This window comes from Schistocerca nitens, chromosome 12, assembly GCF_023898315.1.
Source record: "Schistocerca nitens isolate TAMUIC-IGC-003100 chromosome 12, iqSchNite1.1, whole genome shotgun sequence".
In the NCBI taxonomy this organism is placed as follows: domain Eukaryota; kingdom Metazoa; phylum Arthropoda; class Insecta; order Orthoptera; family Acrididae; genus Schistocerca; species Schistocerca nitens.
The window spans coordinates 107825340-107897428 of record NC_064625.1 but is presented as its reverse complement, the minus strand read 5'-3'; the positions used below and the strand labels follow the sequence as shown (position 1 = coordinate 107897428).

General features: G+C 44.2%; 1 protein-coding gene across 1 annotated transcript; it reads left to right on the top strand.

Moving 5' to 3' along the window:
- Positions 1-21724: 21724 nt before the first annotated feature.
- LOC126215185 (uncharacterized) lies at positions 21725-39290 on the top strand. Its single transcript, XM_049941854.1, has 2 exons — positions 21725-21798; positions 37285-39290. The coding sequence occupies exons 1-2, from the start codon at positions 21787-21789 to the stop codon at positions 38518-38520; spliced, it is 1248 nt and encodes a 415-aa protein (XP_049797811.1). The 5' UTR covers positions 21725-21786; the 3' UTR covers positions 38521-39290.
- The last annotated feature ends 32799 nt before the right edge of the window (positions 39291-72089 follow it).

The window sequence follows — 72089 nt, the reverse complement described above, 5'->3', positions numbered from 1 at the left end:
TACATCATCTTTACCTGAACTTGGCATGAAATGGTACGAAACTCCCTTGAACACTGTACAGAACCTTTATTTCTCCATTCCAAAACGACTGGACATTGTTCTGAGTGCAAACAGTTTTCTGCACCCTGTTAGGAATGATAATTTGATGTTTTTGGTGCTTGCATACTTTTCTCCACTCCTGTACGTCTCATAGTCTTTGAAAGTACGTTTCGTGGAATAACTGGCGCCTATCTTAAGATATCTATCAGTTCACGAAATTCAGCGTTTCTATGTTTTCCTGTGTCCATGTGTGCTCCACTTGTTTGCGCAAGATCAGTATTCCACGTTTTCCGAATTTAATTTCATAGTTGAGTAATATTCTAGAATGGGACGAACAAGTATTTCGTTAGCAGTCTCTTTTGTAGACTATATTTTCCCAATTTTCCGCCATTGAACGGAAGTCGGGCTACAGCTTTACGCTCGAGCCCACGTCGTCATTGTACTTCCCATCCCTACAGATCGTTACATTCCGTTATTTGTTGTGTAAAAATTGTATCAGTTTTATGAGAACAGTGAAAAAATTTGTCCAAGATCGGTCGGCGATGCGGATAATGAAGGCCGTATGTTGAACAGTTAATTACTGGCAACAAACTTTCTCTTTATTGCTTCGTTTTTCACACCAGTAATCGAAGATGCAGAATGTCTCAAGAACGCCTTCATGCTACGAGCTGGAAGAAAGGTGGTTAAGGTGACTGTTCGCATTGCGCGGGAGACCCGGGTTGGACTCCCGTTCCGGCATACATATTTTACTTCCACCATCGAATTATTTCGATATCCGACTCCAGAAAGCGTCGATCGTTCCTTCGAAATTTAATCTCTACTTTCCTATCAGAAGCAATAATGACTCTGACGGTGTACAGCCAGCCGCTGTGGCAAAGCGATTGTAGGCACTAGTCCGGAACCACGCTGTTGCTACGGTCGCAGGTTCGAATCCTGCCTCGGGCATGGATGTGTGTGATGTCCTTAGGTTAGATAGCTTTAAGTAGTTCAAAATCTAAGGGACTGATGACCTCAGATGTTAAGTCCCATAGTGCTCAGAGCGTTTTTTCTTTTTTTTTTTTTTTGACGGCGCCCTCTTGAACGCTAGTTACTAACAATAGCTTCTTTAAATTTCATGCACAGAGCGAAAAATATGATAACTTACAACAAGTTGTCGCAGGCAAAGATCATTCATATCCACTGGCCACAGATTAACCAGCAGTTTCTGGATGATTTGATACATTACGCGTCGACTTGGTGCCACAAGACCGAATGGAACTTAATACAAAATCCAAAAAATAATAAGAAACGCTGCGGTCGGAATTTGTTGCTTAACTATCCTGTTTGACTTGCAGTAATGAGCATATTGGACCCGTCCACATCGTGTCACAAGGAATATCTCATCTGCACGCATAGTAGGAGTCGTTTACTTTCGTGGCACGATTTTGAAATCGACTTGAAGGGAAATAATAATTTTGTTCATACGACAAATGGAAGGTGGACGAAGGTATGGTCAATGATTTAGTATCCTTCAACACTGAATTCACGTAGCAACAAAGGTACATATCTGTAGAAAAGCTCTCTCACACTTTACGTTAGGCGGATTATGGAGCCCCTTAGGGAAATAGCGTACAGGGCTGGAAAGAAATCCAACGTGCGCTCGGTTTGTCTGCCGGGGGGCCTCATCCAAGATGTGGAGGCGGCCTTGCCTGCGGCTATCGACCGTACGGGGGTGCAGTCGTCTGCAAGTAGTTGCTCGCGTCGGCACCAATGATGCCTGTCGCTTGGGTTCTGAGGCGATCCTCAGTTCGTACAGGCGGCTGGCGGATTTGGTGAAAATCGCTGGCCTCGCACGCAGGGTGCAAGCATAGCTCTCTATATGCAGCATCGTTCCCGGAGTGGATCGGGGGATCCTTTGGTTTGGAGCCGAGTGGAGGGTCTCAACCGGAGGCTTCGTCTACTCTGTGACAGTCTTGGCTGCAGATTTATAGACTTGCGCTATTGGGGGGGAATTGTAGGACGCCCCTAGATAGGTCAGGCGTACACTACACAAAGAGCGCGGCTACTCGGGTAGCAGAATACTTGTGGCGTGCACATGGGGGTTTTTACAGCTAGGCAGTACTGCGAGGTGTCGTGATGAACACTCACCAGTCGACGTGCAGGCAGGGAAATCAGGGCGCGCTCAGTGTAAAGACACTTCAGCTATCAAGATATTAGCAGTAAATTTTCAGAGTGTTCGGAGTAAATTTCCTGAATTTACTGCCCTCCAGGAAGCGTGTGGCCCGCAAATTATTCTCGGGACTGAGAACTGGCTGAACCTGAGATAGGAAGTTCTGAAATATTTAGTGAGGGTTGGAACGTTAGACACCGTAGGAGGTGGTGTCTTCATTGCAGTTGACAAAAACATTGTGTCTACTGAGGTCGAAGTAGAGTGTGATTGTGAAGTTATCTGGACACGTTTAACAGGGCTAGGGGAAATAGAGTAAATTGTGGGGCGTCATTACCGGCCACCAGGTTGCACTGTGACAGTTCTAGAATCATTCAAAGGGAGTATCGCAGAAGTACCCGGAATATGCTATATTAGTCGGAGGCGACTTCAACCTACCTAGTATAGACTGGGATGTCTATGGGTTCAGTACAGGTGGTACAGACAAGCCGTCGTGTGAATTACTTTTGAACACATTATAAGAAAACTGTCTTGAGCAGCTAAATCGACAGCTAACGCGTAATGGAAATATTTTAGGTCTGGTAGCCACGAACAGACCAGACCTCATCGACGGTGTCAGTGTTGAGACAGGGATTAGTGATCATGATGTTGTCATTAAGACTATGGTTGCCAAAGTTAAAAAGTCGGTCAAGAAGGCTAGGAGAGTATTCTTACTAGAAAGAGCAAATAAGCAGTTGTTAGCATCCCACTTAGTAAATGAATCGACTTCATTTACTTCGGTACGATGGACGTGGAAGAATTATGGGCAAATTGTAAACACATTGTAAATCACGCTTTGGAGAAGTATGTGCCGAAAAAGTGGGTTACGGACGGAAAAGACCCACCGTGGTTTAACAGCGCAATTCGGAGAATGCTCAGGAAGCAAAGGCAGCTGCACTCGCGGTACAAGAAAGATCTGAAGCATGAGGACAGGCAAAAGTTAGTAGAGATTCGTGCTGCTGTAAAAAGAGCGTCATACCTTACTTAGCAAAAGATCTTACTGAAAACCCAAGGAAATTCTGGTCTTACGTAAAATCGGTAAGCGGGTCGAAGGCTTCCATCCAGTCACTCACTGATCAGTCCGGCCTGGCAACGGAACCCAGCAAAACGAAAGCTGAAATTTTAAATTTGGCATTTGAGAAATCTTTTACGCAGGAGGATCGTACAAACATACCGCCGTTTGAGTCTCGTACACATTCCCGCATGGAGGACATAGTGATAGACGTCCCTGGGGTTGTGTTGAAAATAAATAAATCGCCAGGTCCTGATGGGATTCCAGTTCGGTTTTACAGAGAGTATTCTACTGCATTGGCTCCTTACTTAGCTTGCATTTATCGCGAATCTCTTGCCCAACGTAAAGTCCCGAGCGACTGGAAAAAAGCGCGGGTGACGCCTGTATATAAGAGGGCTAGAAGGACGGATCCTCAAAATTACAGACCAATATCCTCAACATCGGTTTGTTGCAGGATTCTCGAACATATTCTCAGCTCGAATATAATGAATTGTGGAAGAAATGTCAAAAGAAAAAAAAGTAACCTCGGAGAGAGTTTACTAGAGAACCTAATGTATGGTTAGAATGATGAATATAATGAATTTCCTTGAGACAGAGAAGTTGCTGTCCATGCATCAGCACGGCTTTAGAAAGCATCGCTAATGCGAAACGCAACTCGCCCTTTTTTCACATGATAATCTGCGAACCATGGATGAAGTGTATCAGACGGATGCCATATTCCTCGACTTCCGGAAAGCGTTTGACTCGGTGCCCCACTGCAGACTCCTAACTAAGGTAAGAGCATATGGGAGTGGTTCCCAAATATGTGAATGGCTCGAAGACTTCTTAAGTAATAGAGCCCAGTACGTTGGTCTAGGGGTAGCGTCTTTGATTCATAATCAAAACGTCTCCGGTCCCGGGTTGGATCCCCGCCACTGCCTAAATTTTGATAAATAATCAGCATTGGCGGCCGAAGACTTCCGGCATAAAAAGTCAGCCTCATTCTGCCAACGCCCTTGTCAAAGAGCGCGGAGGAGCGGATAGAGGTGGGAAATCGCCCCTAAAGGCAATGATCAACGACATGAGGATGCAGAAGGCAATGGAAACCACTGCATTAAAGACACGTAACGTGTATCCACAGGACATGTGGCCTGTATTTGAAGAAGTGTCATGATGATCTCTCCATTGGCAAAAGATTCCGGAATAGTCCCCCATTCGGATCTCCGGGAGGGGACTGCCAAAGGGGAGGTTACCATGAGACAAAGATTGAATAATCAACGAAAGGATAACGTTCTACGAGTCGGGGCGTGGAATGTCAGAAGCTTGAACGTGGTAGGGAAACTAGAAAATCTGAAAAGGGAAATGCAAAGGCTCAATCTAGATATAGTAGGGGTCAGTGAAGTGAAGTGGAAGGAAGACAAGGATTTCTGGTCAGATGAGTATCGGGTAATATCAACAGCAGCAGAAAATGGTATAACAGGTGTAGGATGAATAGGAAGGTAGGGCAGAGGGTGTGTTACTGTGAACAGTTCAGTGACCGGGTTGTTCTAATCAGAATCGACAGCAGACCAACACCGGCAACGATAGTTCAGGTATACATGACGACGTCGCAAGCTGAAGATGAACAGATAGAGAAAGTGTATGAGGATATTGGAAGGGTAATGCAGTATGTAAAGGGGGACGAAAATCTAATAGTCATGGGGGACTGGAATGCAGGTGTAGGGGAAGGAGTAGAAGAAAAGGTTACAGGAGAATATGGGCTTGGGACAAGGAATGAAAGAGGAGAAAGACTAATTGAGTTCTGTAACAAGTTTCAGCTAGTAATAGCGAATACCCTGTTCAAGAATCACAATACTTGGAAAAGGCCGGGAGATACGGGGAGATTTCAATTAGATTACATCATGGTCATACAGAGATTCCGAAATCAGATTGTGGACTGTAAGGCGTACCCAGGAGCAGATATAGACTCAGATCACAATATAATAGTGATGAAGAGTAGGCTGATGTTCAAGACATTAGTCAGGAAGAATCAATACGCAAAGAAGTGGGATACGGAAGTACTAAGGAATGACGAGATACGTTTGAAGTTCTCTAACGCTATAGATACAGCAATAAGGAATAGCGCAGTAGGCAGTACAGTTGAAGAGGAATGGACATCTCCAAAAAGGCCCATCACAGAAGTTGGGAAGGAAAACATAGGTACAAAGAAGGTAGCTGCGAAGAAACCATGGGTAACAGAAGAAATACTTCAGTTGATTGACGAAAGGAGGAAGTACAAACATGTTCCGGGAAAATCAGGAATACAGAAATACAAGTCGCTGAGGAATGAAATAAATAGGAAGTCCAGGGAAGCTAAGACGAAATGGCTGCAGGAAAAATGTGATCGAAAAAGATATAATTGTCGGAAGGACAGACTCAGCATACAGGAAAGTCAAAACAACCTTTGGTGACATTAAAAGCAACGGTGGTAACATTAAGAGTGCAACGGGAATTCCACTGTTAAATGCAGAGGCGAGAGCAGATAGGTGGAAAGAATACACTGAAAGCCTTTATGAGGGTGAAGATTTGTCTGATGTGATAGAAGAATTAACAGGAGTCGATTTAGAAGAGATAGGGGATCCAGTATTAGAATCGGAATTTAAAAGAGCTTTGGAGGACTTACGGTCAAATAAGGTAGAAGGGATAGATAACATTCCATCAGAATTTCTAAAATCATGGAGGGAAGTGGCAACGAAACGACTATTCACGTTGGTGTGTAGAATATATGAGTCTGGCGATATACCATCTGACTTTCGGAAAAGCATCATCCACACAATTCGGAAGACGGCAAGAGCTGACAAGTGCGAGAATTATCGCACAATCAGCTTAACAGCTAATGCGTCGAAGCTGCTTACAAGAATAATATACAAAAGAATGGAAAAGAAAATTGAGAATGCGCTAGGTGACGATCAGTTTGGCTTTAGGAAAAGTAAAGGGACGAGAGAGGCAATTCTGACGTTACGGCTAATAATGGAAGCAAGGCTAAAGAAAAATCAAGACACTTTCATAGCATTTGTCGACCTGGAAACAGCGTTCGACAATATAAAATGGTGCAAGCTGTTCGAGATTCTGAAAAAAGTAGGGGTAAGCTATAGGGAGAGATGGGTCATATACAATATGTACAACAACCAAGAGGGAATAATAAGAAGGGTATAAGACAAGGCTGTAGCCTTTCGCCCCTACTCTTCAATCTGTACATCGAGGAAGCAATGATGGAAATAAAAGAAAGGTTCAGGGGTGGAATTAAAATACAAGGTGAAAGGATATCAATGATACGATTCGCTGATGACATTGCTATCCTGAGTGAAAGTGAAGTAGAATTAAATGATCTGCTGAACGGAATGAACAGTCTAATGAGTACACAGTATGGTTTGAGAGTAAATCGGAGAAGGGGGAAGGTAATGAGAAGTAGTAGAAATGAGAACAGCGAGAAACTTAACATCAGGATTGATGGTCACGAAGTCAATGAAATTAAGGAATTCTGCTACCTAGGCAGTAAAATAACCAATGACGAACGGAGCAAGGAGGACATCAAAAGCAGACTCGCTATGGCAAAAAAGGCCTTTCTGGCCAAGAGAAGTCTACTAATATCAAATACCGGCCTTAATTTGTGGAAGAAATTCCTGAGGATGTACGTCTGAAGTACAGCATTGTATGGTAGTGAAACATGGACTGTGGGAAAACCGGAACAGAAGAGAATCGAAGCATTTGAGATGTGGTGCTATAGACGAATGTTGAAAATTAGGTGGACTGATAAGGTAAGGAATGAAGAGGTTCTACGCAGAATCGGAGAGGAAAGGAATATGTGGAAAACACTGATAAGGAGAAGGGACAGGATGATAGGACATCTGCTAAGACATGGGGGAATGACTTCCATGGTACTAGAGGGAGCTGTAGAGGGCAAAAACTGTAGAGGAAGACAGAGATTGGAATACGTCAATCAAATAATTGAGGACGTAGGTCGCAAGTGCTACTCTGAGATGAAGAGGTTAGCACAGGAAAGGAATTCGTGGCGTGTCGCATCAAACCAGTCAGTAGACCGATGACAAAAAAAAAAAAAAAAAAAAAAAAAAAAAAAAAAAAAAAACCGTTGTCCTCGATGGTGAGTGTTCATCGGAGGTGAGGGTATCATCTGGAGTGCACCAGGGAAGTGTGGTAGATCCGCTGTTGTTTTCTATCTACATAACTGATCGTTTGGATTGGTTGGATAGCTGTTTGCTGATGCTGCTGTGGTGTACGGGAAAGTGTCGTCGTTGAGTGACTGTAGGAGGATACAAGATGACTTGGACAGGATTGGTGATTGGTGTAAAGAATGGCAGCTAACTCTAAATATAGATAAATGTAAATTAATGCAGATGAATAAGAAAAAGAATCCCATAATGTTTGAATACTCCATTAGTAGTGTAGCGCTTGACACAGTCACGTCGATTACATATTTGGGCGTAACACTGGAGAGCGATATGAAGTGGGACAAGCATGTAGTGGCAGTTGTGGGGAAGGCGGATAGTCGTCTTCGGATATCTAGTATTTAAATATTCACAGTTCGTAATATTATATAAAACATTTATCTCTAGCTCACTCACTTTTTTAATTTCATTAGAAATACTTAGATTGTTGATCTTCTTGATTAAGGTAGTTTCCATTTATATAGAAAATTTTTTATTAGATTCACAAAAATAAATTTGTACTTTGTATTCAACATTTTTAAAGAAATTGTAATTTTGAATTTATAACTAAATTATTCATTGAAAATGGTTCTTTTTTATTTTTTTTATCTAACAAAAATTATTTTTTATAAATGGAAAACCTAAACGAAATTCAAACTAAACTAAAAGAAACTTATGAACCAATTGAGCAATCTGAAAAAGATATTGATTCTCCTACTTGTTGAAGTAATGAAAATAATAAACTCTGTATTTAGTTGTGTTATTGTAAAAATTACGTATTTAGTTAACGTTATAAAATCGATTTATTGAATTAAATATACAGAATTTTTAAAAAATACGTTGTTTTACTTATAAAATACAAAATTTAGTTTTATGTTGTCTTAGTGGTTCAGAACCGGCAAAATATATCTACTAACCATAAACGTTTCTTGAGATTCATGACGAGCGATCTGGGTGTCCAAATCATTCTCTCGAACTGTCCAGAATGTTCTTCAAACCAGTGCCGAACAATTGGTAGCGTAGTGACATGCCCGATTTTCATTCATAATAATTCCTTCGCTGTTTCGCAATATCAAGTCCATGAGTAGCTGCAATGGTCTCCAGCTACCCGAACACAACAGTTTCCAGTCGGTGATCGCCTCAGTTGGACCAGAGGACCCATTCCACTGTATGTGAACATAGTCCGCACTGTCATGGAGCCAACACCAGCTTGCACACAGCCCTGCTGACAACATGGGCCCATGGTTTCGTTGGGTCTGCGTCACATCCGAACCCTCGAAACCTACGATCAGCTCTTACCATTTGATCTTGCCTTGCGCGGCTCCAGACTGAAGCGCCTAGAACCACTTGGCCACAGCGGTCGGCTCGCCGCACTTTTCTATCACATACATCCATCGTACGTCCCACATGGATTAATGCAGTTATTTCATGCAGTGTTGGTTGCCTGTTAGCACTGACAGCTCTATATAAACTCCGCTGCTCTCGGTCGTTAAATGAAGGCTATCAGCCACTGCTTTGTCCTGGGTGAGAGGTAATGCTTGAAATGTGATATTCTCGGCACGCTCTTGACAGTGTTCATATTGAATTCCCTAAAGATTTCCGAAACCAAATGTCCCATGCGTCTAGTTCCAACTACCATTCCGCGTTCAGTCTTAGTTCCCGTCGTGCGGCCATAATCGCGTCGGAAACCTTATCACATGAATCACCTGAATGAAAATGACAGCCCCGACGATGTATTAACCTTTTATACCTTGCGTGGGTGATACTGCCAGCACCTATATATGTGCATATCGCTGTCCCATGGCTTTTGCCACCTCAATCAAATGAACTGGATGGCAACTCACACTAGGGGTAGCTTTAGTCCCGACCGACCGAGTAACCAATCCACCTAACGTCCGATCACCGGTACAACGATTGAATATTTTTAGGCAAAGGCAAAGAGACGAACAGCGCCACATCGTCAGAAACACACCCAAGGCCGAAGGAAACACTAGAATCAAGGTTGTTGTTGTTGTTGTGGTCTTCAGTCCTGAGACTGGTTTGATGCAGCTCTCCATGCTACTCTATCCTGTGCAAGCTTCTTCATCTCCCAGTACCTACTGCAACCTACATCCTTCTGAATCTGCTTAGTGTATTCATCTCTTGGTCTCCCCCCTACGATTTCTACCCTCCACGAAGCCCTCCAATACTAAATTTGTGATCCCTTGGTGCCTCAGAACATGTCCTACCAACCGATCCCTTCTTCTGGTCAAGTTGTGCCACAAACTTCTCTTCTCCCCAATCCTATTCAATACCTCCTCATTAGTTACGTGATCTACCCACCTTATCTTCAGCATTCTTCTGTAGCACCACATTTCGAAAGCTTCTATTCTCTTCTTGTCCAAACTGGTTATCGTCCATGTTTCACTTCAATACATGGCTACACTCCATACAAATACTTTCAGAAACGACTTCCTGACACTTAAATCTATACTCGATGTTAATAAATTTCTCTTCTTCAGAAACGCTTTCGTTGCCATTGCCAGTCTGCGTTTTATGTCCTCTCTACTTCGACCATCATCAGTTATTTTGCTCCCCAAATAGCAAAACTCCTTTACTACTTTAAGTGTCTCAATTGGCTCTGAGCACTATGGGACTCAACTGCTGTGGTCATAAGTCCCCTAGAACTTAGAACTACTTAAACCTAACTAACCTAAGGACAGCACACAACACCCAGCCATCACGAGGCAGAGAAAGTCCCTGACCCCGCCGGGAATCGAACCCGGGAACCCGGGCGTGGGAAGCGAGAACGCTACCGCACGACCACGAGATGCGGGCTAAGTGTCTCATTCCCTAATCTAATTCCCTCAGCATCACCCGATTTAATTTGACTACATTCCATTATCCTCGATTTGCTTTTGTTGATGTTCATCTTATATCCTTCTTTCAAGACACTGTCCATTCCGTTCAACTGCTCTTCCAAGTCCTTTGCTGTCTCTGACAGAATTACAATGTCATCGGCGAACCTCAAAGTTTTTATTTCTTCTCCCTGGATTTTAATACCTACTCCGAATTTTTCTTTTGTTTCCTTTATTGCATGCTCAATATACAGATTGAACAACATCGGGGAGAGGCTACAACCCTGTCTTACTCCCTTCCCAACCACTGCTTGACAGTGTTCATATTGAATTCCCTAAAGATTTCCGAAACCAAATGTCCCATGCGTCTAGTTCCAACTACCATTCCGCGTTCAGTCTTAATTTCCGTCGTGCAGCCATAATCGCGTCGGAAACCTTTTCACATGAATCACATGAGTAAAAATAACAGCCCCGACGATGTATTAACCTTTTATACCTTGCGTGGGTGATACTGCCAGCACCTGTATATGTGCATATCGCTGTCCCATGGCTTTTGCCACCTCAATCAAATGAACTGGATAGCAACTCACACTAGGGGTAGCTTTAGTCCCGACCGACCGACTAACCAATCCAGCCGGCCGCGGTGGTCTCGCGGTTCTAGGCGCGCAGTCCGGAACCGCGCGACTGCTACGGTCGCAGGTTCGAATCCCGCCTCGGGCATGGATGAGTGTGATGTCCTTAGGTTAGTTAGGTTTAAGTAGTTCTAAGTTCTAGGGGACTTATGACCACAGCAGTTGAGTCCCGTAGTGCTTAGAGCCATTTAACCAATCCACCTAACGTCCGATCACCGGTACAACGATGGAATATTTTTACGCAAAGGCAAACAGACGGACAGCGCCACATCGTCAGAAACACACCCAAGGCCGAAGGAAACACTAGAATCAAGGTAGTCCTCCCAAAAAAATATGCACAGTACAATTCAAGAGGCTGTCGAACCACACGCCGTGTCGGACAACATCAACACGACGAGGAAAGCTTATGAAACGTCCCCTTTTTGAAGAATTATACAAGACTGTGCTTATACTGACACACAATATTTTTTTAGCGCAACGCAATCTGACTTTCAGAATTCCCTACAAAAGAATGGCCCTCACTAACATTAACCTATACCTTTCACAAATCACTTACCTCACAAAAATCTTCGTTACTGGAACTACTGCAATACAGCGAGCGCCACTACTGCCAGCTAAATAAAAGATTCAAACTACGGAAGGCACTAACTACTGACAGGCATAGTTAGCAAATGAAAGATTTTAATAGAGAACAAACAATGTATTTACCTTAATAGTCATAATATATATAGCAGTTCATGACAAATTACAAAACTCCGCCATTTCTCTCCCCACATCCACCACTGCTGGCGGCTCACCTCCAACTGCGCAACGCTACGCGCTGTTCACATCCAGCTGCCGCTGCCCAACACTACAATGGCAGACAACAATGCAAACTGGCCACAGACTGCACACAGCACAGCCAGTGATTTTCATACAGAGCGCTACGTAACGTTGCCAATAAGAAAACATAAACAGCCTACTTACAAGCTATACTGCCGGAAAAGTATGGTAACCTCTAGGGCAGGTAACGGGGGCGTTAAGGCCACAAGGCTGGTTGCACTTCACTAATAAGAATAATACTAAATCCAAACTAACATCAAGGAGTAGAAGGCAGCTAATAGCTTCCGCCAGCCTAACACACTCCACTTGTTGTGGTTGGTCTCACTGACCACGGGAGCAGCAACACGCAAACAACAGCGACGTCTCAAACAATGGAGGTTTCCGTACCGGACACGGTTCATTCTACTTCAAACGTCCTGGGTTCTGTGCTCGGTTACGGCACCTCAGTCCGACAGTGCCTGCACGCCGTCAGCGGTCCCAGCCTGCCCTCGCGCTGAGGACCTCCTCCTCGCTGCTCCATCCGTAGCCCCGTGTTCCCGGGTTCGATTCCCGGCGGGGTCAGGGATTTTCTCTGCCTCGTGATGGCTGGGTGTTGTGTGATGTCCTTAGGTTAGTTAGGTTTAAGTAGTTCTAAGTTCTAGGGGGCTGATGACCATAGATAAGTCCCATAGTGCTCAGAGCCATTTGAACCATTTTTTTTCCATCCGTAGCTGAACTGCCCGACACGGATGACGACCTGGAATACTAGCCGTGGCATCGAAGATAGTGCCACAGTACTGGCTATCGATAACCGCTGCTGCTGCCACTCATGGACAACAATACTAACAACTCAGTGCCACCATTAACACTAGAAGCTGTTTGGTTTTTATAGAAATTCTCTGTTACCCATTATATCTTCTTTTAAACCATTTCACTTTGTTGAGTGCAGTATTGTTCATACTTCATTCTAAAGTCGTTCTCTTGTAATATCATTTCAGAGGACTAGTAACTCTCCCGACCCCACTGTTTAAAGAAGGCTATCTTTACACATTACTACACTGTACGATCTGGTATGCAACAGTCTGAATATTCCAGAATGAGATTTTCACTCTGCAGCGGAGTGTGCGCTGATATGAAACCTCCTGGCAGATTAAAACTGTGTGCCCGACCGAGACTCGAACTCGGGACCTTTGCCTTTCGCGGGCAAGTGCTCTACCAACTGAGCTACCGAAGCACGACTCACGCCCGGTCCTCACAGCTTTACTTCTGCCAGTATCTCGTCTCCTACCTTCCAAACTTTACAGAAGTTTCATATCAGCGCACACTCCGCTGCAGAGTGAAAATCTCATTCTGGAAACATCCCCCAGGCTGTGGCTAAGCCATGTCTCCGCAGTATCCTTTCTTTCAGGAGTGCTAGTTCTGCAAGGTTCCCAGGAGAGCTTCTGTTAAGTTTGGAAGGTAGGAGACGAGATACTGGCAGAAGTAAAGCTGTGAGTACCGGGCGTGAGTCGTGCTTCGGTAGCTCAGTTGGCAGAGCACTTGCCCGCGAAAGCCAAAGGTCCCGAGTTCGAGTCTCGGTCGGGCACACAGTTTTAATCTGCCAGGAAGTTCCATATCAGTGCACAATCCGCTGCAGAGTGAAAATCTCATTCTGGAAACATCCCCCTGGCTGTGGCTAAGCCATGTCTCCGCAATATCCTTTCTTTCAGGAGTGCTAGTTCTGCAAGGTTCGTAGGAGAGCTTCTGTAAAGTTTGGAAGGTAGGAGACGAGATACTGGCAGAAGTAAAGCTGTGAGGACCGGGCGTGAGTCGTGCTTCGGTAGCTCAGTTGGTAGAGCACTTGCCCGCGAAAGGCAAAGGTCCCGAGTTCGAGTCTCGGTCGGGCACACAGCTTTAATCTGCCAGGAAGTTTCAGTTTGAATATTGTTTGGAAATTTTATTTACAAAATAGAAATCTAGCTTAGGCGCTGCCTGCTTGCTGTTTGCTGTTGTCCTTCCGAGAAATCTGCAACAATGTTGTCAAGACGAGAGGTAAGTGGAAATTTTGATTAGCGCCAGGTAATTGTTTTACATCAGTTGCGCATTTAACATGTACTTGTATTCAGACCAATTACAGGTCAAGTCAAGTCAGGTTCTGATTAGTCAAAAGCTAGCGTACAGGTTTGAGTTTGATAACAGTTTGTGGGTACGTAGTTTTGATAGTACATCGACTTTTTATAGAGTCGGAGGCAAATTTGGGATATATTGCATACAGAAACACATAGTGGGGAACTTACAGCTGTTCGGAACGGCAACGGTTTTCGTATACCGTATCATAATGTGTATTGGTTTTGGTGTTTCACTATTTTCAAGCACCTCGTGGAGATACTGTATAGCCACAAGGAGAATTTCGTTATGTGGTATCTCTCCTAGCTTGGCAGTTTTAATGGGCATCCGAGTAACGTAACTTTGGAAAAACGACATGTTGTCAATGGAGTGCGTGATTGACTATTTTGTAAAAATTTTTGGTTTATTTATATACGCAATCACATTCTTATGACACAGTCATTACCAGTTTCAACCATACAATGACCCTCTTCAGATTCTAAAACAATACAAAAGAAAATTTATATTAAAACATAAAAACAACTGCAATATTTAACCAGAATTATTAGAAATCTAACTCAATTTATACGAAACACATTTGCGACATACCTACACTACAGTCCATTAAAATTGCTACACCAAGAAGAAATGCAGATGATAAACGGGTATTCATTGCACAAATGTGTTATACTAGGACTGACATGTGATTACATTTTCACGCAATTTGGGTGCATAGATCCTGAGAAATCAGTACCCAGAACAACCGCCTATGGCCGTAATAACAGCCTTGATACGCCTCCTGGGCATTGAGTCAAACACAGCTTGGATGCAGTGTACAGGTACAGCTGCCCATGCAGCTTCAACACGATACCACAGTTCATCAAGAGCAGTGACTGGCGTATTGTGACGAGCCAGTTGCTCGGCTACCATTGACCAGACGATTTCAATTGGTGAGAGATCTGGAGAATGTGCTGGCCAGAGCAGCGGTCGAACATATTCTGTATCCAGAAAGGCCCGTACAGGACCTGCAACATAAGATCCTTCCTTTTTTTTTTTTTTTTTTTTTTTTTGGCCATCAGTCTACTGACTGGTTTGATGCGGCCCACCACGAATTCCTTTCCTGTGCTAACCTCTTCATATCAGAATAGCACTTGCGACCTACGTCCTCAATTATTTGCTTGACGTATTCCAATCTCTGTCTTCCTCTACAGTTTTTTCCCTCTACAGCTCCCTCTAGTACCATGGAAGTCATTCCCTCATGTCTTAGCAGATGACCTATCATCCTGTCCCTTCTCCTTATCAGTGTTTTCCACATATTCCTTTCCCCTCCGATTCTGCGTAGAACCTCCTCATTCCTTACCTTATCAGTCCACCTAATTTTCAACATTCGTCTATAGCACCACATCTCAAATGCTTCGATTCTCTTGTGTTCCGGTTTTCCCACAGTCCATGTTTCACTACCATACAATGCTGTGCTCCAGACGTACATCCTCAGAAATTTCTTCCTCAAATTAAGGCCGGTATTTGATATTAGTAGACTTCTCTTGGTCAGAAATGCCTTTTTTGTCACAGCGAGTCTGCTTTTGATGTCCTCCTTGCTCCGTCCGTCATTGGTTTTTTACTGCCTAGGTAGCAGAATTCCTTAATTTCATTGACTTCGTGACCATCAATCCTGATGTTAAGTTTCTCGCTGTTCTCATTTCTACTACTTCTCATTACCTTCGCCCTTCTCCGATTTACTCTCAAACCATACTGTGTACTCATTACACTGTTCATTCCGTTCAGCAGATCATTTAATTCTTCTTCACTTTCACTCAGGATAGCAATGTCATCAGCGAATCGTATCATTGATATCCTTTCACATTGTATTTTAATTCCACCCCTGAACCTTTCTTTTATTTCCATCATTGCTACCTCGATGTACAGATTGAAGAGTAGGGGCGAAAGGCTACAACCTTGTCTTACACCCTTCTTATTATTCCCTCTTGGTTGTTGTACATATTGTATATGACCCGTCTCTCCCTATAGCTTACCCCTGCTTTTTTCAGAATCTCGAACAGCTTGCACCATTTTATATTGTCGAACGCTTTTTCCAGGTCGATAAATCCTATGAAAGTGTCTTGATTTTTCTTTAGTCTTGCTTCCATTATTAGCCGTAACGTCAGAATTGCCTTTCTCGCCCCTTTACTTTTCCTAAAACCAAACTGATCGTCACCTAGCGCATTCTCAATTTTCTTTTCCATTCTTCTGTATATTATTCTTGTAAGCAGCTTCGACGCATGAGCTGTTAAGCTGATTGTGCGATAATTCTCGCACTTGTCAGCTCTTGCCGTCTTCCGAATTGTGTGGATGATGCTTTTCCGAAAGTCAGTTGGTATATCGCCAGACTCACATATTCTACACACCAACGTGAATAGTCGCTTTGTTGCCACTTCCCCCAATGATTTTAGAAATTCTGATGGAATGTTATCTATCCCTTCTGCCTTATTTGACCGTAAGTCCTCCAAAGCTCTTTTAAATTCCGATTCTAATACTGGATCCCCTATCCCTTCTAAATCGACTCCTGTTAATTCTTCTATCACATCAGACAAACCTTCGCCCTCATGAAGGCTTTCAATGTATTCTTTCCACCTATCTGCTCTCTCCTCTGCTTTTAACAGTGGAATTCCCGTTGCACTCTTAATGTTACCACCTTTGCTTTTAATGTCAACAAAGGTTGTTTTGACTTTCCTGTATGCTGAGTCTGTCCTTCCGACAATCGTATCTTTTTCGATGTCTTCACATTTTTCCTGCAGCCATTTCGTCTTAGCTTCCCTGCACTTCTTATTTATTTCATTCCTCAGCGACTTGTATTTCTGTATTCCTGATTTTCCCGGAACATGTTTGTACTTCATCCTTTCATCAATCAACTGAAGTATTTCTTCTGATACCCATGGTTTCTTCGCAGCTACCTTCTTTGTACCTATGTTTTCCTTCCCAACTTCTGTGATGGCCCTTTTTAGAGATGTCCATTCCTCTTCAACTGTACTGCCTACTGCGCTATTCCTTATTGCTGTATCTATAGCGTTAGAGAACTTCAAACGTATCTCGTCATTCCTTCGTACTTCCGTATCCCACTTCTTTGCGTATTGATTCTTCCTGACTAATGTCTTGAACATCAGCCTACTCTTCATCACTACTATATTGTGATCTGAGTCTATATCTGCTCCTGGGTACGCCTTACAATTCAGTATCTGATTTCGGAATCTCTGTCTGACCATGATGTAATCTAATTGAAATTTTCCCGTATCTCCCGGCCTTTTCCAAGTATACCTCCTCTTCTTGTGATTCTTGAACAGTGTATTCGCTATTACTAGCTGAAACTTGTTACAGAACTCAATTAGTCTTTCTCCTCTTTCATTCCTTGTCCCAAGCCCATATTCTCCTGTAACCTTTTCTGCTACCCTTCCCCTACAACTGCATTCCAGTCGCCCATGACTATTAGATTTTCGTCCCCCTTTACATACTGCATTACCCTTTCAATATCCTCATACACTTTCTCTATCTGTTCATCTTCAGCTTGCGACGTCGGCATGTATACCTGAACTATCGTTGTTGCTGTTGGTCTGCTGTCGATTCTGATTAGAACAACCCGGTCACTGAACTGTTCACAGTAACACACCCTCTGCCCTACCTTCCTATTCATCCTACACCTGTTATACCATTTTCTGCTGCTGTTGATATTACCCGATACTCATCTGACCAGAAATCCTTGTCTTCCTTCCACTTCACTTCACTGACCCCTACTATATCTAGATTGAGCCTTTGCATTTCCCTTTTCAGATTTTCTAGTTTCCCTACCACGTTCAAGTTTCTGACATTCCACGCCCCGACTCGTAGAACGTTATCCTTTCGTTGATTATTCAATCTTTTTCTCATGGTAACCTCCCTCTTGGCAGTCCCCTCCCGGAGATCCGAATGGGGGACTATTATGGAATCTTTTGCCAATGGAGAGATCATCATGACACTTCTTCAATTACAGGCCACATGTCCTGTGGATACACGTTACGTGTCTTTAATGCAGTGGTTTCCATTGCCTTCTGCATCCTCATGTCGTTGATCATTGCTGATTCTTCCGCCTTTAGGGGCAATTTCCCACCCCTAGGACAAGAGAGTGCCCTGAACCTCTATCCGCTCCTCCGCCCTCTTTGACAAGGCTGCTGGCAGAATGAGGCTGACTTCTTATGCCGGAAGTCTTCGGCCGCCAATACAGATTATTTATCAAAATTTAGACAGTGCCGGGGATCGAACCCGGGACCGAAGACGTTTTTGATTATGAATCAAAGACGCTACCCCTAGACCACGGGTACGGGTGGTCTTTCATTATCCTGTTAAAATGTAGGGTTTCGCAGGGATCGTAAGAAGGGCTCGTAACACATCTGAAATGTAACGTCCACTGTTCAAAGTGCCGTCAATACGAATAAGAGGTGACCGAAACGTGTAACCAATGGCACCCCATACCATCACGCCGGGTGATACGCCAGTATGGCGATGACGAATACACGCTTGCAATGTGCGTTCACCGCGATGTCGCCAAATACGGATGCGACCATCATGATGCTGTAAACAGAAACTGGATTCATCCGAAAAAATGACTTCTTGCCTTTCGTGCACTCAGGTTCGTCGTTGAATACACCATCGCAGGCGCTCCTGTCTGTAATGCAGCGTCAAGGGAAACCGCAGCCATGGTCTCCGAGCTGATAGTCCATGCTGCTGCAAACGTCGTCGAACTGTTCGTGCAGATGGTTGTTGTCTTGCAAACGTCCCCATCTGTTGACTCAGGGATCGAGACGTGGCTGCACGATACGTTACAGCCATGCAGATAACATTCCTGTCATCTCGACTGCTAGTGATAAGAGGCTGTTGGGATCCAGCACGGCGTTCCGTATTACCCTCCTGAATTCAGCGATTCTACATTCTGCTAACAGTCATTGGATCTCGACCAACGCGAGCAGCAATGTCATGATACGATAAACCGCAATCGCGATAGGCTACAATCCGACCTTTATCAACGTCGTTATGGTACGCATTTCTCCTCCTTACACGAGGCATCACGACAACTTTTCAAGAGGCAACGCCGGTTAACTGCTGTTTGTGTATGAGAAATCGGTTGGAAACTTTCTTCATGACAGCACATTGTAGGTATCTCCACCAGTGCCAACCTTGTGTGAGTGCTCTGAAAAGCTAATCGTTTGCATATCACAACATCTTCTTCTTGTCGGTTAAATTTCGCGTCTGTAGCACGTCATATTCGTGGTGTAGCAATTTTAATGGCCAGTAGTGTAGTAATCTAACTGAATTTATGCCAAAATACATGTAGGTATGAACTGTATGTATTTCGCATAAATTCAGTTAAGTTACTAATCAACCTGTGGACTCTATTGGTTATGAACTGTAGATTAAAACTGAACTGCAAAAAGGTGGGAATTTAAGGAGATGGGACCTGGATAAACTGACTAAACCATTGTACAGAGTATCAGGGAGAGGATAAGGGAACAATTGACAGGAATGAGGGAAAGAAATACAGTAGAAGAAGAATGGGTAGCTTTGAGGGATGAAATAGTGAAGGCAGCAGAGGATCAAATAGGTAAAAAGACGAGGGCTAGTAGAAACCCTTGGGTAACAGAAGAAATATTGAATTTAATTGATGAAAGGAGAAAATATAAAAACGCAGTAAATGAAGCAGGTAAAAATGAATATAAACTCCTAAAAAATGATATCGACAGGAAGTGCAAAATGGCTAAGCAGGGATGGCTAGAGGACAAATGTAAGGATGTAGAGGCTTATCTCACTAGGGGTAAGATAGATACTACCTACAGGAAAATTAGAGAGACCTTTGGAGAAAGGAGAACCACTTGCATGAATATCAAGAGCTTTGATGGAATCCCAGTTCTAAGCAAAGAAGGGAAAGCAGAAAGGTGGAAGAAGTATACAGAGGGTCTATACGAGGGCGATGTACTTGAGGACAATATTATGAAAATGGAAGAGGATGTAGATGAAGATGAAATGGGAGATATGATATTGCGTGAAGAGTTTGACAGAGCACTGAAAGACCTGAGTCGAAACAAGGCCCCCGGAGTAGACAACATTCCATTAGAACTACTGACAGCCTTGGGAGAGCCAGTCCTGACAAAACTCTACCATCTGGTGAGCAAGATGTATGAGACAGGCGAAATACCCTCGGACTTCAAGAAGAATATAATAATTCCAATCCCAAAGAAATCAGGTGTAAGATCTGAAAATTATCGAACTATCAGTTTAATAAGTCACAGCTGCAAAATACTAACGCGAATTCTTTACAGACGAATGGAAAAACTGATAGATGCTGACCATGTGGAAGATCAGTTTGGATTCCGTAGAAATGTTGGAACACGTGAGGCAATACTGACTACGACTTATCTTAGAAGAAAGATTAAGGAAAGGCAAACTTATATTTCTAGCATTTGTAGACTTAGAGAAAGATTTTGACAATGTTGATTGGAATACTCTCTTTCAAATTCAGATGGTGGCATGGGTAAAATACAGGGAGCGAAAGGCTATTTACAATTTGTACAGAAAGCAGATGGCAGTTATAAAAGTCGAGGCGTATGGAGGGAAAGCAGTGGTTGGGAGGGGAGTGAGACAGGGTTTTAGCCTTTTCCCGATGTTATTCAATCTGTATATTGAGCAAGCAATAAAGGAAACAAAAGAAAAGTTCGGAGTAGGTATTAAAATCCAAGGAGAAGAAATAAAAACATTAAGGTTCGGCGTTGACATTGTAATACTGTTACAGACAGCAAAGGACTTGGAAGAGCAGTTGAACGGAATGGACAGTGTCTTGAAAGAAGGGTATAAGATGAACATCAACAAAAGCAAAACGAGGATAATGGAATGTAGTCGAATGAAATCTTGTGATGCTGAGGGAATTAGATTAGGAAATGAAACACTTAAAGTAGTAAAGGCGTTTTGCTATTTAGGGAGTAAAATAACTGATGATGGCCGAAGTAGAGAGGATATAAAATGTAGACTGGCAATGGCAAGGAAATCGTTTCTGAAGAAGAGAAATTTGTTAACATCGAGTATAGCCTTAAATGTCGGGAAGTCGTTTCTGAAAGTATTTGTATGGAGTGTAGCCATGTATGAAAGTGAAACGTGGACGATAAATAGATTAGACAAGAAGAGAACAGAAGCTTTCGAAGTGTGGTGCTACAGAAGAATGCTGAAGATTAGATGGGTAGATCACATAACTAATGAGGAGGTATTGAATAGAATTGGGGAGAAGAGGAGTTTATGGCACAACTTGACTAGAAGAAGGGATCGTTTGGGAGGACATGTTCTGAGACATCGATGGATCACCAATTTAGTACTGGATGACAGCTCAGAGGGTAAAAATCGTAGAGGGAGACCAAGATATGTATACACTAAGCAGATTCAGAAGGATGTAGGCTGCAATAGGTACTGGGATATGAAGAAGCTTGCACAGGATAGAGTAGCATGGAGAGCTGCATCAAACCAGTCTCAGGACTGAAGACCACAACAACAACAACTGGTTAAATATTGCACTTACTTTTAGGTTTTAATATAAATTTTCTTTTGTATTGTTTTAGAATCTGAAGATGTTCATTGTATGGCCGAAACCGGTTGTGACTGTGTCATAAGAATGTGACTGCGTCTTTAAACAAACAAAAAAAATTTTACAGAGTAACGTAACATGTGGAGCCGAATGCCTGAGGAAACAGGGCAGGCGGTCCAGAGTTTGCGCTGCCGAGAGCCCGCCGGAAGCGGCCCTCACGTGCGGAGAGGGGGTGCCGGGCAGCGGAGCGTCTCGCGGCGAAAGCCCCCCGGGCCACGGCCGGTCGGCGCCAGGCACCCACCGCCACGCACCCCGCGCTGCCCGCCTATAAAAGCCGCCGCCGGAGCAGCGGTCAGGCAGTCAGAGCAGCGTCCTCCTTCGGCCGTGATATCTACCTGACGCGAACGCACGCAAGGAGTCATGCGAAGAGAGGTGAGTTTCATTCTGTCTACCCAGCTGACGGCGGTCCGAGCCGACCACAAAAAACACGGGTTGGGCCATCTGCTCGCAGCTACGTCCTAGTGGAGGGTACACCCAAAAGTTTTCGACGTAAGGTGTGCACAGCATTTTACACGCTGTCTGTTTATTTAGCTTCGTGAGCCACAATTATTTTGCCTCCCTTGGTGTTGTCATCTACAACATTGCCTCCTGTCCCAACCTCCCCATCTCAAAGTAGCACTTACACTCTGCGTCCTCCGTTATTTGCTGGACGTATTCCTACCTCCGTCTTCCCTTACAGTTATTACTCTCTACATCTCCCTCTACTACCACAGAAGTTATTCCCTGAACTCTTGACACAGCTCCTCTCATCATGTCCCTTCTTCTACTGAGTGCTTCCCACTCATCATTTTTCTTCACCTATTCTGTGGCGAACATCTACATTTCTCATTTTACCAATCCCATTGGTTTCTTCTGCAGCACCACACCTCTACATCTACTTTATACTCCGCAAGCCACCCAACGGTGTGTGGCGGAGGGCACTTTACGTGCCACTCTCGTTACCTCCCTTTCCTGTTCCAGTCGTGTATGGTTACCGGGAAGAATGACTGCCGGAAAGCCCCCGTGCGCGCTCGAATCTCTCTATTGTTACACTCGTGATCTCCTCGGGAGATATAAGTAGGGGGAAGCAATATATTCGATACCCCATCCAGAAACGCACCCTCTCGAAACCTGGACAGCAAGCTACACCGCGATGCACAGCGCCTCTCTTGCAGAGTCTGCCACTTGAGTTTGCTGAACGTCTCCGTAACGCTATCACGCTTACCAAATAACCCTGTGACGAAACGCGCCGCTCTTCTTTGGATCTTCTCTATCTCCTCTGTCAACCCGACCTGGTACGGATCCCACACTGATGAGCAATACTCAAATATAGGTCGAAAGAGTGTTTTGTAAGCCACCTCCTTTGTTGGTGGACTACATTTTCTAAGGACTCTCCTAATGAATCTCAACCTGGCACCCGCCTTACCAACAATTAATTCTATATGATCATTCTTCTTCAAATCGTTCCGTACGCATACTCCCAGATATTTTACAGAAGTAACTGCTACCAGTGTCTGTTCCGCTATCATATAATCATACAATAAAGGATCCTTCTTTCTATGTATTCGCAATACATTCGATTTGTCTATGTTAAGGGTCAGTTGCCACTCCCTGCACCAAGTGCCTATCTGCATCGATTCTCTTCCTTTCTGGTTCATGATTGATTCAAATGGCTCTGAGCACTTTGGGACTTAACATTAGTCCCCTAGAACTTAGAACTACTTAAACCTAACTAAGGACATCACATACATCCACGCCCTAGGCAGGATTCGAACCTGCGACCGTAGCGGTCACGCGGTTCCGTACTGAAGCGCCTAGAACCGCTCGGTCACAGCGGCCGGCCGATTTGTGATTCGCTACCATAACAACGTTATGCTCGTATATTGTCAGAAATTTCTTAGCCTAATGAAGGCCGATCCTTGGTACCAGTACACTTGTTATAGCGTCATCGCTTGCGGTAGCCTGCTTGTAACATCTTCCTTGGTTCATCCGTGGTGTTTTATTTTGATTCAGAGTTAAGAGAATTCCTGCATTTCTTCTATCCCACAAATGTGCCCTATCTCTGCTGTCTCGTTGCGAAGTACTCATACACAATGCGCAAGCGAAAGAACCTGCGGTTCTGTAACATTAGAAGGCTGCAACTGTCGAAATGAACGTAATATTTGGAACCATTATCCCTCGATATCTCCTCAATTCTCTCTTACTTTGGTAGCACATTCCTTTTTCCTGAAATTCGTCTTTCAAATCGCTAAATTCTATCTGCGCTTTACTAAACCTATTAAAGATGTGTATTTTCTTACGATTTTATTCTTTTAAATAAACGCGAGTGTTCGTATATTCTGTTTTTCCGCTTACATCTGGAACTGTTGTGTGCAGTCACATTTTTCCCTGTATTTCTGCATTTGGAAGTGACGTTTTCGGTCTGATGCCACTTTCACTTGCGTAATATCACATATGCGTCCAATATTAGAATATTTCTAAAATTTGTGGCATCCACAGTAGGTAGGACCAACATGGGATATTGAGCGTATATAAATAAGGGAGTCAAGAATGGTCTCAGGTCTCTTTTGATTCACAAGAGGCTAACGAAAATATTGAATAGCCTGAATTGGCAAGAGCAAGTTATCCCTTGACAACCTTTTCACAAAGCTTTCAACACCAATATAAAGAATCTGAAGCTACTTTTCATTTTCCCGTAGGGCTATGAAGACCAGGCTAGACTGGTTGCAGCACAAACAAAGGTACTTAATTCTTCCCGCGCTCTTGCGCTAGTACGCAGAGTACGTGTGTAGATGTACACAAATATTTTTCTGTACTTTCAAGTTCGGGTGTGAACCTGTAGTAATTGTACTCGTAAAGCAACTGCGGACTTTGTGGCTTCGGAAATTAAGAATTATCTACACAACGAAATGGTGAGTGTTGTTCATCAGTATGGCATCCTTACCAGGTAGGACTGGTAGAAGAGGTAGAGAAGATCCAATGAAGAGCGGGGTGTTTCGTCATGTGATTATCTAGTCGTCACCAGAGCGTTCCCGAGATGCTCATTAAACTCCATTGGTAGACGTTATATGACAGGCATTCTGCAGCACAGAGAGGTTTGCTAATGAAATTTCGAGACAGCACCTCCCGGACAACACATTACTTCCAAATACATATCACGTAATGACGACGACGAGGAAATTTGAGAAATTCGAGCCAATAAGAGGCTTACCGTCTATCATTCTTCCCACGCACCATTCGCGAGTGGAACAGGGAAAGGGGAAACAATTAGTGGCGCAGTACCCTCCGGTACACACCATTAGGTGGCTTGCGGAGCGTGATTTTAGATAGATGTGGTATGGGAATATCTTGAGTCTCCAGCTGCTATAACGGGGTTAACATCAGGCTGAATGCGGTCAACGCAGAACCTCGTACGTATTCCATTTTCCAGCGCAAGGGACTCTTTAACACGCGGTACATTCAAAAGCACACTCTCTGACGCACCTTGACAGACATTCTCAGCGTGTAGATACAGGTCAAGATCTAGAGCGCCCTCAGCAATGTGTGCTTGCAGCAGTACTTACAAACATTCACAGGCGGCTCGCTTTCGCTGTGGACAATGGCTGAGAAACGCGCCCGCACGTTACAGGCGCCGTCCCACGCTGTTTCAGTGTGCTGGTTTCCCACACTCGAGAAGTCCCCACGTAGCAGCCATGTTTTCAAAACAGGCACGCTTCCGCCAGAATCCTGTGTTGACACAACATCTGTAACTATATGAGAAGTGGACACAGTGTCTCGATTTGCAAGTCACGTAATGCTGCCCCCCCTACTTTAGTATGTTTGAAGAACCACTAGTAAATAGCACTCCAATCAGTACGTATTATACAGCACACAATGCAACTCTACCACGAACGGAGGTTGCTCGAAAAGCAGTGAGTTAGTTACGTGTTCCATAGATCATTTGTACGGATCTTTTATCGAAGTGGCATGGAACGAGTCGGTTTACAGGATATGTATACATGATTAGTGATAAAATTCATGAACACATTATTATTTAGATTCAAACTTTCACCCTGCAGCGGAATGTAGGCTGACATAAAACTTCCTGGCGGATTAAAACTGTGTGCTGGAGCGAGACTCGAACTCGGGACGTTTGCCTTTCGCGAGACCTTGGTAGAGCACTTGTCCGCGAACGGCAAAGGTCCCAAGCTCGAGTTTTGGTCCGGCTTGCAGTTTTAATCTGCCAGTAAGTGTCACGTAATCATTTTTAGTCCTACTCGTGGAACTACATTCTTTTTTAATATCTGTCAGTTTTCATGTAGAAATTCTTGAATGGAATAGAAGTTGTTCACAAGAAATGATTTTAAATTTGATTTAAAACTTTCTTCGCTATCGGTCAGAAACTTTATGTCAATGGGTATATGATCAAAAATTTTTGTTGCTGCATGTTGAACTCCTTTCTCAGCCACTAACAGCTTTAACAGTGTGTAATGAAGGTCATTTTTTGCCTTTAGCTTTGTAGGTGTGGACGTCACTGTTCGTCTCAAACTGTGACGTTATTTATGACGAATTTCATTACCGAAAATATGTATTGTGACGGCCTCGAAGAGGTACCCACATGACGTCCATGGGTGAACACCACATATTATTGTCACTGCTCGCTTTTGCGCAATCAATACTTTCTAAGTGATGAGTTACCGCAGAAAATTACTCCAGAAGACGTTACTGAGCGAAAATATGCAAAACATGTTAGCAATTGCATGAAGCGCAAAAGTATCTGAACTGTTTGAGAAGCTCAGTAATCTAAGGAACGGGAGCGGACCCAAAACTGAACCTAGTGGGACGCCATAATTTTTTTCCCCGCTCACTAAACTTTTCTACATTTCCGACATTGACTGAATTATTCTGTACAACCTTATTCGTTCTGTTCGTTTAGTACGTGTCAGACTAGATGATTGTAAAGCCATAAATTCCACAAAACTTGAGTTTTTCTAAGGGAGTAACAAAATGTACACGATCCAATGCTTTGCAAAGATCATGAAAAATACCAAATGGTGAAGTGGTATTATTTAAGGCTCATAATATATGATGAGTGAATGTAAAAATGACTGTTGCAAGTGGACCAGTTACTTTACCTCTGGTAGGTGCACTCGTCTTACATTTTCAACGTCGTGCTTATGTGAATGGCAGAAGAAAGTGCCCAGAACCGTACTCCCCCTCCGCCTAAAACGGACCATCTAGTGTCTTGAGTCTGCATTCTACTCTAGTGGGACCAATTGTAAGCAGCACTTTCAGCTTCTACCAGCCAGTAGCAGAGCGCACAGGTCGCCTGCTTCACTTGTTGCTTATCAGTCAGCCATTGCATGTTTTGACAATGGAAAAAATTTTTACGTTTTGCTACGTTTCTCGTTACTTCTCCTAGAACCTCTCCTCTAAACCGTTTAACCTAAATGTGTTCTCGAGTAGTTAGGTTTAAGTTTAACGTTTCTTTGTAAATCGTTTTGTTGAGATGTTTCAATAAAAATTTATTTGGTGAACAGAATGTAGGCTGTACTTGCGGAAACTGGAGCACCTTCAGTTGCGTAAACCGCACCGGTTACTGTCTGTGTTTAAAGTATCCCTGTTTTAGTACACCCTCCATTGGAGATTCGAAGAGGATAATGGGGAAGGCTGATCAAAGAACGTGGAGTTGTTCTAAACTTACTAAAGCACTGAAGCAGTTGGGAAACATAACATGGGTTGGAAGGAGGCCAGTAAACAGTAAAACGTCCAAAAACACTTACGAGGCTGTCCAACACGAAAAACTTGTGGAAAAATTACAGTGCAAATGGCAGAGAGAAATAACACTGAACACCCTTTGAAAGACGAAACTGCTAGGGCAATAAAGTAATATTTTTCTAGAACGTCAGAAATTTCAGAAAGAAAGCCTATAGGAATATCCTATAGCAAGGCTCTTGGCCATCCTGACTTAGGTTTTCCATGATTTCCCTATGTCATTCCAGGCGTATGCCGGGCTGGATCCTTTGAACGGGCACGGGCGATTGCCTTTCCCATCCTTCCTTAATCCGATATGACCGACGACCTCGTTGTTTGGTCCCCCTCTTCCAAAACCCAAACAACCAACCAAACCAGCTAACCAAGGCTCTTCGGTTCAGCAAAGAACCCAGAGAGAATTTCTATGACCTTCAGGAAAATGTTAAATGGCTCTGAGCACTATGGGACTTAACATCTATGATCAGTCCCCTAGAACTTAGAACTACTTAAACCTAACTAACCTAAGGACATCACACAACAACCAGCCATCACGAGGCAGAGAAAATCCCTGACCCCGCCGGGAATCGAACCCGGGAACCCGGGCGTGGGAAGCGAGAACGCTACCGCACGACCACGAGATGCGGGCAAAATGTTAAATGGAACTAGATTATGTTTTGTGTAATTTAATACCTTTTTCCAGTTTTGTCTAGTGCTATTTTACATATTTCTACAAGAGGGTCGATTTGGTATCGAGTTTTCGTATCTCCTATGTATAAGGTTAGCAAGAGTAATTTTTTTTTTTGAGGGGGGGGGGAATAATTTTCAAAGATATTTTCTATGAGTAAAATATAAATTGTGCTTATCATCATATTGTTTTAAAATATAACTTCTATTATTAAAAACCGAAAACGAAGTGGCTGACGGTTTTGGACACTTTTCTCTACGATATATACGTTATTCAAAAGGTCTTGATGAGAGCAAAGTGATTACGGAATAAAAACTGTAATGTGCTCTTTCAAAGAGACGTACTGCTATTCGTATTTTCGTAAAGAACAAAATTACAAGAGAGGCAATTACCCTAATTAATGTCCCCCCTCCCCCGATAGCTAAACAACATTTGATTGACAGATTTTTTTATTTTGCTTATGGACAAAAAGTCATTTCGGAGCGGTCGAGGTACATAACGCACCCTGTACGGTATACGCAGAATAATTAAAATTACCTAAACTGTTGTCGATTCTGGACTCGCAGTGGAAAGAAGCGTAATCTCTCAGATTGGCCGCATGGGCTCGTATGGGCCGGTTTTTCCGCGCGTCACGGTCCAGCGACATAAGCACCGAACGGCCGCTCCATATGGTGGGAGGAACAGGTGGCGTACTTTCTGGACACGCACGCTTGGAGGACGGAGAAAGCCGCTCTCCAGTAGTTTCCGCTGGACAGCGCAGCACGCAACCGCTTTCCAGAGCTCTCCTCCCCCCCCCCCCCCCCCCTGTTAATTGGGCTGGCCGTCGCCTCGCTTTGTTGCCCAAGATCCTCTCCAGACAACAACAATGTTTAAAAGGCCGCCACGCTCCCGTGAGTCCGCTATCTCGATGCAAGGAGTTTCGGGAATGGCGCGGAGATGGCGCCGCGAGCGCTGGTACGAACGGAACGGAATTTCGCCTCTGTTACGTTGATTTAAGTGTCAGGAAGTCGTTTCTGAAAGCATTTGTATGGAGTGTAGCCACGTATGGAAGTGAAACATGGACGATAACTAGTTTGGACAAGAAGAGAATAGAAGCTTTCGAAATGTGGTGCTACAGAAGAATGCTGAAGATTAGATGGGTAGATCACATAACTAATGAGGAGGTATTCAATAGAATTGGGGAGAAGAGGAGCTTGTGGCACAACTTGACTAGAAGAAGGGATCGGTTGGTAGGACTTGTTCTGAGGCATCAAGGGATCACCAATTTAGTACTGGAGGGCAGCGTGGAGGGTAAAAATCGTAGAGGGAGACCAAGAGATGAATACACTAAGCAGATTCAGAAGGATGTAGGTTGCAGTAGGTACTGGGAGATGAAGAAGCTTGCACAGGATAGAGTAGCATGGAGAGCTGCATCAAACCAGTCCGAGGACTGAAGACCACAACAACAACAACGTTGGCCCATCTTGCGTAATATCATAGGCCAGGTTCCAACTTCATCTGGAAGGCAGTTTGGTTCATTCGGCCAGATGTACATTTCAAATTAATGATTAACTTCAGTCATAGCGCCTTAGAAATTACATCGGCTGAAAGCGATCACTGATCTTGATACGGTCCACATCACTACTTTTCTTTTATACAGTAGTTTACTAGCTGACAAACACGGCCTGGAACGGGTATTCAGTTAGTCATTTTTCTATTAGAAACAAAAGGAAAGAGCTTCGTTTGTAGTGTGATATCGAAAAAATTTCGTTTCCATCGTATTCGTGAAATTATGCAGTAGACTCGGTGTAACATGATGCCGTACATTTCATGAACGCTGAGCGCAGCTGTTTCGCGTGTCTACAGCTCTGTTTTGTAATCGTCTCTATGGCAACGCCTCGTTATAGCTTTATAGGCGGCTATTATTTTCGCCTAGAACAGTTTGCGCTTCGCAGTTTAAAGCTTTCAAAAGCCCTGCCAGGTGTCAACAATTTCTTGAAGCTGACTCGACTGTAGAGTCTCTTAGTGACAGAGAAAAAATGTATTAAAACTTCATGCATGATGCGGCATTTTTCTCCAAACATCTCCGTGTTTATAACGTCATGTCACTTCAACTACGTGTCGTTCAATGATATACTTGTGTAGGTACTTTGAGCGGCATATGTGGATACAGCCTGCGAAATTTCTTGCGAACACAGTTAGTAGCACAGAAGTAATACAATTAAACGTCAAGCATGATGGGGCAGTCTTACACGCATCTCGTAGTTTCTCATGTCTTCTCTCCTGAATCATTCGACTGACGTGGAAATCGGTAGATGTACAGACCAATGGTTACAATTTCAGAAAAATTGGATGGTTTATTCAAGAGAAAGAGCTCCACAGACTGGGCAGAACAATAACGGATTGGTCCACCTTTGGTCCTTATGCAAGCAGTTATTTGCTTTGGTGTTGATCCAAAGAGTTATTGGGTGTCGTCCTGAGGAATACAGTGCCAAATTCTGCATAATTGGCGCGGTATATAGTCAAAATTCCGAGCTGGTTGGAGGGCTCTACCCATAATACTCCAGATGTTCACTAAAAAATTAAACACCGTCCCAACAGGCCTTGGAAGGCCCAACCGCACCGACCGGCCGCCGTGTCATCCTCAGCCCACAGGCGTCGCTGGATGCGGATATGGAGGGGCATGTCATCAGCACACCGCTCTCCCAACCGTATGTCAGTTTACGAGACCTGAACAGCTACTTCTCAGTCAAGGGCTGAATGCACCCTGATTGCCAACAGCGCTCGACAGACTGGATGGTCACCCATACAAACGCTATCCCAGCCCGACAGCGCTTAAATTCGGTGATCTGACGGGAACCGGTGTTACCACTGCGGCAAGACCGCTGGCTCCATATGTTCAACTATTGTGGAAATATCCGGCGACCTTGGTGGGCAAGGTAGGATCTGATAAGAACGGAGGCAGGCAATAGAAACTCTCCCGCGTGCGGACGGCCATTATCTTGCTGAAATGTAAACCAAAGATGGCTTGCCATGACGGGCAAGAAAACGCATATAATATCGTCGAGGTACTGCCGTGATGCAAAGGCGCCGCTGATTATAACCAAACGGGTAACGCTATGTAATGGAATGGCGGCCCAGAGCATCACTCCTGGTTCAAAAATGGTTCAAATGGCTCTGAGCACTATGGGACTCAACTGCTGTGGTTATCAGTCCCCTAGAACTTAGAACTACTTAAACCTAACTAACCTAAGGACATCACACACATCCATGCCCGAGGCAGGATTCGAACCTGCGACCGTAGCAGTCGCACGGTTCACTCCTGGTTCTCGGGGCGTATAGCGAACGACAATGTGGTTGGTATCTCACCACTGTCCGGGCAATCTCCAGACGCGTCTTCGCTGGGCACCTAGGTTCAGTCAATGAGATCCAACGCCCAGCTACCGACAATCATTGTTTGCACACTGCCATTTGCTAATGGAAGAGAGAAGGGGGAAACCCCAGTGGTACCTTGAGTACCTGTAATGTTATGTGTGCCTCACTGCTTTTTTTTTAAACTAATTTGTGCCTGATTTTATTCTGAGAAGCTCAGTAATGTATGTAACTACCGTATACGGAAATGTGATTCAAGAAGTACTTGAAGTGAAGTGAAGCGCAACTGGACAGCGAGAAACTCTTTAGCACGTAATCCCCACAACGATAGTAGTCGTGAATCTTTGAGTATGGACTAAAAAAAAATTTAAAAAAAGAGGACGTATTGCTAGGCCGTCGCTCAGAACGTATTGTTACAGTTAATGAAAATTGATATTTTAGTGATAAAACCGAGTAAAGTATGTGTAAGAGTTGTCAAACATTTATGTATACAAATTTTCTGGAAGTGAAGAATAGAAATATCTTGTTTTTGGAAAAGGAGGTGAACTTCATTGTCGTCGCAGTCTGTCAATCGACAGAATTGTAAGTGTACAAAGTTCACTAAAATATAGGAAAAGAAATGCATTCTCTATAGTTTTCATTCAATAAGTAACAAACTCTCATAATTTGTTAATTACAGTAACTGGATTATGTTCTTGTACAATAGTATGGTGCTGAACTCCACTGACCAATTTTGATGTAGCAGGACGAGTAGTCTGAAGGAAGTTTGTGTGCCAAGCAATCTCCTTTTCTCACGAAAAGCAGACTGCTGTTTGATCTTATTTACTTACAACAGCGGTCCCTTAGGTACGAAAAGCTACGAAAACTTGGGCTCAAAGCTATCCGCAATACGGCCAAGTAACTAACAGAATCGTATTTTAAACCTTAAGGAACAATAACTTCCTCCTAACTGTAATACGGCACCATCTGGTGCAGAAGCCGATCATTCAAGGAGGCAGTAACCAAAATTCAGGTACCAGTTAGGACTTAAAGTAAAAATCTCAATCAAAAATCAATTATATATATATATATATATATATATATATATATATATATATATATATATATATATATATATATATATAGTGTTATAAAAAGGTACGGCCAAACTTTCAGGAAACATTCCTCATACACAAATAAAGAAAAGATGTTATGAGGACATGTGTCCGAAAAACGCTTAATTTCCATGTTAGAGCTCATTTTAGTTTCTTCCACCTACGCTCAATGGAGCACGTTATCATGATTTCATACGGGATACTCTACCTGTGCTGCTAGAACATGTGTCTTTACAAGTACGACACAACATGTGGTTCATGCACGATGGAGCTCCTGCACATTTCAGTCGAAGTGTTCGTACGCTTCTCAACAACAGATTCGGTGACGGATGGATTGGTAGAGGCGGACCATTTCCATGGCCTCCACGCTCTCCTGACCTCAACCCTCTGGACTTTCATTTATGGGGGCATTTGAAAGCTCTTGTCTACGCAACGCCGGTACCAAATGTAGAGACCCTTCGTGCTCGTATTGTGGACGGCTGTGATACAATACGCCATTCTCCAGGGCTGCATCAGCGCATCAGGGATTCCATGCGACGGAGGGTGGATGCATGTATCCTCGCTAACGGAGGACATTTTGAACATTTCCTGTAACAAAGTGTTTGAAGTCACGCTGGTACGTTCTGTTGCTGTGTGTTTCCATTCCATGATTAATGTGATTTGAAGAGAAGTAATAAAATGAGCTCTAACATGGAAAGCAAGCGTTTCCGGACACATGTCCACATAACATATTTTCTTTCTTTGTGTGTGAGGAATGTTTCCTGAAAGTTTGGCCGTACCTTTTTGTAATACCCTGTATAAATATTCATAGTATTAAGATAAAAGCCATTTTATATACCCACCACTAAGCACCGCAAGGTGGCTTGCGGAGTGTAGACATAACTGTAGATGTAACAGGTAATGCTGTTAACATAGTGTGGAACTAACGTAATTTGATGGATTTGTAAGTAGCAGCCAACTTTGGCAGGAGTGTCGGCTGATGATGTAATTAGACGGCGAACTAGGGCGAGAATCTCGCTTCCGTAATTGCTCGGCCCGTTAGGCGAGAAAGATCGGCGGTCGGCGCGTTCTGCCTAAGGGCCCCATTAGGGCCGAGCACAGGGGGGGATGTGCGGTCAGCAGCGGCAACAAGCGGGTTAGCCACGGGCCGGAGGTTTGCGCAGGCGCGGAATCGTGCAATGAGGGAGGGGGATGAGGGAGTGACGGCGAAGGGTGGTAGGGGGGAGGGGTGGTGTGGTGGAGAGCACTGACGACGTTCGGGAGCGGCAACTGTCTGAAGCGAAATATCTCTTCCGCTGAAATATCAACGTCTACCTACATTTCACAATGCAGTGTTTCTGACTATATATGAACTTTTTAGAGGAACACGACTGCTTTCCTGCTTTCGCGATGCCAAATCACATCATCAGGTGTACAAGATAGGAAACGTGCAATTGACATTACGTTAAAAAAAAGAAACACATACCTCTCCTATTGATCTTTGCTGTATGACAACCAATATGGAATACTCACACGCCAGTAAAACATTTACGCACTGATACGGGAAGAAGAGGGACTCAATGTCAAAATAAAATACTGTCACCTATAATGAACAGACGTGATAGTTCAAACTGACCAGATGAGAAATTGGCATGTAAAAAGCGCGTTTACGCACTGTGAAAAGAGCAAAATAGGAAAACATGGGAAGGGAAAAAGCCCTAACTAGCAACAATGAAAAAATGGTTCAAATGGCTCTGAGCACTATGGGACTCAACTGCTGAGGTCATTAGTCCCCTAGAACTTAGAACTAGTTAAACCTAACTAACCTAAGGACATCACAAACATCCATGCCCGAGGCAGGATTCGAACCTGCGACCGTAGCGGTCTTGCGGTTCCAGACTGCAGCGCCTTTAACCGCACGGCCACTTCGGCCGGCGCAACAATGAAAGAACGCGATTAAAAAAGCTCACGTTATACCGGGAAGCGATCGACAGCAATCCTCAAATCGACTGGCCGTGCAGGGCCATATTGGGTGTGTCTCTGAGGGCACTAGTGAAACCATACATATAGCGGGGAAAGTTACAAACATTTCGGGGTATCCAAATATCTAGAGAATGGCTGAGGCCCCCCGCTTTTAACTTGTCTGTTTTTTAACAGGTCGATAGCACTACACTACAGGCCATTAAAATTGCTACACCAAGAAGAAATGCAGATGATAAACGGGTATTCATTGGACAAATATATTATACTACAACTGACATGTCAGCACATTTTCGCGCAATTTGGGTGCATAGAAACTGAGAAATCAGTACCCAGAACAACACCTCTGGCCGTAATAACGGCCTTGATACGCCTGCGCATTGAGTCAAACAGAGCTTGGATGGCGTGTACAGGTACAGCTGCCCATGCAGCTTCAACACGATACCACAGTTCATCAAGAGCAGTGACTGGCGTATTGTGACGAGCCAGTTGCTCGGCCACCATTGACCAGACCTTTTCAATTGGTGAGAGATCTGGAGAATGTGCTGGCCAGGGCAACAGTCGAACAATTTCTGTATTCAGAAAGGCCCGTACAGGACCTGCAACATGCGGTCGTGCATTATCCTGCTGAAATGTAAGGTTTCGCAGGGATCGAATGAACGGTAGAACCACGGGTCGTAACACATCTGAAATGTAACGTCCATTGTTCAAAGTACCGTCAGTGCGAACAAGAGGTGACCGAGACGTGTAACCAATGGCACCCCATACCATCACGCTGGGTGATACGCCTGTCATCTCGACTGCTAGTGATACGAGGCCGTTGTGATCCAGCACTGCGTTCCGTATTACCCTCCTGAACCCACCGATTACATATTCTGCTAACAGCCATTGGATCTCGACCAACGCGAGCAGCAATGTAGCGATACGATAAACCGCAATCGCGATAGGCTACAGTCCGACCTTTATCAAAGTCGGAAACGTGATGGTACGCATTTCTCCTCCTTACACGAGGCATCACAACAACGTTTCACCAGGCAACGCCGGTCAACTGCTGTTTGTGTATGAGAAATCGGTTGGAAACTTTCCTCATGTCAACACATTGTAGGTGTCGCCACCGGCGCCAACCTTGTGTGAATGCTCTGAAAAGCTAATCATTTGCATGTCACAGCATCGTCTTCCTGTCGGTTAAATTTCGCGCCTGTAGCACGTCATCTTCGTGGGGTAGCAATTTTAGTGGCCAGTAGTGCATAATGCCCTGCTTGTAACGGGTACAGTATTTGGTTTCAGAACGTTCACTCCTTCCCATATCAGGGCGCAAATGTTTTACTGACGAGTGAGCATTTCATAGCGGTTGTCATACAGGATAGACTATTTGCATAGGTATCTTTTTCTTAACATAATGTCGACTTACGTTTTCTGTCTTGTAGATGTACACCTGAAGATGTGAGATGACATCACGAAACCGATCCTTTATTGATTGGTTGGTTGATTGATTCGGCGGAAGGGACCAAACAACGAAGACATCGGTCCATCGGAATAGGGTAGGATGGGGAAGGAAGTCGGCCGTGCCCTTTCAAAGGAACCATCCCCGTATTTGCCTGAAGCGATTTAGGGAAATCACAGAAAACTATATGAGCATGGTCGGACGGGGGTTTGAACAATCGTCCTCCAGTATGCGAGTTCAGTTTGCTAACCTCTGCGCCACCTCCCTAGGTGGAAAGCCAGTGATTTCTTCCTGTGGGGATATGTTAAACAACGTGTTTACGTTCGTGGCTTACTTCGTGACACTGATGAACTAAAAACCAGAATATAAGCTGCTGTAACTTCAGTGACACCTTGTCGGCCGCTGTGGATGAGTGGCTCTAGGCGCTTTAGTCAGGAACCGCGCTGCTGCTACGGTCGCAGGTTCAAATCCTTCCTCGGGCAAGGATGTGTGTGATGTCCTTAGGTTAAGTTAGGTTTAAGTAGTTCTAAGTCTAGGGGACATGACCTCAGATGTTAAGTCCCACAGTGCTCAGAGCCATTTGAACCATTTGAAGACACCTTACGCTCTGTTTGGGGTGAATTCGGATATCGGCTAGATGTCGTCTGTGCAGCCAATGGAGGACATATTGAGCATTTAGGATGGATTTTTATAAACTTCTGTCTTTTCTGAGTAATTTAGTATGGAATTTTCTGATGTTAAGCCTTTCTTCGTAATAAATAATTCTATTTACAATCGGGTCATTATTTTCCGGGCACCCTGTATTCCGTCATGTGTGCAAGATACGAGATAATACAAACGAAATACCCTCAAGATCTCAAGAAGTATGCAACAATTCGTCTTCCAGAGCAGGCAAGAGAGGACAGGTGTGAACATTGCCGAACTATCAGCCTAATAAGGCATGCTGGGGGCTTCTTTCGTGAATTTTTTCCAATCGTTGAAATATTTCACACTTTCAGAATTATTATCCACCATGTATTGCTTTCTTTTTGGAAGATAGTAGTTAGTAGGCTATGTGATGACAGCAGTTTCCACTTTATCCGTTTTTGTGCACAACCTCACCGACGTGGTCAGCAACAGCTGCAACTCTCTACATGATGCACGCATTATGGTCGCTTGGCACCTCTAGTTTAGACTGTCCAGCTGTACACTGCTCAAGTGGTGTCAACTAGAGTGCTCTTTAATGGTCTAAATGGCTCTGAGCACTATGGGACTTAACAGCTATGGTCATCAGTCCCCTAGAACTCAGAACCTAACTAAGGACATCACACAACAGCTCTTGAATGAGATTTTCACTCTGCAGCGGAGTGTGCGCTGATATGAAACTTCCTGGCAGATTAAAACTGTGTGCCAGACCGAGAGTCGGATTCGGGACATTTGCCTTTCGCGGGTAAGTGCTCTACCAACTGAGCTATCCAAGAACGACTCACGCCCCGTCCTCACAGCTCTACTTCTGCCAGTACCTCGTCTCCTACCTTCCAAACTCTACAGAAGTTCTCCTGCTCTTGTGAGCCTTATGATAAAATGTAGACTGCATATTTTTCCGCTGGCTGACACGACTTCATTGCCCGCAGACGCTGTTGGCCCTGCTTACCGTCGCCCTCGCGGCAACGGTGGCGGCGAAAGACTCCCCGGCGGCCAAGGAGGACCACAGGACGAAGCAGGCTGAGGAGGAGATCAGCAGGACCCAGAAGAAGCGCGGCCTCTTCGACCTGGGCTACGGGGGCGGCTACGGCTCCGGGCTGGGCATCGGCTACCTGGGAGGCGGCCACGGGCTCTTCGGGGGCGGCGGTTTCGGCGGCAGCTACGGAGGCCACGGCCACGTCAAGACCGTCACAGTCACCCAGAAGGTCGGCATCCCCGTGCCACAGCCGTACACCGTCCACGTGCCCGTTGACAAGCCCGTCCCCTACCCCGTGGCCAAGCCGTTCCCCGTCGAAGTCAAGGTCCCCGTCGACAGGCCTTACCCCGTACCGGTCGAGAAGCCAGTCCCTTACCCGGTGGAGAAGCCTTTCCCAGTACCGGTGAAGGTGCCGGTGGACCGACCCTACACCGTCCATGTGCCCGTCGAGAGGCACGTGCCCTACCCCGTGGAAGTCAAGGTCCCGGTGCCCCAGCCCTATCCCGTCCACGTCCCCAAGCCCTACGCCGTCGTCGTCGAGAAGAAGGTCCCGGTGCCAGAGCCCTACCCGGTCGAAGTAAAGGTCCCCGTACCACAGCCATACACTGTCCACGTCAAGGTACCGGTGGAAGTGCCCGTCGACCGCCCTTATCCCGTCCACGTCAAGGTCCCCGTCGACAGGCCATACCCGGTGCACGTCCCACAGCCCTACCCAGTGGAGAAGCCAGTACCTGTACCCTACACTGTCGAGAAGCCCTACCCCGTACCAGTGAAGGTTCCCGTGGACCGTCCTTACCCGGTGGATGTCCCCAAACCCTACCCAGTACCTGTAGAGAAACCAGTGCCCTACCCAGTCGAGAAGCCATTTCCCTACCCAGTCGAGAAGCCCGTAGCCTACCCGGTCAAGGTACCTGTTGACAGGCCCTACCCTGTCGATGTGCCCAAGCCAGTCCCTTACCCAGTTGACAAGCCCTACCCTGTGCCTGTTGACAAACCCTACCCAGTACCAGTAAAGGTCCCAGTAGAAAGGCCCTACCCAGTTCCCGTGAAGGTCCCTGTGGCGGTCCCGATCAAGTCTCACTATGGCGGTGAAGGTCTAGGAGGTGGATACGGAGGTGGATTAGGGGGCTACGGAGGTGGATTTGGCGGCTACAGTGGAGGCGCCTACAGTGGAGGCTACCACCATTAAGGCAGACTGTTGATGTTCTGAAGTTACCACCATGGAGTTCGTCTCCTTCGCCAACATCGTAGATCATTAACCGCGCCGACAGTCTCGAAGTACCATCTGAAACACCATCATCATCAGTCGTCTGTCCTGTGATTCCACTCCCTGAACAACAGCTGACGTCATCACTGAGGTCCAACTGATCATCATTCCTCGCTGCTGATCCTGCTCCTTGAGTCGTCGCTCACACTCAACTCCCACGCACCACATTTTTTTATGTATTCGCAACTGCATATAACTGTACCGCTGGCTACCATGTGACTCTCAATGGAATTTTCCTTCACCTTATCATCACAGTTACTGAAATTTGTTATCAGGAGGAAATATTGTCTCCTTCTGACTATTAGTTGTCAACCCTCCAACTTGAGTGTAGTAAACGTTGCTCAAAAAAGGATTGCCCAGCACATTACAGAGAACTTCATACGAAGAGGCTCTGTGAAGGGCAAGTCCAAACGAAGTAAGCGTCCCTCGGAGGATAATGCCAGAGCATCCTAGTTACCAGAAACCACATTGCTAAAGCTTCCTTGAATGCGCCTTAGAGAACTGCAAACAAGAAGAGTCACTGTGTAACAGAACGGTACAAATATGCGTTTGCATTATGTATAGTTTCCAGTCATATGTCAAAGTGTCTGCTTGACGTACACCATTTCATTTTGTGATAAGTCTTGTTTATATGTTCACAACTATTTTTGTACTGCAAAAATAAATAAAAAATAAAGAATATTTTTCTCAAATTTTCTGCTCTCGCCTAAATTCCATTTACTTTCCTGTAAGTTTCACATGCACTTCCTTAGATCTTTTCTGATAAGACGCTTGTCCACTTACATCGCATTAATTAATATCATCAGTTACATAGGTCTATTGTGTTGTACTACACCCAACATAGATTTGAAGACTGAGAAAGAGGGTTTAAATATGTTAAGTACAAAAATTAAATTGTGATTCTCAATAGCCCGTAAAGTATCGCTCTTCTTACAAATTAAATTTATTGAATGCGGTCATGTTTGCTTTTCTGTTTCGCCTGATCAATGGTATTACTCAGTCACTTTCATTTCTATAGAGTACAATAAAGGAAACATATAGATAATGATTTAATACGTTCTTCTTTTCTGGGTGAGTATGTCGCAAGAAAAATCTGTAACAATCCATCTAATCATGATCGAGACGTACTGTCACTACGGGTAATCGAGGCATAGGCCACAACTGTTTTTTCCGTTCCCTCCTCCCCAGGAATTTCTATCTTTCGCTTACCTCTTCATCTCAGAGTAGAGCTTGCACCCTACATCCTCAGTTATTTGCTGGATATATTCCAATTGTCTTTCTCCACAGTGCCTCTACAGCTCCGTTTAGTACCATTGAAGTTATTACCTAATGTCTTATGTCCTATCACCCTGCGCCCATCTTGTCATTGTTTTCCATATGTTCCTTTCTTCGCTGATTCTATTGAGAACTTACTTATTTTTTATCTTATCAGATCACCTGATTTTCGTCATTCATCTGTAGCACCACGTCTCAAGCGCTTCGATTCTCTTCTGTTCCGGTTTTCTCACTGTCCATGTTTCACTGCTATACAATGCTGTGATTCAAACGAATAATCTCAGAAATTTCTTCCTCACACTAAGGCCTATCTTTGATACTAGTAGACTTCTCTTGGCCAGGAATGCCCTTTTTGCCAGTGCTACGTTGCATTTTGTATCCTCTTTGCTTCGTCCGTCATGGGTTATTTTGCTTCCCAGGTAGCAGAATTCATCAACTTCGACTACTTGTTCAGCACCGGTTTTGACAAGTTTCTCGCTACTCTCATTTCATCTACTTTTCATTAGTTTTGGCTTTTTCCGGTTTTGTCAATCCATAATCTGTATTCGTTAGATGTTGATTCCATTGTAATTGTTCTTCACTTTTTCTACGAATAGTAATGATATCCGCGAATCTTATTATTCGTATCCTTTCACCTTGAATTTTAATCTCACTCTTGAACCTTTGTTTTATTTCCTTCATTGCTTCCTCGACTTATAGCTCGTACAGCAGGGGTGAAAGACTCCAACCCTGTCTTGTTTTTATTGTTGTGGTCTTCAGTTCTGAGACTGGTGTGGTGCAGCTCTCCATGTTACTCTATCCTGTGCAAGCTGCTTCATCTCCCAGTACGTACTGCAGCGTACATCCTTCTGGATCTGCTTAGTGTATTCATCTCCTGGTATCCCTCTACGATTTTTACCCTCCACGCTGCCCCCAAATACTAAATTGTTCTTGATGCCTCAGAACATGTCCTACCAACCGAGCCCTTCTTCTAGTCAAGTTGTGCCACAAACTCCTATTCTCCCCAATTCTATTCAATACTTCCTCATTAGCTATGTGATGTATCCATCTAATCTTCAGCATTCTTCTGTAGCACCCTGTCTTATAATCTTTTTAATCAGAGTGCCTCGTTCTTTGTCTTCAAACCTTAATGCTCCCTCTAGGTTCTTGTACATACTGCAGGCTGTTTCCCTGTAGCTTACTCCTCTTTTTGTCAGAATTTCGAACCTCTTGCAGATTTCGTACTACCGGACTTTTTTTCTAAAACGAAAAATCCTATGAGCTCGGCATCAGGGACACGCAAGTCGCCGAAGTTGTGTCCACTTGCATCTCGCCGCTGAGCAACATGATACTGTAATTGTTATCACTCCTCTCAAGTGGATAGAGTATTAATAATAGAAATCAAAGCGTCGAGTTAGCATAGGGCATAGGACACGACAGGATTATGACTATATTCACAGTGGGGAAACATGAAATATGGTGCCCGCCATGTTTATTATTTGGCCTGTTCCTGTTCTCTTCCAAAAATACGATTTACCAAAGACAATGGAATGCTCTTCAAGAACTGTGACGCTTAGTGACGATACCAGAATACTTATCAAGGGCCCAAACGCATCCACACAAGATAAATACAGGGAAACAACGGACGAGCTGAAAAGTGTTTCACAGCGAACCACTTAACACTTACGCTTAGAAAGACTAATATTGTGCAGTTCTAAGCAAACAAAAATGACTGGCATGGGAAAGATGGATGGCTCACATTGCATTTGGATCACACCTTGGATTTCTGAACGTGTACGGGCATTGATGACAAGTGCTGAAAACTTCCGTGACATGAATATCTTGCTGGTCGATGAATCGTAAAAACAATATTCCAGAAGCCGTTATACTTATACCTTTCTATTTACGGTACCAGTTTCGACACCTTAACAGAGTCATCTTCAGATCCAATAAGCAAAAATCACAAGACAGACAAATACATAAAATGTCGTACGTAGTATTAAATGAATGATGCAAAGGATACATATTAGAAGTAGGAAGAAACCAGTGACGAAGTAATAGATTAAGGGTATAATCAAGGATGTGCTATCAACATATAAAATAGTTTGCACAAATAGTGGAAAATTCGAGTCACCAACCAGAAATAACTCATGAAAAGAGTAGTGTTAGTACAACGCAAACATTAATCCTGCACGTTAAAAAATGACGAAATTCCTCCAGCTGTGTTAATGTGTTGGTTTTATTGGCAACTAGTGTCGATGTTGTTACATCATCATCTTCAAGGCCATACTTGTTGACAGCAACCGTATGTGTCTAACACTAGTAGTCAGTGGTGAGATAGGCTTGTTTCATGCGGAAGGCAGGTAGTAACTGATATGAAGTTAAAAATGGCTCTGAGCACTATGGGACTTAACATCTGAGGTCATCAGTCCCCTAGAACTTAGAACTACTTAAACCTAACGAACCTAAGGACATCACACACATCCATGCCCGAGGCAGGATTCGAACATGCGACCGTAGCAGCAGCGCGGTTCCAGGCTGTAGCGCTTAGAACCGCTCGTCCACACCGGCCGGCTGAAGTTAAAACTAATGGTTCAAAGATCGTAACTAAGACAACTTGTTGTAACAACGTCGAAACTAGTTGCCAATAAAACCAACACCTTAATACAGCGGGAGGAATTTCGTCATTTTTTAACATATATTATAGTAGCTGACGTCCCAAGTCGTCCGTTTCAATTATGGATGTACGAAGATTAGTCCTACACGTTCATTGTCCAAAATTTGTAAGGATATGAATAACAATAATCTCCTTTTTGTTTTGACTGCAATAAAATGAAGAATGCAATCCGATAAATAGCGTAAAATTATCAGACAAGAAAAATGTAAAAAAAGTAAAAAATGATTAGTTGTATTGGGAAAAAAAAGACTGAAAAAATCGCAACATCAAAAAATAATTAATGTAGAGTAATGAAATTATGGGAATGTATTTGTCTAGGTAGCATAGTCAAATTATTACATTGCAGGGTCACATGGTCATCGCCAGGCGAGATAAGCGATGCTGGTGGTAGTCGTAAGTTCCTATTGGACCAAACTGCTGTGGTTATCGGTCGCTAGGCTTACACACTACTTAATCTAACTTAAATTAAGTTACGCTAAGGACAACAAACACCCATGCCCGTGGGAGGACTGGAACCACCAACGAGGGAGGGAGGGAGGGAGGGAGGGAGGGAGGGGAGGGCAGCTGCGCGAACCATGGCAAAGTGCCTAAGACCGCGCGGACATTAATAACTGGTGTAACCGCCAGAGTGTTGAATGCAAGCATGCCTACGTGTCTGCATGTGTTGTACAGATGCCACTTCACGGTTTGTGGGCTGGAGTTCCATGACTTGCACTTAGTCGGCCAATACAGGGACGGTTAATGCTCTTTGTGCATGATACTGGATTTGCCGTTTGATGTTATGTCAGATGTGTTTGACTGGAGACAGATCTGGTGATCGGGCCGGCCATCGCAACATCTCAACACTCTGCATAGCGTGTTGGGCTACAACAGCGATGCGTGGACAAGCGTTATCCTGTTGGAAAACACAACCTGGAATGCTGTTTATGCACAACCGGTCGAATCACCAGACTGACGCACACATTTGCAGTCAGAGTGCGTGAGATAACCATGAGAGTGCTCCTTGTGTCGTACGAAATCTCACACCACATCATAACTCCAGGTGTAGATCCAGTGCACGGAGACAGGTTGGTTACAGACCCTCAACTGACGTCTTTCTAATAAACACATGGCTCTCACTGACACCAAGGCAGAACCAGCTTTCTTCAGAAAACGCAACAGACATCCACCGTGACCCCTAGTGAGATCTCGCTTGACACCACTGAAGTGGCAAACCTTCCAAAGACAGGCATACCGTCGGCATCACGTGAAGAATGGTAGTGCCCTCTATTCGCTCTATGAATGAGAGTGCCTGGAGCCTTAGTGTCAGTAGCCGGACGACCTCAGAAGATGTCTCCCGCAGATGGAGACGAAACGTCAGGTGGAAATTTTATACATCGACCACGGCCACTCAGCCCGGAAGTTTCAACTGAAGACAACTCCGGTCGTGAAAGCCTACATTGTATGACATATTACTATTGTAGTAACTATAAGAACATGCAGTATTATTATAAAATTGCTATAATAATAATGACAATAAAATAAAATTAACAGTAGATTGCTTAGCATTTGCAGTCGATCTAGCCATCTTAATTCGCGATGTTTCAACAGCCAAAAAAACAGACTGAACTCCAGAAATAAATTGCGTAAAAAGTCGGCCTGCAAGTATATTTTGAAAAGACAGAATATATGACTTACAACAAACAAGCACCAAAAGTCATGGTGACAAAATATACACTCCTGGAAATGGAAAAAAGAACACATTGACACCGGTGTGTCAGACCCACCATACTTGCTCCGGACACTGCGAGAGGGCTGTACAAGCAATGATCACACGCACGGCACAGCGGACACACCAGGAACCGCGGTGTTGGCCGTCGAATGGCGCTAGCTGCGCAGCATTTGTGCACCGCCGCCGTCAGTGTCAGCCAGTTTGCCGTGGCATACGGAGCTCCATCGCAGTCTTTAACACTGGTAGCATGCCGCGACAGCGTGGACGTGAACCGTATGTGCAGTTGACGGACTTTGAGCGAGGGCGTATAGTGGGCATGCGGGAGGCCGGGTGGACGTACCGCCGAATTGCTCAACACGTGGGGCGTGAGTTCTCCACAGTACATCGATGTTGTCGCCAGTGGTCGGCGGAAGGTGCACGTGCCCGTCGACCTGGGACCGGACCGCAGCGACGCACGGATGCACGCCGAGACCGTAGGATCCTACGCAGTGCCGTAGGGGACCGCACCGCCACTTCCCAGCAAATTAGGGACACTGTTGCTCCTGGGGTATCGGCGAGGACCATTCGTAACCGTCTCCATGAAGCTGGGCTACGGTCCCGCACACCGTTAGGCCGTATTCCGCTCACGCCCCAACATCGTGCAGCCCGCCTCCAGTGGTGTCGCGACAGGCGTGAATGGAGGGACGAATGGAGACGTGTCGTCTTCAGCGATGAGAGTCGCTTCTGCCTTGGTGCCAATGATGGTCGTATGCGTGTTTGGCGCCGTGCAGGTGAGCGCCACAATCAGGACTGCATACGACCGAGGCACACAGGGCCAACACCCGGCATCATGGTGTGGGGAGCGATCTCCTACACTGGCCGTACACCACTGGTGATCGTCGAGGGGACACTGAATAGTGCACGGTACATCCAAACCGTCATCGAACCCATCGTTCTACCATTCCTAGACCGGCAAGGGAACTTGCTGTTCCAACAGGACAATGCACGTCCGCATGTATCCCGTGCCACCCAACGTGCTCTAGAAGGTGTAAGTCAACTACCCTGGCCAGCAAGATCTCCGGATCTGTCCCCCATTGAGCATGTTTGGGACTGGATGAAGCGTCGTCTCACGCGGTCTGCACGTCCAGCACGAACGCTGGTCCAACTGAGGCGCCAGGTGAAAATGGCATGGCAAGCCGTTCCACAGGACTACATCCAGCATCTCTCCGATCGTCTCCATGGGAGAATAGCAGCCTGCATTGCTGCGAAAGGTGGATATACACTGTACTAGTGCCGACATTGTGCATGCTCTGTTGCCTGTGTCTATGTGCCTGTGGTTCTGTCAGTGTGATCATGTGATGTATCTGACCCCAGGAATGTGTCAATAAAGTTTCCCCTTCCTGGGACAATGAATTCACGGTGTACTTATTTCAATTTCCAGGAGTGTATATAATATAACGAAGCGCGTGAGTGACGGGCAAGTATATCGTCAGTACTGGCCACGTCCAGCAGGCTGTTTCTCTGTGTGTGCCACATATTTCAAAATTATTCGAGCTGTTCAGCATTGTTACGCACGTATTCCCTCTCTGTGACAGTTCCGCTGCTACGAAACGTTATAGATTTTCTGCTCCAATATCCTACCTGCAACTAATTAAACGGAGTTGGGCCAACAATTGCTGACCCAGTACATATTTTTCTTCAAATGGGGACTTTGAGGTACTGTTACCAATTACGTCGCTGTTCTAAACGAGTGCTGACACATTAATTAAAGGTACGGGGATCTATTTCTGCACCTCGTTATTCACAACCAATGGAAAATCAATCACTTTTTGTAACTGCCTCGCAACTTTTTAATTGAAAATGTATCCCTACTTGTGGAAACAGAATGCGAGTAACTCCTCAGCAATCATTAACAAAATATTTCTACCTTCCTCGACTCCAGGAGTCGTTTACAAACTTCTCTGCCACGGAAAAGGGATTTGAGAGGTTTCAAATTCAGCACTGAGTCCCTTACTCAACGGATTTAAATTAAAATTATTTGCCATTGTGTTCCTTCAACCAGAATTTATACCTGCACTTTGCGTTGAGAGTCCGTATAGCCTAATTGTTGCATCTCCGTTGATAGTTACATGTTCATGTACTGCATCTGGCTATGTTGCATCTCGGCCGGGACTCTTTCGTCTATACGTACATCCTTAGTTACTTAAAAATACGGTATTTGTTTATATATATATATATATATATATATATATATATATATATATATGAGCATGTAGGGAAGCAGCCTACTCACGCTGTAGTAAATTCACATCAGTTTTCAATTGTGGGCCAGCCAGTCTGCTGTAACTAGCTCTGACGTCATAAATGTTGCGCAATATCTTAAAAATCAAGCAAATGACCTAAAACTTTTCTAGCATGTCAGGAATAATGCTAAATTAATGTGTGTTAAATATCAGTTCGATAACTTAAGTCATTTCCGAAATTTGGACGTTTTTCTGTAAAAATCATTGGCGCAACAGAAAAGAGCTAGAGACTTCAAAATTTATATTTAGATTCATCTTTCATAATGATTTAATAAAAACTGTACTTTGGATTTCACAAATTAAGATTTTAGTGGAAATTCATGATTTTCTGGTTTTCGTCTCAAAACTGAAGGAAGCAAGATAGATTAACTAGGCTAACAAATAAGGCTAGGATGTTTAGATTTAAATAGGTTGGAGGTCCGCTATGACAATGAAGATGTGAAAAGTTTCTTTTGAATACCTATAAAATTATAGCGATAGCGGATCTCAAAAGGGCCAGTTCAGAGCTCATCTGCTGCGTGCAGGGCAATTAAATTAATTCTCTCGCCCGAAATACTTAACTTAGCCACGTCAAAATTTTATTATCAATACTTAACTGCGTGCTGAATGCACATTTAAATTAAGAGCTTCGTCGGCCATCAGCAAAAGAAGCTATAATTTATTATGTAACTTGAAGTGGTGCGTTACTAGCCCAGCGGCTAGTCGGGAGAGCCGATTTGATGAGGCGTTCCCTTAGCCGTCCGCACCGCGGCTTTATATATAAGAATGCTGCGCGAGGAAGCAAGGCCCCAGTTCTCTCCAGACGCTGAATAACACGCCATCTGTGTCGGCAGTCACGTCGCGTCGGTATCACTGCTACTAACAGCCTCGGATGCCGTATTCAGTTACTCGAGATGCGCGTAACCATGAAATCATTTCAAGTGATTTTCATTATCTAGCTTCAGTTTTCGTATTGTCGTATTTTCACGTGCCGTCGCGGGACAGACATTCTACCAATTATTTAGCGTGGCGTTTGATGAAATACTCTCATCAAATTATGGCGAGCATTCTTTCTAACATTTGATTCGGACATTTATAGTTGCATCAGCGCATTAGACTCTGAACTGCTCTGTTAGTTAGGTTGTAGGGATACTTGTGTTTTTTATTTGTGACTTTGAGAATATACTCAACTATTTTGGAAAATCGTTTTTGATTAGAAATCCCGGACAATCTCCTAATTCCTCAGAGCTATAAGCTGCAGCTATAATGGTATTCTCAGATAAAGTGGGCACTAGGAACTCTAATTACAGGCTTCACGTTTTGTTAAATCACTTTCTGGGGGCTAACAAGTAAATAGAGAGCCAGTGTTGAGAACGGCGAAAGACAGCATTAACAACATTCTAAAAGCCAGAAACTGATTCAACACCAAACTTTTATACAGCAAACGATTAATTTTCAATTTAACAAACTCGCCGCCCCACAAGCACATTAGGACTGCGCAAAGTATTTAGTGGCTTACATTTTCCTTTCTTTGTGCCCATACTTCTTTCTTTCTGCTGTGGCCTTCTTTTCTTTCTTGAGACCACGTTGTTCCAGTCTTCTTCTTTGGTTTTTCCTGCTGGTCAACTTGCTGCTTGTGAATTTTGGATCTGAAGATTTCACTGTTTTGGATATCCTCTGGTGTAATTCCTGCTAGTTTCAGGTCTGTTTTGATTTTGCCAATCCACTTCATTGGGTCTGTTTTAGACTTGCTCCTGTTTCCATAGAATAACTATTTTCTTTGTAAGTCTATTCGGATACATTGTTCTCATGTGTCCATAGAATCTTAATCTGCGTTTTCTAATGTCACTGTGAATATTCGAGTATTATTTGCTTTATTGTTTGCCTCTGAGCCGATACTGTTTATCTACAAGTTTTGGGCCTAAAATTTTTCTTATGATCTTCCGTTCCTTTTTCTGAATGTTTTCTATGTCTGTTCTCCTCTTTAAAATTAGTGTGGCTGATCGATATAGGCATTCTGGTTTTATGACAGTACTGTAACGTGCTAGTTCTGTGTGCTTGGAGACACATTTTTCGTTGTAGATATTTTGAGTGAGTCGCTAAGCAGTGTCCATCTTTTGGCATCTGTCTTCGCTGGCTTTCGTTTCTATTCTACTTTCCTGAATCGTTTCATCGAGATATTTAAATTGTGGGACCCGTGTAACAACCTATGGCCTATATAGGACAGACAACGCGTACAGTGGAAGAGCGTTGTACAGAAACATCAACGTTGCACTCGCCTACTGCAACTCAGTAAGTCTGCAGTTGCGGAACATTGTATTTCTAACCGCCATTCAATGGAGTACGACAAAACTTCGATTTTGGCCATTGCAAGATGTATGAAACAGGCGAAATACCCTCAGACTTCAAGATGAATATAATAATTCCAATCCCAAAGAAAGCAGGTGTTGACAGATGTGAAAATTACCGAACAATCAGTTTAATAAGCCACAGCTGCAAAATACTAATACGAATTCTTTACAGACGAATGGAAAAACTAGTAGAAGCCGACCTCGGGGAAGATCAGTTTGGATTCCGTAGAAATACTGGAACACGTGAGGCAATACTGACCTTACGACTTATCTTAGAAGAAAGATTAAGGAAAGGCAAACCTACGTTTATAGCATTTGTAGACTTAGAGAAAGCTTTTGACAATGTTGACTGGAATACTCTCTTTCAAATTCTAAAGGTGGCAGGGGTAAAATACAGGGAGCGAAAGGCTATTTACAATTTGTACAGAAACCAGATGGCACTTATAAGAGTCGAGGGACATGAAAGGGAAGCAGTGGTTGGGAAGGGAGTAAGACAGGGTTGTAGCCTCTCCCCGATGTTATTCAATCTGTATATTGAGCAAGCAGTAAAGGAAACAAAAGAAAAGTTCGGAGTAGGTATTAAAATCCATGGAGAAGAAATAAAAACTTTGAGGTTTGCCGATGACATTGTAATTCTGTCAGAGACAGCAAAGGACTTGGAAGAGCAGTTGAATGGAATGGATGGTGTCTTGAAAGGGGGATATAAGATGTACATCAAGAAAAGCAAAACGAGGATAATGGAATGTAGTCGAATTAAGTCGGGTGACGTTGAGGGTATTAGATTAGGAAATGAGACACTTAAAGTAGTAAAGGAGTTTTGCTATTTGGGGAGCAAAATAACTGATGATGGTCGAAGTAGAGAGGATATAAAATGTAGACTGGCAATGGCAAGGAAAGCGTTTCTGAAGAAGAGAAATTTGTTAACATCGAGTATAGATTTAAGTGTCAGGAAGTCTTTTCTGAAAGTATTTGTATGGAGTCTAGCCATGTATGGAAGTGAAACATGGACGATAAATAGTTTGGACAAGAAGAGAATAGAAGCTTTCGAAATGTGGTGCTACAGAAGAATGCTGAAGATTAGATGGGTAGATCACATAACTAATGAGGAGGTACTGAATAGGATTGGGGAGAAGAGGAGTTTGTGGCACAACTTGACCAGAAGAAGGGATCGGTTGGTAGGACATGTTCTGAGGCATCAAGGGATCACCAATTTAGTATTGGAGGGCAGCGTGGAGGGTAAAAATCGTAGGGGGAGACCAAGAGATGCATACACTAAGAAGATTCAGAAGGATGTAGGTTGCAGTAGGTACTGGGAGATGAAGAAGCTTGCACAGGATAGAGTAGCATGGAGAGCTGCATCAAACCAGTCTCAGGACTGAAGACCACAACAACAACAACAACAACTACTTTTTGGGACTCCATTATCAAAGAATCAGTTGAAATACGCATTGCGGGAAATCTAATGAACCGTGACAGTGGTTACCAACTGAATAACGCATGGAATCCCGTCCATCTCCGAAATTTGCTCGGGACGAAGACGCCAGAGGACTTCGACAGCTGCGGCCAGCGACAATACCGACGGCAGCTGAGTACTGCAGTTCCACCAGCGAGGGCGCTGCCGCTGGGCGGTGTGGCCCTTCTGTCTCCGCGGCTGCAACGCAGGCGCGGCAGTACTATGAGCGCACTACACAGGGTGTTACAGAAAGGTACGGCCAAACTTTCAGGAAACATTCCTCACACACAAATAAAGAAAAGATATTATGTGGACATGTGTCCGGAAACGCTTAATTTCCATTTTAGATCTCATTTCAGTTTCATCAGTATGTACTGTACTTCCTCGATTAACCGCCAGTTGGCCCAATTGAAAGAAGATAATGTTGACTTCGGTGCTTGTGTTGACGTGCGACTCATTGCTCTACAGTACTAGCATCAAGCACATCAGTACGCAGCATCAACAGGTTAGTGTTCATCACGAACGTGGTTTTGCAGTCAGTTCAATGTTTACAAATGCGGAGTTGGCAGATGCCCATTTGATGTATGGATTAGCACGGGGCAATAGCCGTGGCGCGGTACTTTTGTATCGAGACAGATTTCCAGAACGAAGGTGTCCCGACAGGAAGACGTCCGAAGCAATTGATCGGCGTCTTACGGAGCACGGAACATTCCAGCCTATGACTCGCGACTGGAGAAGACCTAGAACGACGAGGACACCTGCAATTGACGAGGCAATTCTTCGTGCATTTGACGATAACCCTAATGTCAGCGTCAGAGAAGTTGCTGCAGTACAAGGTAACTTTGACCACGTCACTGTATGGAGAGAGCTACGGGAGAACCAGTTGTTTCCGTACAGCGTGTGCTGGCACTATCAGCAGCTGATTGACCTCCACGGGTATACTTCTGCGAATGGTTCATCCAACAATGTGTCCATCCTCATTTCAGTGCAAATGTTCTCTTTACGGATGAGGCTTCATGCTTACGTGATCAAATTGTAAATTTTCATAATAAACATGTGTGGGCTGGCGAGAATCCGCACGCAATTGTGCAATCACGTCATCAACACATATGTTCTGTGAACGTTTGGGCAGGCATTGTTGGTGATGTCTTGATTGGGCCCCATGTTCTTCCACTTACGCCCAATTGAGCACGTTATCATGATTTCATACGGGATACTCTACCTATGCTGCTAGAACATGTGCCTTTACAAGTACGACACAACATGTGGTTCATGCACGATGGAGCTCCTGCACATTTCAGTCGAAGCGTTCGTACGCTTCTCAACAACAGATTCGGTGACCGATGGATTGGTAGAGGCGGACCAAATGGTTCAAATGGCTCTGAGCACTATGGGACTTAACATCTGAGGTCATCAGTCCCCTAGGACTTAGAAGTACTTAAACCTAACTAACCTGAGGACATCACACACATCCATGCCCGAGGATGTTCCAGACTGTAGCGCCTAGAACCGCTCGGTCACTCCGGCCGGCCGACTTCGTGGGTTCTGCGCCACTCTCGAACCCCACCATGACCTTTTACAAACTGAAACAGGAACAAATGTGACAACATCACGGATTTCCAGTTGTATAGATCCCAATCGGTATGGTCATGCACCCAGGGATGCGCTGCAGACGTGCTACTAGCAAAGGCACTCGCGTAGGTCGTCTGGTGCCACAGCCCGTCACTGCCAAATTTCTCCGCACTGTCCTGACGGGTACGTCACACATTGATTTCTGTGGTTATTTCACTCAGTGTTGCTTGTCTGTTAGCACCTACAACTCTGAGCGAACGCCGCTGCTGTCTTTACATTGGAACCGCACAACCGCTACAGTTGAGGGTTCAAATCCTGCCTCGGGCATGGATGTGTGTGATGCCCTTAGGTTAGTTAGGTTTAAGTAGTTCTAAGTTCTAGGAGACTGATGACCTCAGAAGTACCATATCGCTCAGAGCCATTTCAACTTTTTTGATCACCTGATATGTAACATTTTATTTTCATATTAGTTGTCATGTGACTTGGCTAAAGAGCGATGGATTGTGCCGCTGACAGCCCGCCCCTGCCCATATGGGACAGGGGAATGAAATCACAATAAAGAAAAAAAAAGATCGCTGAGACAATGTACAGAAATGGAGAACGCAGTAATAACAGGAGTTGACGAAAGTAACTCCTTACAACACAATTGCTTCGCTACAGTGGAACAAAAAAATGGTTCAAATGGCTCTAAGCGCTATGAGACTTAACATCTGAGGTCATCAGTCCCCTAGACTTAGGACTACGTAAACCTAACTAACCTAAGGACATCACACACATCCACGCCCGAGGCAGAATTCGAACCTGCGACCGTAGCAGCAGCGTGGTTGCAGACTGAAGCGCCTAGAACCGCTCGGCCACAGCGGCAAGCTACGGTGCAACAGTTTACTGGAATTTCGACAGACGAACTAATTCTGAAAATTCGAAAAAGACTTTGAAGAAAACAATAACAAAGAACTGCAAGAGAGAATATTTTTCAAGATTCAATGAACACAGAAGACATCGGAAGGCAGAGCTGAAGAACATATCGAGCTGCACAAAACCGGAAGCAATCTGATTAAGGAAACCCAGAGACACTGTGATTTGTCTTTGCAGTATACCGAACAGTTCTTGCGTTATTTCGCGCAGAAGAGAGGGTCGTTTACGAGACACCGTGTTTTGATAAATTTCGACAACACTTTTTTGTGCAATTCAACCTGCGTAGTTACCAGGTACGATGTTGTTATGCTTGCTTACAATATGCTTGTGTGTTCCTTAAGTGCACTGTCACTTACTAGTCAGTCAGTGTGTTATGGTCCAAGCAGTAGCTTGCGAGTGGACGATGTAATTTACCAATGCACAAAAAGCCGAAATGTTCATGGTGTATGGAGAGTGAAGGAAGAATGCTGAAACGCCCTGCTAAACCCACAGGACAGGACAGGTAGTTGGAATTGTGGAAAGAGGCCAAAATGAGCGGCTGTCAGTTACACTCTAACACATATAACTATTTATTTGACCAAATATTACAGTACAAATTCTTGAACTTAGTTATTGGCTGAATACGCCACACTATCTTATGCCTCAAAAATGGCTCTGAGCACTATGGGACTTAACTGCTGAGGTCATCAGTCCCCTAGAACTTAGAACTACTTAAACCTAACTATCCTAAGGACATCACACACATCCATGCCCGAGGCAGGTTTCGAACCTGCGACCGTAGCAGTCGCGCGGTTCCAGTCTGTAGCGCCTAGAACCGCTCGGCCACTTCGGCAGGCTTCACTATCTTATGCCTTAAGGGCAAAAACACTAATTTAAAAATAATGGCTAAAAACCATTCACTCAAAATTCAGACGCCAAAAGGAATATTTAGAAGGCAGAAGGTATCACTTTAAGTAAGTTCTATAATTTGGCTGAAGCCCCGTAAACCTACCACTTGAAAAGCAACAAACTTAATTTAAAAACGGCTGAAGGCCGATGATTTAAGCCTCAAGGTAAAATTAGATAAAAAAGAAACACAAGGCAGAAGGCCTTATCTTCAAAGGCTGAAGGCCCCAAACAATCTAACACTTGAAAAGCAAGGAATTTTAATTTTAAAGCTGCTGAAGGCCTATGACTTGAAACACCGCTAAAAGCAATTCGACTTTAATTCAAAACCATCGGATATGAGCCATACAAATGGACACGACAGAAGATAAGAAAAGGCGGTGCAGCTGACGGCGCTCAGATGTTTCGGGGGTCGGCCAGCACTTGAAATGCTAACGTTCACTTAGGTGAGACAGGGAGTCAGCCCTACCATTCTCGATCCGACGACAACCCAACCAACAGACAGTCAACGGACCCACCGACAAGGTAACTTGCGCTCCACTCGACCAGCACTCGACCGGGAGTTCAATGCAGACGTAAAAGGCATTGACGCCCACAACCAAGTATACATTAAGCTGTCGAACTACACACCGTGCTGGACAGCGACAACACGGTGAGGAAAGGACACTGCCTAAATTTACACTCGTGGAAATGGAAAACAGAACACATTGACACCGGTGTGTCAGACCCACCATACTTGCTCCGGACACTGCGAGAGGGCTGTACAAGCAATGATCACACGCGCGGCACAGCGGACACACCAGGAACCGCGGTGTTGGCCGTCGAATGGCGCTAGCTGCGCAGCATTTGTGCACCGCCGCCGTCAGTGTCAGCCAGTTTGCCGTGGCATACGGAGCTCCATCGCAGTCTATAACACTGGTAGCATGCCGCGACAGCGTGGACGTGAACCGTATGTGCAGTTGACGGACTTTGAGCGAGGGCGTATAGTGGGCATGCGGGAGGCCGGGTGGACGTACCGCCGAATTGCTCAACACGTGGGGCGTGAGGTCTCCACAGTACATCGATGTTGTCGCCAGTGGTCGGCGGAAGGTGCACGTGCCCGTCGACCTGGGACCGGACCGCAGCGACGCACGGATGCACGCCAAGACCGTAGGATCCTACACAGTGCCGTAGGGGACCGCACCGCCACTTCCCAGCAAATTAGGGACACTGTTGCTCCTGGGGTATCGGCGAGGACCATTCGCAACCGACTCCATGAAGCTGGGCTACGGTCCCGCACACCGTTAGGCCGTCTTCCGCTCACGCCCCAACATCGTGCAGCCCGCCTCCAGTGGTGTCGCGACAGGCGTCAATGGAGGGACGAATGGAGACGTGTCGTCTTGAGCGATGAGAGTCGCTTCTGCCTTGGTGCCAATGATGGTCGTATGCGTGTTTGGCGCCGTGCAGGTGAGCGCCACAATCAGGACTGCATACGACCGAGGCACACAGGGCCAACACCCGGCATCATGGTGTGGGGAGCGATCTCCTACACTGGCCGTACACCACTGGTGATCGTCGAGGGGACACTGAACAGTGCACGGTACATCCAAACCGTCATCGAACCCATCGTTCTACCATTCCTAGACCGCCAAGGGAACTTGCTGTTCCAACAGGACAATGCACGTCCGCATGTATCCCGTGCCACCCAACGTGCTCTAGAAGGTGTAAGTCAACTACCCTGGCCAGCAAGATCTCCGGATCTGTCCCCCATTGAGCATGTTTGGGACTGGATGAAGCGTCGTCTCACGCGGTCTGCACGTCCAGCACGAACGCTGGTCCAACTGAGGCGCCAGGTGGAAATGGCATGGCAAGCCGTTCCACAGGACTACATCCAGCATCTCTACGATCGTCTCCATGGGAGAATAGCAGCCTGCATTGCTGCGAAAGGTGGATATACACTGTACTAGTGCCGACATTGTGCATGCTCTGTTGCCTGTGTCTATGTGCCTGTGGTTCTGTCAGTGTGATCATGTGATGTATCTGACCCCAGGAATGTGTCAATAAAGTTTCCCCTTCCTGGGACAATAAATTCACGGTGTTCTTATTTCAATTTCCAGGAGTGTACGTCAACGTCTAGGGCAGGTAAGTGGAACGCTAACGGCCACAAGGCAGAAAATTCCGCTGGTGCACTTCAATTGCAAATAACCAAATACAATTAGACGCCACCGGACGGTGGCTAAACATTGACCAACCGGAACACACACGTTGCTGCTCGCGGGAATGTCCCAAGTGCCGACAACGAGAACCACACGGCACAATGTGAACAGTCTTGACTTGCTGATAAATTAAATCCAAACTCAACCTTCGTGACCAGGGTCGGTGAGCCACGGACCTCATAGCAATGGGAACAGCACCACACACTCAGACACTGCGTAGAGACCGCCAGGGGACCCGGCCAAAGTATGCCCTGCGGAGATTTCCTCGCTGCTCCACGCCAACCGACCGACTGCTCGCACACAGCACAGCAGACAGCACTAAAAGAACTGTGCAGTCGACATCACAAGCTACACACAATTTCACAGACACTAGGACGAAGAACGCAACCAGTGCTAAAAGCAATGACCGAGCAATGACACGGCCGAACGGCGAGTTGAGACACACACCGCCAACCCATAAGCGACCAGTGAGCAAATGCACGTCGTCCAGTAAGACGATCAACCGAGACCGTCCCCAGTTCAAATCATGTGTGCCGGCGACGGTCGGGCGAGTCGTGGCTATCCAGCCTCACTACTGCTCCAACCCGACCGACTTCCACCGCGTTCCAACGTTACGACTGCCAGGTCCGAACTGCACTGCAGGCGTCTTCCAACTCACTGCACGACAGCCGTCAACCGGGAAGTAACAGCAGTCAGCAAAGATAATACCGAAAGGCTATATCGATAAGCGCTGCTGCAGCTGCTGCTCATGGGCAGGTAAAGTAGCAACTCAGTTCCAACAGAAATTGAAACTAACATAGCGAGGTGGCAGTATGGTAAAAAAAAAAAAAACAAAAAAAAGCAGGATGTAAAATAAGAGATGACGCGAACACGAGCCACGCACGGCTCAAATGCAGTTCGTATTTGTAGAGTGTATGAGGCAAGATATCCCAGTATTAGTCAGCCACCTCGGCAATTAATAAATCTCTTCAATAAGTTACGTGAAAGTGGTAGTGTAAAGCCTAGACGACATAAAAGGAGGAAACAAGTGACGACAGAAGGGCCGTGGGAGGGGGGGGGGGTTAGTGGGGGGACGAAATTAATGTCCTTGCTGCTGTTGCAGTTGATCCGCGGAATCGCAAGAGAAAGTGGCATGAATCAGGCAAGTGATCTACGCATTTTCCATCGACGTAATTTCCAGCCCTATCGCATCTCTCTCTCCATCAAGAGCTACATGGAAACGTTTATGAGAATCCTGTTAGCTTCTCTACATGGTCATAAAGACAGGTTCCTCGGGATGTATCATGTACAGGGTGTTTCAAAAATGACCGGTATATTTGAAACGGCAATAAAAACTAAACGAGCAGCGATAGAAATACACCGTTTGTTGCAATATGCTTGGGACAACAGTACATTTTCAGGCGGACAAACTTTCGAAATTACAGTAGTTATAATTTTCAACAACAGATGGCGCTGCAAGTGATGTGAAAGATATAGAAGACAACGCAGTCTGTGGGTGCGCCATTCTGTACGTCGTCTTTCTGCTGTAAGCGTGTGCTGTTCACAACGTGCAGGTGTGCTATAGACAACATGGTTTATTCCTTAGAACAGAGGATTTTTTTGGTGTTGGAATTCCACCGCCTAGAACACAGTGTTGTTGCAACAAGACGAAGTTTTCAACGGAGGTTTAATGTAACCAAAGGACCGAAAAGCGATACAATAAAGGATCTGTTTGAAAAATTTCAACGGACTGGGAACGTGACGGATGAACATGCTGGAAAGGTAGGGCGACCGCGTACGGCAACCACAGAGGGCAACGCGCAGCTAGTGCAGCAGGTGATCCAACAGCGGCCTCGGGTTTCCGTTCGCCGTGTTGCAGCTGCGGTCCAAATGACGCCAACGTCCACGTATCGTCTCATGCGCCAGAGTTTACACCTCTATCCATACAAAATTCAAACGCGGCAACCCCTCAGCGCCGCTACCATTGCTGCACGAGAGACATTCGCTAACGATATAGTGCACAGGATTGATGACGGCGATATGCATGTGGGCAGCATTTGGTTTACTGACGAAGCTTATTTTTACCTGGACGGCTTCGTCAGTAAACAGAACTGGCGCATATGGGGAACCGAAAAGCCCCATGTTGCAGTCCCATCGTCCCTGCATCCTCAAAAAGTACTGGTCTGGGCCGCCATGTCTTCCAAAGGAATCATTGGCCCATTTTTCAGATCCGAAACGATTACTGCATCACGCTATCTGGACATTCTTCGTGAATTTGTGGCGGTACAAACTGCCTTAGACGACACTGCGAACACCTCGTGGTTTATGCAAGATGGTGCCCGGCCGCATCGCACGGCCGACGTCTTTAATTTCCTGAATGAATATTTCGATGATCGTGTGATTGCTTTGGGCTATCCGAAACATACAGGAGGCGGCGTGGATTGGCCTCCCTATTCGCCAGACATGAACCCCTGTGACTTCTTTCTGTGGGGACACTTGAAAGACCAGGTGTACGGCCAGAATCCAGAAACAATTGAACAGCTGAAGCAGTACATCTCATCTGCATGTGAAGCCATTCCGCCAGACACGTTGTCAAAGGTTTCGGGTAATTTCATTCAGAAACTACGCCATATTATTGCTACGCATGGTGGATATGTGGAAAATATCGTACTATAGAGTTTCCCAGACCGCAGCGCCATCTGTTGTTGAAAATTGTAACTACTGTAATTTCGAAAGTTTGTCTGCCTGAAAATGTACTGTTGTCCCAAGCATATTGCAACAAACGGTGTATTTCTATCGCTGCTCGTTTAGTTTTTATTGCCGTTTCAAATATATCGGTCATTTTTGAAACACCCTGTATGTTGTTTAGTGATGAAGCCATATTTACCAATCATGGGCAGGTAAACGGTCAAAAATGCATTATTGGTCTGTTGACAATCCCCGTTGGCTTAGTCAGGTGGAACGTCAGCGTCCATTGAGTGTAAACACGTGGTGTGGGATCATGGGCCCGTATTTCATAGACAGAAAACTTAACGCGCCCAAGTATTGCAGCCTTCTAGCAGACCATCTTCCGCAGATGGTAGAAGACGTTCCTCTGCCGATTAGGAGGAACCTGTGGTACCAGCATGATGGCTGTCCACAGCATAGTGCAAGAAATACTACAGCATGTCTTCACGGATTTTTTCCAAATCGCTAAATTGGACGCAAAGGACCTGTACCTCGGCCGGCCCGTTCCCCGGATTTGACGCCTGTGGACTGTTCTGTGGGGAGAAATGAAAGACGCTGTCTACAAGGAAATGCTAACCACACCCGATGATATTTAACGATGTATTACTGCAGCCTGCTCGGACATCTCCGCTGAAATGCTAGCACGTGTCCAGCATTCGTTCCATACCAAACTGGAAGCGTGTATTGCCACTTCCGGTGGTCATTTTGAAAACAACTGGTGGCTGTCAGTTGTCTCGTTACTTGCGCTCGTGTTTTTTTTGTTTACTATCACAGGTATTGTACAAGTGACGATGTGGGATCTTCTCAAAATACGGTACCTCGTAAACGACTCGCACTGAAATCGTGCAAAAAAAAAAAAAAAAAAAAAAAGCCACTGACATTCTAAATTACCATACTTTCAATTTGTTAATGCCAATAGGCATCGTTCCATTTAGAAAGTATCTTTGCACAAAAATACACTTTCTAAGTGTAGTTACAATCTACATATTTGTAAATAATAGAGTTCAGCTATCAGTCGTCCTTTTTAAATTTTATTGGCAGATCTAGATTTCAGTTAGAGACTAGCCATTCTCAGTGCACTATCATTTTTGATCAATGTATGTAATGAAACTTCCTGGCAGATTAAAACTGTGTGCCGGACCGAGACAAACTCGGTTCGAGTCTCTGTCCGGCATACAGTTTTAATCCGCCAGGAAGTTTCATATCAGCGCACACTCTGCTTCATTCATCTCATTCTGGAATGAATGTAATGCGTGTTGGTCGGGCTTCATCCACATTTCATTGAATCTGCAGATTGGCTAAAAATGCCAGCTCTTGACTACCAACCCATTCTTTGAAAACCGGACATCAATAGCACTCCATTTCCGCAATAATTGTGGTGCACGTTTTATCTGATACATCCTGTATACAAGTACTGTCATTTTCATTAGCAATTTAAGCTTTTGTTAATTGGTTTATGTATACAAAATTACCAGCTTTTGTCATAGGAACATCAAGGTACATACACTCCTGGAAATGGAAAAAAGAACACATTGACACCGGTGTGTCGGACCCACCATACTTGCTCCGGACACTGCGAGAGGGCTGTACAAGCAATGATCACACGCACGGCACAGCGGACACACCAGGACCCGCGGTGTTGGCCGTCGAATGGCGCTAGCTGCGCAGAATTTGTGCACCGCCGCCGTCAGTGTTAGCCAGTTTGCTGTGGCATACGGAGCTCCATCGCAGTCTTTAACACTGGCAGCATGCCGCGACAGCGTGGAAGTGAACCGTATGTGCAGTTGACGGACTTTGAGCGAGGGCGTATAGTGGGCATGCGGGAGGCCGGGTGGACGTACCGCCGAATTGCTCAACACGTGGGGCGTGAGGTCTCCACAGTACATCGATGTTGTCGCCAGTGGTCGGCGGAAGGTGCACGTGCCCGTCGACCTGGGACCGGACCGCAGCGACGCACGGATGCACGCCAAGACCGTAGGATCCTACGCAGTGCCGTAGGGGACCGCACCGCCACTTCCCAGCAAATTAGGGACACTGTTGCTCCTGGGGTATCGGCGAGGACCATTCGCAACCGTCTCCATGAAGCTGGGCTACGGTCCCGCACACCGTTAGGCCGTCTTCCGCTCACGCCCCAACATCGTGCAGCCCGCCTCCAGTGGTGTCGCGACAGGCGTGAATGGAGGGACGAATGGAGACGTGTCGTCTTCAGCGATGAGAGTCGCTTCTGCCTTGGTGCCAATGATGGTCGTATGCGTGTTTGGCGCCGTGCAGGTGAGCGCCACAATCAGGACTGCATACGACCGAGGCACACAGGGCCAACACCCGGCATCATGGTGTGGGGAGCGATCTCCTACACTGGCCGTACACCACTGGTGATCGTCGAGGGGACACTGAATAGTGCACGGTACATCCAAACCGTCATCGAACCCATCGTTCTACCATTCCTAGACCGGCAAGGGAACTTGCTGTTCCAACAGGACAATGCACGTCCGCATGTATCCCGTGCCACCCAACGTGCTCTAGAAGGTGTAAGTCAACTACCCTGGCCAGCGAGATCTCCGGATCTGTCCCCCATTGAGCATGTTTGGGACTGGATGAAGCGTCGTCTCACGCGGTCTGCACGTCCAGCACGAACGCTGGTCCAACTGAGGCGCCAGGTGGAAATGGTATGGCAAGCCGTTCCACAGGACTACATCCAGCATCTCTACGATCGTCTCCATGGGAGAATAGCAGCCTGCATTGCTGCGAAAGGTGGATATACACTGTACTAGTGCCGACATTGTGCATGCTCTGTTGCCTGTGTCTATGTGCCTGTGGTTCTGTCAGTGTGATCATGTGATGTATCTGACCCCAGGAATGTGTCAATAAAGTTTCCCCTTCCTGGAACAATGAATTCACGGTGTTCTTATTTCAATTTCCAGGAGTGTAAAAGGAGCGTCTGAAAAGTTTGTTGTACAATCTCAGAAAGTAATGGAAACAAGAGTTACAAACAAAGTACCTACATTTGCCTTCAGCGTAATCACCGTTAGCTACAACACAGTTCTGGACTCAGTTGTACATCTGTATGAAACTATCAGCAAACGCTCTTTGTGTGATCACTCACAGCACCGTAGTCACTGGTTGTTGGATCTCCGTAATGGCTCAGTGAGTCTAATCGACAGCCAGTTGCTTGTAGAAAGAATCAGATTCTCTGTTCAGTTTATTACCGACTGATTTGGCAACGGACTCTGTTAATTCACTACGCATTGTTCGAAACTTTTGCAGCATCGTGACACCATTGCACGTCAGATACGATATCGGTTTTATTTTTGCTAAAACCTCATCCACATAATCTATAATCTGCAACAATCTCTCCCGTTCGTTTCTGGGAGAACTCGTATTTTACCATCACGAAATTAACTTCTTCTATAACTCTTGCGTTATTTCTCTCGCACTTGCTAGCTAGCTCTACTAAACATTCCTGAACTTGCCTCTTGTTATTATAGTGACCACCCCACCAAGATTATCTTTCTGGTTGTTGTTAGAAAATAAACTTTGTGAAGTTGTACAGACATTAAATTTTGATTTTCCAAACTTCAGAGTATCGACTGATGGGCGCCACGTGTAGGCGATGTCCTGTTACGATACCGGCACGTGTTACCCACCCACACTCTCCAGTAATTAACGACACGTGTACCTAACGTCCTGTAATTACGAGCAACTCCATCAATGCCGAAGAATTTGTAGAGGCGGACTGCAGATAAGCGTACTACTGAACGTCACAGTACCAACGAAACATGTTGCACTAGTAAAAAATGAAAACAAGAAGAAATGTGTAACTGTATTGATGAATTTACAAACTAACGGAAATACGATCGACTTGGAACCTAAATATTAAATAAACTGTAACTGTTGATGAACTATTAGAATGGCAGTATGTTTGCGGACAAATGTTATGAAACTGTTATGAAACTGATTACGTTGGGTTAAAATGTGAGTTTACATTACGGTTACAGAAATTTATGCAAACGACAACGGCCAACGCACACACCAGAGCACAGTTGAAAACCCAAAATATTATGAAACGTTTGAAACTTACTTATAACAACACTAAAAACAGTACGTAAAGCCGGCCGCTGGTGGCCGAGCGGTTCTGGCGCTACAGTCTGGAACCGCGCGACCGCTACGGTCGCAGGTTCGAATCCCGCCTCTGGCATGGATGTGTGTGTTGTCCTTAGGTTAGTTAGGTTTAAGTAGTTCTACGTTCTAGGGGACTTATGACCTCTGCAGTTGAGTCCCATAGTGCTCAGAGCCATTTGAACCATTTGAAGTACGTAAAAATTAGCAGCACTTGCAATAGGCAGCATCGGAAGTGTGAAATCCAGAGTCACACAATGCGTAAACAAATATATAAATCTATAATACTCTTCAGTTATAATATACACTTATTTTGCCATATAAATTATTTTTCGTGCTTAGTAAGTTTCCTTCTCAGAAAGACATTGAATGTAACTAAATTTCCAAAATTGGAATAATACTTTTAGTTAAATTTTAAACTTTTACTTTTCACTGAAACACCAGAATTTTATTCTGTATTTATGTCTTTGCATAATGAATATTTTCACTTTAGACTTTATCTCTGTTTTAGTAACGAGACAATCTGTTGGTATGATAGAAACAGGATGTTACCGATAGGAGACAATCGGAGTAGCCGTCTTAGATTGTTTGCAGATGATGCTGTCATTTATCGTCTTGTAAAGTCATCAGATGATCAAAACGACTTGCAAAATGATTTAGGTAAGGTATTTATATGGTGCGAAAAGTGGCAATTGACCCTGAATAAGGAAAAGTGTGAAGTTATGCATATAAGTACTAAAAGAAATCAGCTAAATTTCGATTACGCGACAAGTCACACAAATCTGAAGGCTGTAAATTCAACTAAATACTTAGGGATTACAATTACAAATAACTAAAATTGGAACGGTCACATGGATAATATTGTGGGTAGAGCAAACGAAAGACTGCGATTAATTGGCAGAACACTTGGAAGGTGCAACAGGTCTACGAAAGAGACTGCTTACACCACGCTTGTCCGCCCTATTCTGGAGTACTGCTGTGCGGTGTGGGATCCGCATCAGGTGCGACTGACGGATGACATCGGAAAAGTACAAAGAAGGGCAGCTCATTTTCTATTATCACAAAATAGGGGAGATATTGTCACAGACATGATACGTGAATTGGAGTGGTAATCAATAAAACAAAGGCGTTTTTCGTTGCGACAGAATCTTCTCATGAAATTTCAATCACGTTTTCTCCTCCGATTGCGAAAACATTCTGTTGGTACCCACCTACATAGGCAGAAATGATCATCACGATAAAATAAATCAGGGCTCCCAAAGAAAAACGGAAGTGCACGTTTTTCCCGCGTTCCGTTGAAGAGTGGAACAGCAGCAAGACAGCTTGAAGGTGGTTGATTGAACCCTCTGCCAGGCACCTTATTGTGAATAGCAGAGTAATCACGTAGATGTAGATGTAAAATGTCATGCGACTAGGGCTTCCCGTAGGGTAGACCGTTTGCGGGGTGCAAGTTTTCGATTTGACGCCACTTCGGCGACTTGCGCTTCGATGGGGATGAAATTATGATGATTAGGACAAAAAACACCCAGTCCCTGAGAGGCGAAAATCTCCGACCCAGCCAGGAATCGAACCGGGGCCCTGAGTATTGACATTCTCTCGCGCTGACCACTCAGCTACCAGGGTCCGGACGTCTTACCGATGACAATAATTACGTAAGAAAATTATTGGCACAGTGTAAGAAATTTAGCAAACATGTAATATTTAATAACTAATCCTACGACCCTATCAAGTCTGTTACGTTTCTAAACTTCTGAAATGGCATACTCTCTCTTTGAGATGGACTTGCGAAGTAATAATATGATGATAACAATTATTAGGCAAAAGCCTATGTACCGTCTATGCAATTAAATGAAGTCAGTTTGTTTATTACCATACGCGTTTCGTTTCTTTTACTTAGGAAACATCATCAGTGGCCTGAAATACATGTTTCCTATTATACATACAATAAACGTTTTATGTGGTAGATATAATATGCTGCCACATTACATTTTGTCGTGTTTTTCTCTTGCTTTTTAGGTTAGAAGCATCTTTTATAGAACTAGTTCCGTGTTGTGTATGTATCGTTCCATGTTACTTAAGATTTCGAACGCTGTGTGTGGTCTTGGAGATGTTAGTTTTCATACTCCAGCTAGTCGATTTATGGCGTTCTTTCATCCACATTCGTCACATCGCATGTTTCATTTTCGCTACCCATTTGGTGAACGGCATATGTGTGTTTTTGGTGTATAGTGTTGCCAACTGTTATCTGTGTCAGTCTGTCTTTTGTTTCTGTTGTGTTTGATGTCTTTCATTTGTTGTGTGTGTAAATTTGTTTTTTAATATGAATTCATGTGTGTGTGGGGGTGGGGGGGGGGAGGAAGGAGATTCATTAATTATTTATCCTGGGTACATTTCGGTCTGTTATTGTTTTGGTGGCTAGCATGATCAGAGTGTCATTGTTTATATGGATTTGGTCGTAGAGTACCTTCTTTTCCATTGCAACGGTTGTTTGTATGTAAAAGTCTTTCAATGTCAGGAGCTTTTTGTTGCGATTATTCACTCTGACAACTGTCATGTCACATTCCGTGTTGGATGGTTCATGTCCATATTTTATCAGATGTTCGGCGAAGGTAGAATGGCTATTTTTTATTTTCAACTTCTTATATGTTCTTTATTTCTAGTTTTAAAGTTCCTGCTTGTCATTCCCAGATATACTGATTTATATCTTTGGCACTCTAGCTGGTATATACCTGCTCCTTGGTATTTATCTGGTTTGTCTGTTTGTAAACGTGTTGGAGTATGTTTATTGTTCTGTAAGCTATGTGTAATCCCTGTCTCTTTAGTATATTTGCTATCTTGTGTGTTGCTTTTTGTTTGGGTGTAAGAGCGTACAATTTTTTCTATTATTCATATAATGAGTGTCATTGTTTTGTGTTTCCGTGTGTGGGATTCTGTGCTCTCTGCTTGTTTTGATTTCCTTTAGTTCTGTTTTAATTTTTTGGTTGAGTTTTTGTACTATATGAGTGCTGTAACCATTGTTTGTGGCTATGAGTTGTATTGTTTCTAATTCTTTTTCATAGTTTTCTTTGCTGAGTGGGATGTTATTTAGTCTGTGTAACATGTGTTGTAGGACTGCTAATTTTTGATTTTGCAGGTGATGGGATCAAGCATGTGTACTTATGTCTGTAGCTGCTGGCTTTCTGAAGATGTCAAATGAGTGTTTAGTGTACTCGCTCTTTATTGTTATATCCAAAAAATTTATCTGTTTTGTGTTTCTTTTTCCATGGTAAATTGAATATTTTTGTTTATTTTGTTTATATCTATATGAAGTTTATCAATTTTCTCAGTTGGTTCATCTACCATACAGATTATGTCGCCCACGTATCTGTACCACTGAACAATTTTGTATCCATTCTTTGTGATGATTGTATCAAAGATTGTGTTTTCTATCTGCTTGATCAATATGTTTGCCAGTGTTCCTGAAATTGGATATCCCATTGGAAGCCCATCTTCTTGTAAGTAAAATTCCTTTTCAAATTGGATGTAATTCTGGGATGTCATTGCTTTGAGGGTTTTAGTTATTTCATTAATATTGTCTGCAGGTAGTTTCTTGTATGTTAGTAAGTTTCCTCAATTAGTGTTATTGTATCTGCAGTGGGTATTGAGGTGTACATTTTTCTCTATATCAAAAGAGATAAGTGATGCTGTTCGTGGGATGTTTAAGTCTTATTTGTGTTATGAGTTGATTTATGTTTTCACTGTTTTTCGTTTCATAATGTTGCATTATGATTTTGTTCATATGTTTTCCGATATGATATGATGGATCATTCGTGGAAGTAATAACAGGTCTCAATGTAATGTGGGGCTTGTGGACCTTTGGCTGGCTTCTGAGTGTTGCGGCTTTTGCGTTCTTCTGAGTGATGTGTTCTTTTTGTTGATCTGTGAGTATGTGTCTGATGTCTTTGAGGTTGTTTTCTATGTATGTCCGGAAGTGAGCCGTTATTCAGATTTTAGTTTTGTGATGTTGTTAGAAGAGATGAAACCTTTAGTTTTTTCTATATATTGTTCTTTATTGATCAGTACTATGCTGTTCCCTATTGTCAGCTCTTGTGAATATGATGTTGTAAGCTTGCTTTCTTTTAATTTCTTACTCGTGTTTTTTTCTGTTTGAAGTTTACTGTTTTGCTCTTTCTTTTACATGGTGATTATGTTATTTCTTTCTTTCTTCACTAGTTCTCTTGTTAGCCGAACATTTATAGTGTTATTTTCATTTTTCTCTTCCTCTGTCAGGATGTTTTCTGTTTCTACAACCAAGTTTTGTTTGCAGTGGTTATCTATTTTTGTACAAATGTGTTTGAGCCCTTTCTCTAATAGCTGTGTTTCCTTCTCTGTTAATTCGTATCTGTAAAATTTATTAATTTTGTATTATGTTGATCATCACTATTGGCTTGTTAATAAATGCTGAGAATTCAGGATGTACATCATATAACGTCCTATTACGTATGAATTTCTTAGTATATAAAGCGATTTGATTTCATATTTTACCCGAGTCTTTTCTGCAAATGATTTTACATTTGGCATTTCGAGAGGAGCGAATATTTTTCTTAATTTATGGCTAGTTTTGAGCTTGATATGCTGCAATATTTGTTACTGACATAAACCCAATTACTTGAAAATGGTATAAAAGTCCGAAACCTGGGTCATAATTAAACAAATAACAATACAGTCAAATGGCGGTGTGTTCATTTAAAACGTATTGTACGACTTGCTGAGCAACACTAAAACCTATTTAGTTTTTTGTCCTGCGTCTCATATTGTAAGGGGATTTGTTATCTTTGTTCATGAATTTTGCAACAGATGGAAAGAGATGCAAGAACACTCACAACTAACGCAGGAGTTACTATTCAGTTACCAATACAGCAGAAAAGAGCACCTGAAAGGCGAAGTTGCAACATCCTGAAGTGAGCAAGAGTGCTGACGAGCTCAGAAAACTAGGGCACATTCGGTCATTCCTGCAGATGGATAACCTCATTGATAGAGCCGACTTCCAAAGCTTAGTTCTCAGTTTATCTCAGCTATCATTAAATTTTGCCAGAAATTGATACTGAGGCTGAACCTGTGATGCTGTGCACAGCCTCCTCAGACTAAGGTAATCATCGATGCCATTTTGTACTAGATCTGATGAACTCTGCTGCCGAGAGATGCTATTGCCTCATCGTCAACATCAGTGGTTAGAAGACTGGGACCTTACAGTACATGGGTCACTGTTGGCCTCACTATGAGGACCCAGTCAGGCTCATCAACAATATTGCCTCATCATCACCATCAGTGATAGGAAGACTGGCACCTTACAGTACATGAGTCTCTGCTGGCCTCACTATAGGGACCCAGTCATGCTGATCAACAATCACTGAACTTTAGTAGTATAGTATTTGCTGTCCCTAGGTTTTGTAGGATCCATAAATGAAACGTCTTTATCAAACAAAAGTGAGTTCCTGACCATTCTCACACAAAGAATGATTTCTTTACATATACAATTTAAGAAAAATATATGGGTGACTATTTCCAGTAATGTGTCAAATGTTTGACAATAAGACATAGTACAAAATCCTGAGACTCATTTATCTTGGCCAATCTCACTCTTGCAATAAGTTATCAAAAGTGAATTATGACCCTCTTTATACCAATTTTTCACACACTTTTCCTTTTGCTTGAAGGAAAGTAGCTGCAGTGTACTGATCGTCAAAAATTTTGAACTAGTTTAAATATTGCACATTCATATTGAGCCATCTAGGAAAAACTTCAGTAATTTTCATGGGGTTTCATAAGAGAAAGCAAGAGGGTTCACTTGCCCCCTCCTGGATTACAGTCTTCTAGTCGTTATAAGAATTTTTGTCTAAGATGCTACTAAATCACATATTTAGCAACACCAAGTGCAACAGGAAACACTGTGTCTTTTACAAGCTCTGCATAGCACGAGTTTGTTTGGTTGTCGAGATCTTCACAGGAAATTATTCAGTTTCCTTGGTGGGCTGGCGATTGCAGCACTGTTTATTTAGTCACAGCAGATGGGGACCTTAGGGGAACATCGTCAAACTAAAGTCCACAAATCTTTTCATCTCAGTGTAACATTTACCTTTAGTTAGGTACATTCAAGATGACTGTATAATGTGAAGATGATGACCGTATTTGTTCAGGAAGTTAAGAGTCGGTTCTACCGATCAATTTTAAGTGTTAGTTTAAAGGATTTTGCACATCCATCTTCTCGAAAACTGGCCCTGGGTTTCATTTTACGCAAACAACCTATAATTGTAACTTAAACACACATTTTGTTGAACTTTTATTACGACAGTCAATATTAACAAATAGAACTAGTACAAACAGCGAAATAAATCCATTAGAATGATCAGATGTGACATTTTGTAGCCGAAGAAAGTAGTATCAAACAGGGGTAATTTTTTCTGGATGTTTTTGCTAATATGCAATAGGATGTCTTCAATATTGACTTAACATTATTTATGAATGAATACATATTTCACAGATATCTTCGAGCTTTACTTCGTAACTCATTGGATGTAGTATTAAAAAAAGAAATTTGCTGCTCTTTCGATTGATGCTCTGGAATCATGTGCAACTACTAAGATGCTCATACGTTATTGATGTAAGCAAACCAATCATGTAAATTCGTCCAGACCCACATCTTCTAGTACTCTTTAAAATTACAAGATTCTAAGTGAAATATTGAACTTCAATTTCTCAGCCAGCACCTCATTTGCTATAAATGATTTCGATCCTCATTGAAAGTTGCGTCGAGTGTTTCTCTAATCTATCTTATTTCTTACTTTCAGGCAAATCATGTCACAAATTGTTTTATCATTTTTCTTACTTTTTTTATTTTCAAGTTTTGTTCAGAAATTTCTATTATTGTTCTCGAGTCAGAACAATACAAATTTACAGTAGCCATACACATCAATAAATAAATATACACAGGGTGGTCGGAAATTCTCATTACAAACTTTTAGGACATGTAGAGGGTAGTGAGTACAGAACATTTTGAATAGAAACCCATGTCCGGAAACGTATTGTTTCCGTTCTACGACAGTTTCAATGCAGATGATTATCTCATCCACACCCACGTGAGGAATGTACTTAGGTGTGACCCAGTACACTTTTTGCAAATCCATTTGAAGAGAATACTAACTCGTTCCGTTGTTACTTACGCATTTGCATTACAACTTACACCTTATTGTTTTACATTAGTCGACAACAGCATGAACCCAGCATCTACGGCACCAGCCGCAACGTACCGATGCATTCCAACAGCGGCTCGATGTGGGGACCACCAGCGTTGTCACACACATTGTACCTCCGAAGCATGTTCTGGTACACTCTCTCCATCCCACCTCGTGTCTCTTCAGTGTCTTGTGCAGCGGCCAGAATTCGTGCCAACAGATCTTCCTCTGTCTCTACAGGTGTCTCATATTAGGCTCTTCATACGACCCCACAAGAAGTAGTCCATAGGGGTTAAATCCGGCGATCGTGGCGGCCACGCGGATGGACCACCACGGCCTATCCATCTTTCACCATACCGTCTGTTGAGATGTCTCCGGACGGCCAGTGAAAACTGAGGTGGTGCTACATTATGCTGAAACTACATTTCCTGACGGACATTCAATGGCATAGCTTCCAAGAACGTATCTACTACGTGTCGTAGGAAGACTAAGTATGCGGTACCCGTGAGCTTGGGTGGATGGTGGTATGGTCAATCACATGATCGTCCAGAATACCTGCCCACAAGTTAATTCCAAACCTGTCTTGAAATCCCTGAACATGCTTGGCATGAGAGTTTTCGTCCGCCCAGACATGGCTATTTCGGGCATTCAGAACACAATCCCTTGTGAACCTACATTCATCTGTGAAGACAACTCGACGTGGAAACAGGGGCGCGTCGATGCAAGGGTGCAGAAACCGTGTGCAGAAGGCTGCTGGACCCATAGCGTGTGGCCGGCCGCGGTGGTCTCGCGGTTCTAGGCGCTCAGTCCGGAACCGCGCGACTGCTACGGTCGCAGGTTCGAATCCTGCCTCGGGCATGGATGTGTGTGACGTCCTTAGGTTAGTTAGGTTTACGTAGTTCTAAGCTCTAGGGGACTGATGACCACAGATGTTAAGTCCCATAGTGCTTAGAGCCATTTGAACCATTTGACCCGTAGCGTGTAACCTTGGTATGTGGCACGGATGTAATTGTTTCTCACGCAGGACGTCCGTGAGTAACAGCCATTGCACGCGCAATTGTTCGTGAATTCATTGACGGGCTATCTTCAATGCGTCGCAGTACACCTCCCTCAAATTCGGGAGAGGGGCGTCGCGGTGGAGCACACACTCCTGCCTCCTCAAGGTGGAGATACCCGTTTCTCGTTGCCGACTAGCAGCTCTGCCGTTACTTCCAGCTTCGCCATACACAAGGAGCATGTCTGTGTATTCCACAAACGTGTACTCAACCCTGTTTATCGGTGATGCACAGGTATTGACTCGGTCTCACAGCAAAGCGGACAATAGGTGACATCTGGGTATCGTTTAGTGCACGTCATCGTGTCTACCCTGTTGCATACCAGGATAGGGAAATCTGAGACGTTTATCTTGCCCTAAGCAGACGTTGACGAGGTACACATCTGAATTGAAACTGTCGTAAAACGGAAACGATACGATGCCGGACATGGGTTCCTATTCAAAATGTTCTGTACTCACCACCCTCTACAAGTCGTAGACGTTTGTAACGGGAATTTCCGACCACCCTGTATATACAAACATTTTATTTATATTACATGTGCCTAGTACTTTTCAACCTCCAAGGCGCTTTGAGTGGTTTGCAGATCATTCTTCGTGCAGGATGTAGGGCACAAAGGGCACTGAAGCATGTGGCTTGTCCACAATCACAGGATTTATCTTCTGTTATGAAGATACGGAAGTACTAAGGAATGACGAGATACGTTTGAAGTTCTCTAACGCTATAGATACAGCAATAAGGAATAGCGCAGTAGGCAGTACAGTTGAAGAGGAATGGACATCTCTAAAAAGGGCCATCACAGAAGTTGGGAAGGAGGTACAAAGAAGGTAGCTGCGAAGAAACCATGGGTAACAGAAGAAATACTTCAGTTGATTGATGAAAGGAGGAAGTACAAACATGTTCCGGGAAAATCAGGAATACAGAAATACGAGTCGCTCAGGAATGAAATAAATAGGAAGTGCACGGAAGCTAAGACGGAATGGCTGCAGGAAAAATGTGAAGACATCGAAAAAGATATGATTGTCGGAAGGACAGACTCAGCATACAGGAAAGTTAAAACAACCTTTGGTGACATTAAAAGCAACGGTGGTAACATTAAGAGTGCAACGGGAATTCCACTGTTAAATGCAGA